Source organism: Numida meleagris, chromosome 5 (assembly GCF_002078875.1).
Source record: "Numida meleagris isolate 19003 breed g44 Domestic line chromosome 5, NumMel1.0, whole genome shotgun sequence".
In the NCBI taxonomy this organism is placed as follows: domain Eukaryota; kingdom Metazoa; phylum Chordata; class Aves; order Galliformes; family Numididae; genus Numida; species Numida meleagris.
The window spans coordinates 16,599,099-16,671,187 of NC_034413.1; positions in this window are offsets into that span (position 1 = coordinate 16,599,099).

Consider the following 72,089-nt stretch of genomic DNA (forward strand, 5'->3'; position numbering starts at 1 on the left):
CTCAGTTCTTCTATTTTAGTAGTAACATGATGGATATTTCACTTTTCAGGGTTCATTCCACTTATGCTGTGATTAGGGATGATAACTTCAAAGTCTTACATTCTGCTTTGTGTGTCATCCTGCAGACATATTTTATCTCTGTCCAGATCTTCTTGGCATAGTTCCGTGCCTTGTCTCTTTTCACCTGGTCCAAGGCAACGTATCTTGATGAATACAAGTTATTTCAGAAGTCTGCCTATTTGGGAAGGCCCTGCTACTCCAGTCCAGTGTAAAATTGATTGCTCTGGCCCATCCTTTTCTTCCACAGACTGCATCATCTGCTTCTGGATTTAGCTGCATGGAGGTGCTGCTCCCTCCCCTCTTCCATGGCTATAAAGCCTGAAAAAAAGCTATTTCCACTTAAAATTGGCTGACATGATGTGGTTGGTTGACTTGAGCAATTAAGTGCTTGACCCTTTAGTTGGCCCAGATTTAAAACCAGGTTCCCGTTTTGTACCTGCCAAAAGCTTAACAGGACAGATAATATCCCAACAGATGACAGGCATTTTCAAAGGGGCTGGAGCGGAAAGCTTGCTGCTGTCTCCAGCACTTGGGATTAGCGGTGTTCAGGTACAAATACCTGCAGCCATTTGCAGGCCTTGTATGAAAAGTCAGGCTGAGGGTTTTATTAAATCTGTAATCCTTTACTTGCATATCTATGACTGGGCAGAAGCAAACACATGTGACTTGCAGCTATTCCCAGCTCTTGAAAGTATTCACTTCCAATGTAAGATCTATTTAAAGGAAAAATTATTTTCTGGTATTTCTTTGAGTTCTGGGAAAGATGTAGTGTTCTGTAAATGTCCTTGTGAAACACACAATAAGCAATTCCCCCACCAGGGCTGATCCACAGCTCCTGTCCTAGATACCATCTGAATTTACCTGGTCTCCCCTTCTGGCTTTGCAGCTGGTCACCTATTCAATCTCTGTATACTTGTCACTTAGGTCCAGCTACTGACTTCTGATGTTAAGCTCTAACCAACACGGAGGAGAAACAAAGAATATAGAATTTTCTAGGGAATTTAAGGCCTCAAATTATTCTGCCTTGAAATACCCTGTTTGTTGTCCTAGTTAAGTGCTTCAAATTCCCTTCCAGGTGTTTTCACAAGCTTCTTCCCCTAGGAGGTGCTCTGAGATAATTTCCTGCTGATGATAAACTGGTGAGTCTGTTTTCAGGTTTGTCCCTTAAATCTCTGGTTAAACTGCACCAGGACAGCATGTTAACTTTTTGCTGGTTGTTCTCTTTTTTTTTGCTATAATCTAATACTTGACATCTGAGAGACTCACCATGAACAGAATTGCTTCAGTTTGATTATTTTGTAATCAGAACTTGGGAAGGAGGAAAGAAAAAAGCTTTCTGAAAAGAGTGGATGTTGCAGCCTGAGCCTCCTAAAAGAAAGAATACTATAATGCATTGTTTAAACTGTAAATCCAGGCAAATATCCTTTCAGAATTTGCTCTGGGATTGATGCTTGGCAGAAAATCATGACTAAGACAGGGATATTTTTGGCCCCAGTTAGGATTTCCCTTCATTTTGTAGCCAAGTGCAAAAACCACCATCCAGCTGCACTGCTAGCTATAGCACTGACCTTTTTACCTTATTGAACCATAGTTTGACTCGAAATTGAAATTGCTGTATAATTATACCTTATGTCCCATAGGACACTTGTCTGTCTCATAAAACCAACACAACATATTGGAACAATCTATTTGCAAGCGATACAGAGCAGGCGGTGAGGAATGGCTGCCTCTCATCTCTGCTGGCGGTGTGTGGTTCTTTAGGCTGCTGTAGGATTAGACCAGCATGCACATGAATAGATACACCCTGACACAGAGGAACAGGAAATCCTGGCTCCAGCACTGGCATCTTGATCCTGGCCATGTTTCAAACATCTGATAGGAAAGGTACCCGATTCCCAACAGCTTCACCGCTCTCTCCCTTGCAGAAGCTTCCTGAGGGATTGCTAGTGGCTGCTGCATTTTTGGCAAGTCCCTGATCTGGGCAATTCAAATATCAGGAGTGTGAGGGCATATATGTGCTGATTGTTTGTATTCACTTATTTCCTGTGGTTCTGATGTCATCTTGATTGAAAGAAAACACAGTTTGCACCAAAAGGCTCCTTGAACTTTGTGCCGAGGTATATTCCTGGTATCTCTATAGAGGATTGCTAGTATTTGCTCTCTGTGTCTTGGTGCTCTGCCTAGGAAAAGGGATGGAGAAAGGCTTTGTAAAAATGATGGCTGCAGGCCCTGTCAGATAGGAGTGGAGGGGGCCAGGCAGATCTTCAAATCAGGTGTGACTATCACAGAATCATTAAGGTTGGAAAAGTCTATTAAGATCATGTAGTCTAACCATCAACCCACCCCCACCATGCCCACTAACCATGTCCCTCAGTGCTTTACCTATCCTTTTCCTGAGCAACTCCAAGGACAGTGACTCCACCACCTCCCTGGGCTGCCTGTGCCAGTGCACTGCCACTCTTTCTGAGAAGAAATGTTTCCTAATATCCTACCAGAACCTACCTTGGTGCAACTTAAGGCCTCTCATCTTCTCACTAGCTCCTTGGAGGAAGAGGCAGACCTCCATCTTGCTATGACCTTCTTTCAGGAGGTGATAAGGTCTCCCCTGAGCCTCCTCTTCTGCAGAAGACTGAACAATCCCAGTTCCCTCAGCCACTTCCCATGAGACGTGTGCTCCAGACCCTTCACAGCTTCGTTGCCTTTCTCTGGACGCACTCCAGGGTGTCAATGTCTTTCATCTAGTGAGGGGCCCAAAACTGATCTCAGTACTTGAGATGTGGCCTCACCAGGTTGGAGTATAGGGTGATGATCACCTCCCTCCTCCTGCTGGCTCTGCTGTTTCTGATACAAGAGTAGTTCAATGCTTTCTGTAAAAACAAACAAGACTAAGATGAGTTTTAAAAAAAAAAAAAAAGAAAAAGCTACTGTAACAGTATCTGTAAAACACCAATACAGAGAAATAGTAGCAAGCCAGTTCTGCAGTGCAATCAGGCTGAAATAGCAGTTATTTGGTGTGATGCACGTAAAAATTCAGGGCAGATATTTCTTCACAAACTGTCCAAACTACCTTTAGTGGTCTTGAGTAATGGGAAATGTGTCACTTTACTAGACTACTCCATAGTGTAGGAGCTGCTTCTTCCTGTTGGGCTGTGTTCACTTTCATGCAGTCAGACTCATCCAGTTGTATCTACTCTGGGCCTTCTTTTTCTTACATATTCTGTTTTATGCGTGCTTGAGAGCTGTACAAGCAGTCTGCACTTCTCTAGGAAAGCTACCTGTCCCAGGAGGGGTTTGCCAGGCCAGATAGGTTATCCATCATGATCAAACTGCCTTATGGAGGCAAAGTGTGGCGTCATGGGGACTTGCCTGAAAAGTTGGGTAATTAGTTGCATATGAGGCTGGTTAATCACTGTCAAATTGTGTTGACTAGAGGGAAGGAGTCCTGGTGGTTTGGATCTGTCTGGAGAGGATGTGCAGCACTGTAAAGCAGCTGAAAAAGATGTTGTTAGAGCGCAGTATGGCTAATACTGGTTAAATCCTACAAACACTGTATATAGACTGCAAACCTCTGTTCCAAAACCTGCATGTGCTCAAGATGGTGTAGGACTGATCACCGGTAGTTGTTTGCTGTTGATATTCACTGGGGCTAGTTTGGATGATCTGATATGACCCTTCTTCAAATGGGTGCCTAAAAATGTGCGGAAGAACCTGGGCCTTGATTTCTCAGAATGGCTACCTCTTTCCTTTAATTCTATCTACCTGTTTTGTCTGTAAATTGAGGTGATGCTGCCTTACCCTCATGGGAACGTGTTCAATTTAGTGCTTGTGGAGCACTGAGAATGAATGGTGGTGAGCAGGATGGATGAAGGAGGTGAAAGTAAGCACTGTGCAGATAGCAAAGCTTAGGAGCCCATGCTGAGCAATAGAAGTTGAAAGAACAGAGTGAGAAGCTGTTAAATGAGTTCTGTCCTTCCTGTGTGCTTACTGAGACTGAGGTCTTGTGGAGCAATTGTCCATGATATGTATTTTAACACTATCTACACTAGGCTTGTGAAAATGCTATTCTAATAGTTCTTTTGGCTTTTGTTTAGTATGGCTTGAGTTGGAATGGGTTTAAATGCTCTGTAAGGAAGAATATGAGGAGGATGTTAGGGATGTGGGAGATGCAACCGATATCCGGTGCGTGCTGACTGTTCTAGGCAGCTTTCTTCTTCAGATGGGCTTCAATGAGTATAGCTGGGTGAGCACAGGGACAAAGTGATCAAGAGTAAACCCAAGAAATGGCATGCCCAGCATGACGGATGTTACCTTTGGAGAGCTTCTGAAGCCTGGTGGCAAAACGTTCTTTTGACAGTTGATATAAATAATGTCCCTAATAAACTATTTGCAGTAACTTGGTAATCAGCTTCCTCCAGCTCATGTGATGCCATCTGGAAATGCCCAAAGCCTGGCTATTAACAACTGCTTTCATCTCAGTAGGAAGCCTTTGGATTCCTCATTTGCTAATCAGAGAAGCAGGCAGCTGCTGCTGTTGGAGCTCTCACAGTGTGAAATGCAGCATGCTTACAGATGAGGGCAAGACTACTCTCTGGGGCAGTACAGCTCCCAGCAGCATCCTATCCACCCTCTTGTACATGAAGAGTGGGCTGTCTAACACCCTTCATGTGAAACAAGCAGGTGAGCTGTTCCCCATTTCCCAGCTTGGGCCTTTTAAGCCTGGGATTGTCCAAGGGGCCTGGGGAATGTGGCACTTTGCTCCCACAGTGGGTTGATACCAAACTCCCCTGCATGCATTTTGAAAGTTCCGGGGAAAGTATGTTGTGCCTGGAGCACTAACTTTTATTTTTCGTGTTCCTACAGAGGAGAGAAAGGAGTTCTCAGTTGTTAAGAGAAACCTGTAGCAAAATCAGTCTGCCAATCTTATGTGCTGCTTTGCCCAGGAATTCCCTGCAGAGACAAACAAATAACATGCAAACTTTCTAAGCCATTTATTAGCTGTGATTTCCCAAGGAAAGCAAGGATGGCCTTTCTAAACATGAGTTATTTGAGTGCCATATCTGATGAGCCAGAAACTTCCGCTACAAAAGAATCTGGCAGGAGATCACACAGGATAAATTTCAGGCAGACATCATCCACTTGGAGGAAAATTTTGGAACAGATCTTCTGGTGGTGGAAAAAGTTAAAATTCTAATAGGCAGGATAATCACTGCTCTTCCACTGCATCCTGTCCTCAGCACTGCTGACAGGAAGGAATGATCCCTTCTGCATTGTTCGCTGCATTGGGCGAGGGTGTTGAAGGCTGACCAATACTCAGGGCAACAGCCACGCAACAATCCCGCTCCTCTAAATTGGCAACACTCACTGACTCCATTCCTCCAAGGGCATTCAGGTAATGATAAAGACCAGAGGAACAGGGAGAGAGCGCACTTTAAGAATTTTTAATCACTTTGAGCATGGAGCCAGGCAGAATTCCATTTGTCAGAAGTGTTGCAGTTTTTCCACTGACAGACTTGATGAATTTGGCTCTTCAATGAAAAGAAACCTACATAGTTGCAAACCTGGTGTCTATTGCAGAGTATAAATTCCTAAAGAAGACTAATAGTAAATCCTGCTTGCTCCTGGCAAGTATATGCATTTTTAAAGAAATGAGCATTGCTAATCCTTCATTTTGCAAATATGAGTTAACCATCTGGAACTCAGTTTTCTCTTCAAATAATTGTTTCAAGTACAAAACCAAAGTCACCTTCCAGGTGCTGCCTTCCTCTTATTTCCCATCTGAATTCTGAGCAAATTTGTCTGGGACAAATTCTCCTGCTTCCTGTATTCACAAAATGGCTGGAAATTCTGAACAAAACTTTCCTTAGTGGTGTGACCAGATGTTCAATGTTCAGGACCATGTCCACAGCAGAACCACAGCCACAGTTTGCACTGATGCAAACCCATCCTCCCCTTCCAATGTATTCTCACTGTTTGGCTGACCTTGTGACACTAGTTCCAGAAACTTTCTTCAATTAGTTGGTGAGGCTTAAATATAAAATCCAGTATTCCTGTTGTCTTTCCTGAACACTTGCTCCGGACAAAACATCCTATGCTGGAAGAGGTAGGGTAAAAATCACAACACTTAGAGAAAACAAGGTAATTTCTCTTCATATTTGTCCTACACTTTAGATTTTTGAAGAATAACTTTTATCAGGCTTCCAAGGAGTGCTTCTAAACAAGTTTTCTACTGATGTTCACAGTGAGATTGGAAAATCTGAAACCAAAGAAATCACTCACTGTCTTTGTCAGTGGGGAAAGTAGAAGAAAACAAACAGCATTTGTTAAGAAAATATTTTCTGGGAGGTGTTGTCCAGTCCAGGCTCTCCAAGACTACTAGCACAGTGCTGAGGAGTCCTGGCTTATCTTTGGTTTATTTTTCAACTTGTTCACATGCATGTAAGTGTTGAGAAATGGCCAGTTTCACAAAGCCTTTTACTCATTGCTATGTATTTCATATTACAGCTTTCTCTACAGATAATTGCTTGGTGTACCTTGATGTTAGTATTTTTTGTTTGCAGATTGTCATAGTTCGCCAGTAACTGATATCTTTGTGGGGCCCTGGCTGCACACTGTTGCTTTCTTTGTAATTACCGCTGATTTAGTAAAGCACTTTTGTTCTAATTTTGAGCATACAGGACCAGCTGTTGACTTCAAGGGTCAGTCCTTAAGTTTACTGTTTGGTCTGTGTGATTTACTGGATTGTGGTGTAATCTGGGAGTGATCTCCAACAGAAGTGATACTGAATAATTAATGTATCATTTGGAGATTACAAAAATTATATACATAGTGCTAGTCTCTCCAGGTGAGTCCTAAGGGTTGCATGTCTGCCACATCAATGCCTGTAGCAGCCTCAGCTCCCTGCAGGATCAGCTCTGAGTGTCTGCTGGCCAGACAGTCTGTCACTGGCATGGATGTGAGAACTTCTGAGATGCAGACCCAGTCCCAGGAAGACTCATGGGGACAATGGGAAGGTGTTAATCTGTGAGCAGTCTGGTAAAAGCAGATAAGGCTCCTGGCCAGCTATTCTGCTCACTATTCAGTCATATGGCATTTGGCATATGCAGCCACAGCATGTGTAAATCCAAAGTGATCATGGTGCTGAAAGGAGGTGGTAAACCCTTCAGAGCAGAGGGGAGTTCTGGCTTAAAAGTAAATATGGGTAAACTGTCCTGTATTACTCTGCACTTTGTTTTACCAGAGTAAATCAGAGAACTCCCCTTCTTCAGTCTGTTTCCATCCCTGCAGTCAATATATTGTATGTTCCTGCATATAGGAGAGGAAAAGATGGTGAGAAGCAGGAGACTGCTGCTATTTCTCCTCTTTTTCCGATTGCTTCTTGCAAGTGCAATGTTGGACCTTGTCAGTGTGGAGGAGGATAGTTCTGGGAGTGCAGCAATCCATCAGAAAATCTTGCCAGAAAGTTTCCCATCAAAACTCATCAAGTTTCCCCAGGAGCCTGGAGGAGGATCTGGCAGACAGGTAACAAAGGCAGTTCCTGGCTAAAATGTTTATAATATGGGCAAATGGGAGTTCTGAAGCTAATCATGAGCATCTTGGTTTATGACCAGACCATGGACTTCAAATGTATACAAAAATAATAAAAACCTCCCTTTGCTGCCAGTGATTCCTCAGCTTATCACCTTGCCTTACATGGTATGGAAGCAGGAGAGCTGCATCCTCAGGAAAACTATTTTTTTGCCCTTCTGAGGATATGTGAGAAATATAAGTGTGTCTTTATCTTGTGGCTGAATACTCCATGTGGAAGTTACTGGTCACTTCATTAGGAACTTAACTTTTGTGACAGATCAATACATGCATGTTTTATACTGGCTGGCTTGGTAAAATGGCCTCGCCTATTTTATAAACTTGAGCTCCTTGAACCATTGTTGGCTGTATGTGACAGTGTTATTACAGAGAATAGTTATAACTGAGTTTTCTGATGAGGGGGCAGCCTTTAGTGCAGTGACCATGAGATAGAGGAGTTCAGAATCTTACATGGAAGAAACAAGGCAGTAAGTAGGATTGCAACTCTGGACTTCAGGAGAGTCAATTTTGACCTCTTCAAGGACCTATTTGGAGGGGTCTGATGGCCATGGAAGGTAAGGGGCCTAAGAGTTTGACATTCAAGCACCACTTCTAAGCTCAAGATCAGAATCCCTAATAGTAAGAAATCCTGCAAAGGTAACAGGAGATCTGCATGGATGAGCAAGGAGATCCTGGAAAAAACTTAAATGGAAGAAGAAAGTCTGTAGAATGTGTAAAAAGGGGTCTGGCCATGTGGGAGGAATATAGGAACCTTTTTGGGGCATGCAGAGATGAAACAAGGAAAGCTAAGGCCCACTTGGAATTAAATCTCGTGGGGGAGGACAAGGACCTTGAGCCTTTCCTGTGAGGCCAGGACAGGCTTGTAAGTTAAAGAGAGAGGAACTCGATGAGATTCAACAAGGGCAAGTGCGGAGTCCTACACCTGGGGAGGAATAACCATATACATCAGTACAGGTTAGGGGCTGACCTGCTCTCCAGAGAAGGACTTGGGTATCCTGGTGACAAACAGGTTGGCCATGAGGCAGCAGTGTGCCCTTATGGCCAAGAAGGCCAATGGTATCTTGGGGCACATTAAAAAGAGAGTGGCCAGCAGGTCAAGGGAGGCAATTCTTTACCCTGGTGAGGCCACATCTGAAGTACTGGGTCCAGTTCTGGACTCCTCAGTTCAAGAAAGTCAGAGGACTTTTAGAGAGAGTCCAGCAGAAAGCTATGGAGATGATTAGGGGCATGGAGCATCTCCTGTATGAGGAAGGGCTGAGAGACCTGGAACTGCTCAGTCTGAAGAAGAGAAGACTGAGAAAGAATATCAATTTTCATATCTAATGGTCATCTTGTCCCTTCCGGGTCTATCTTAGGGATCTCTCCTACTGACCAGTGGTTGAGGATTATTCTGTAGAGCGTAAAGTGGGATACTTAGAGCCTTGACTAATACAAGTTTATTGGGCTAGCCATATAACAATTCTGTGGAAACTCCTCACAACAAGAACAACACTTTGTGGTCTATATTGTATTGCTGACAGAATATCCAGAGGTCTTGGTCAGTTGGGAAATGATTAATATTTTTTTTAAAGGTGTCTTTTTGTGTTGGTGTATCTCAAATGAAATACAGATGGAAGACTGCTTGAGCTGTAAATCTGGCTGCAATCATTCCTAACATTTCAACATCATACTGTGCAGAACAGCCTCCACGAGGCCATTTCCAAATGACTGAAGTTCACATTTTTTGTACTGTTATTGTCATCAACCTTAGCAGATGTCTTAATCAAGGAAGAGCCACAAATGAGAAGCTGCTGGCAAATTTGGCATGTCTCTGTCACTTTCATGTGAGTACCTGGAGAACAGACGATGCATCTACAACTGCCAGCATGAATCAAAAACAAAACTAAGAATGAGCAGGGATGTTAGTTGTTCCTTCAGAGTGCTCTGTATAATCAAAATAGATTTGTCAGTAAATAAACAGGAGTCAACCTGACTCATGAACAAGGTGAACTTTTTAGATGATGACCTCCAGAGTTCCTTTCTAGCCTTAGCCATTCTGATCTTGTGCTTCCACAATTACACTGCAATTGGAGCTGGAGACAGTTGTCTCTTGCACAAAACTTATCATACTGAGCAGTGTCTATTTTATAACCTAACTTCAATCTTATTTTAAGATATTCGTACAGTTCAGCACAACATTAATTGATATAAAGTGTGAATGTTGTTGCTCCATTATACACATCAGTGTCTTAAAAATATATCAAGATGACAAGATATTGCTCTGTTGCTATAAATAGTACAGTCACTGGCTGTGCTTCTTTCTACTAACTTTAATACAGGGCAGGCATTTTCCAGGAATTTGCATAGCTAAATACTTGTTTGTTTCCTTACACAGACTTTTCTCACTGATTGAATGAGTAAATCAATAAAGACATACTAAGAAAATGTGTACAACATATTTCTGTTGATACATGTTTTCATCCCAGCTCTTCTTCTAATAATGATGTCCGAGAGCATTTTGGACACATTACTGTTGGTTGAACTGTGCTCTTCAGTGAATGATAGCTCATTCCTGATATGCAGAGCTGAAATTCAGTCTGTCTTCAGCCTTGCTACAATGTGTAAGTTCTCTCTGTGTGAATATTTGCAATGGAACAAGCCAAGATCCAAGTCTGAACAACTAAATATCTTGGACAAAAAATAACTCCATGAGTTCTTGTGCCTGCCCTTTATGATCAAAGAGGTAGCTGAGAAGCTGAAACCTGTTTGCAAACAGCTTGAACCAGAGGCTGTTACCATATGGCCCTTTAGTTTGGCTTTCCCTTTCTTCTGTTCTGCAAGTTCTTGCACATGGAAAGACTTACACTGCTGACAGAGAGCAATTTTTTTTTTTTGAGCCTGTGGTCAATGCTCATCTAGCCAAGAAGTAGGGTTTTTTGTTTGTTTTTAACTCTGAAACAAAGGTTATGTATTAAAGTTAAGTAAGGTCTTGCAATCAGAAACCATACCATCTGCCCTAGAAGACGGGGCACAAAGCCTGAGCAGTAAATTACTTACACTGGGTACCCAGTGTTAAGAGTAATTTGAGAATGACCTGGTGCTCTGGTCCCTTGGGAGAAGTTATGTTAGGCTCTACTAAATTAAAAGAGGGAAAAATCCCCACAATCTACCCAGAGGAGGCTTGTAAACAGGGAAGTGAATGGTTGGCAAAAATGTTGAAATCCTGTTCACCAGTTTTAATTACTCAGCTAACTCTGTGGACACTGCAGTAGGGAAGATGATTGTCCATGTGTATGGACATGTCTGGATTCAATCCAGACCTCTACGATAATTTTCTGTGGCAGTTTTTGGTTAATTATAAGAACCAAATTAAAAGAAAAAAGCACATAAATTGTTCTGTTTTGTAATTTTTCCCAATGTGTAAGTCCTTCTGTAAATATTACCCTCTGATATGTAACACATCCTATGATGTTTTACTAAGCTATGAGTCTGTAGTAAGTGTTTGAAATTTACAGCTTCAGTTAGTTGTAGACACTAGAGGTGTTTATTTTTTCTCAGTTGTTCTTGCTATGCAATGAATGTAACTCACGAGTGCTCTCAGACTCTAACCCTGGACTCTGGTAGCCTTATTCTTTCCAAGAAATAGCACATCAGCTACAGCGTTCTGGTAATATGAGTTAGGTCTTTCTGCTTATTACAGAATAATAATTTGCAGATTGAGGAGGAGAGGCTAGAACTGAAGTCGCACAAGGTCATTTCTTACTGCACTGAAAACAGAGCTTAAGTTTTAAAGACAGCTTAAGAAAATTGCAGCCACTTACCTGTACTGATTTACAGAAAGGCTATCTGCCTATTAGTTTGAATGTGGTGGCTGCAAAATAGGAGGGGGTTCCTTGTCTGTAAAGTCATTTGTTCCAGTGAGCTAGAGTTCCCTGTTTGGATGAAGGTCTGACTGCTGGCAGTCATTGTGATTGGTGCTAGGTTTCAAACAGCTCAGTGTTTCTTGTAGACACAGTGGGAGCTGGGCAAGAGGGATCCTGGATCTTCAGAGACTTTTTAGAAGCAGTTGTCTGCTGTGCGGGGGGGATGCGGGGGTGGGGGGGGGAATTGCTTTTTGGGAAGAGAAAAAGCCACCATAAATGCAAAACGTATGTTTGGTAAATGGCTAATACTGCAATTAACTTCCAATTAAAACCATATTTCTGTTTATCAAGACTGATTAGCAAGGCTTTAATGCCAAGTGTTCAATTAACTTTGGGACCATACAGGTTTCCACAGAGGGTAAAGCAAGCTTCAGCCTTCAGGCCCTTCCAGGTGGGAGGTGAGTGGGCTGTGAGTATGGATGGAGGACACTTGCCCCTGTAAATGCCATGCATGTTTCATGGCACTTGTGTCCAGACCCGTGCTCTCTACAGGCTCCAGGCCTCATTTGCCTTTGTAGTGATATCAGGCAGACAAAATGACCAGGATGTTTTCACATCTTTGTGTCCACCATGTTTCACAAAGAGGCTTGAAAGTGCCTGCTGCTAGGGTAGATGGGGCTTTGTTGTGGCCTGAACTGAACGTTAGACTGCACCAGCCTTGGATAATGAAGTTGGACATAAAATTTACCAGTGATTTTTTTGCTTGGGGAGAATTCTCACAGCAACTGTTTGCTTTTCATTGTATATCACTTGCCTCCAAAAATATTCTTTTGGAGGCTTTACTGGACCAGTAAACATGGCTTTTAGTTGGAGATTCCTTCAGGCTTGCTGCTTGGGGCTAAGATGCAGTTTTGCTATTTTTCCCCCCCTCATCAAATCACTTGGCCACCAGCTGGGCATGCTGCAGAGAGGATGCATGCCCCATGCCCGGGAACTGAATAGGATTTCTTTTCAGCAGAATGCAGAAGAAAAGGAGAATGAGGCATTGGGGAATTGTATGCTGTTGTGCAAACAATTGCCTGGGATGAAAGCAAAACCCAAATGCCCCACCAGCTTCAATTCGCAGCTGGAAAGCAAGCTGGAAGGTCAGGTTCATTACGTGGGGGGTTCTGCTTGAGTATCACCTCCAACCCAGCATGGTAATGTCAAGGAAGAGTGAGGGCATCATCAGGTCCGAGTTACAATCCATTAGAGTAGCTCATAACATTCTGCAATGAGTGTAGTGAGACTGGAGCTGAAATAAGGAGGAAGTTGGGGGTGGAGGATTTTCTGGCTTTTGAGGTTTTATGAACCTTGCAAACTGGTTTATGGCTTCACAAATCTAGCTGAGTCTGTGAACCATTTTTCTGTAATTTAAACTCTTTTCTTTCCAGGGCCATTCAGATTATTAATGAAAATAATGTGAAGAAATAAGTTAAATCTCAAGCTGTCCTGCAAAACTAGAATATCCCAGCAGACTTTCTTGAACAGCAGAAAACACATACACTGCCTTTATTTGCTGGCTGACATCTTGGCTGCAGTGTTTCCAGTTGCACAATTATTTTTCAGCAGCTTTCACACTCTTCTGTGATCTTTTTTTTCCTTCACCCTTTTTTCTTAAGGAGACAAAGATTATGAAGTAATCCACTTGTACCTGCACAGGTTTCTTTCGATCTGTAGGAAACTTGGTGTCATTAGCCAATGGAGTTATCTGGGTTTCTGCTTTCCTGAACATATCTGTAAATCAGTGTGTGTAGCCCTGTAACATCCATGAACAAATCAAACTGACAATTCAGGCAGCAGTGAAACTAGATCAGTGTTTGTTATTCCTCAGCTAGTCATAAGAGAAACATGGAGCTTGTTTAGCAAATTGAAACATCCAAATTATCAACAGGCCTGTGACCATTATGGATTCTTGCTTTTTATTGGTAGTTACTGAAGCCAAACAGGACCAGACTGAGTCTGCTAATTCATCTCTGCTTCGCTGGAAATGCTGCTGCTGTCTGATTGTGCTCCTGGAAATATCAGACTTGGCTTTGCCTTGAGGGAAGATAGATGCGGAGGCCATGTGTTATCAGCTGATCCTACTGCTTGTGGGAAAGCAAGTAAATGCAACTGGCCCAGGGCTCTGCATGTTCTGCAGTGTCCTGCTCATATTAATTCACAGCTGAGGCAGGCACATGACTCCCAGTTCCTTTCCCTGTCCTGTTGCTCTTTGGCATTAACCAGTTCCCTTGTACATGGCTTTTCAGACCATGGTATATTGTAGTCACACAACTTTTGCCTTTGTACAGAGGCTGGAAACCATAGTATGGATGACACCATGTGTTTTGGTGTGAGCCCACCAGATCCTGGGTAAAGAGCAGTCCCTGTGGCACTTGGCTTCCCATATGGTTAAGGTAAGATAGTAGGTAGGCAATGTGGCAAGCGTTTGTCCTCATAGGACACTATTCTTGCCAAAATCACAAAAAGAGGCTGTCAAATGAGCAAGACCAGCAAGCGAGGGTTTTGTGGCTTTTTTCAGGCCTTCTATGGGGAGGAAGGTAGGGAGGGGTGAAGAAGCTGGGCTTGATCCATTGCAGGCTACCTGCATTCCTTCCCCAGAGCTGGTGCTTCACAGCATAATTCCCTTATGCTCCCTTATCAGCAGAGGGAAGGTGTTTTATTACTAGGTTGCTGCTGGCTGCTCACCAAGCACCTCTGAGGCAGGAATCGTCACTCAAGCTAAATTAAAGAGCACTCAAGTACATATAGAAGTAGGAAAAACAAACTGTCAGGAACTGAATCCAGAACTCCTGCTTCTTGGAGCTGCCTGGGTGACATGAGGCTTTTCTCCCACTCCTAACCAAGTGCCCCTACTGCAGATAAAGCCTGGGTTTCCAGAGCTCCTCAGATAAATTAGGTACCATTTTTTCTTTAGTCTGAAATATGTATTGTCAAAATTCAGGGTTTCTAGTGTTTCCTCTGACTGCATCAGTAATACTTTGTACGCTTTTGACCAGGTCAGTTAACTTGCATTAGGTATTGTGCTCCGTGCAGTAATTCCCACTCACAGCTCAGTGATGCTGCAGGCTCTGGAGAAGATGTGTGGAGTTCTTCAAGCTTGCATGCAACAAATGGTGGAGACCGGAGCAGTGGTACTTCTGTGGGTGTTAAGACATCATCTGATGTGGCAAGGCTTTGGGAGTCCTTTCTCAGAAATGACATCTCAGGCACTTCTGAAGCAACTCCTCCCCCCTCCAAAATTTTTTCTTTTAGTGGGAATCTTATTCTATGGTTTCAGCTTTCCTTCAGGATGACAGTAAAGGTGTGAGATGCCTGAAGTGCTATAGAGGCTCACGCAGTTTATGTTCTGCCAGTTGTAACCACTCCACAGTTTACACTTATCCTTTTGTGTGCAGGGATGCTGACCCAAATTCTCTTGAGCTGTTACTTTGCCTTGTCTCATTCTGCTTGGTGTGGAGCTGGTACCTGCAGGAGGCAGGTCTGTCTGTATCATGGGAAAAGCTGAAGCTTTGGTGTAATTCCTGCCAGTTTTAAATTTTAGGATACGTGGGAAAATGTATATTTATAGTTTTGTCAACAGTTGCTAATAAATAGCATTGCAGGAAAGAGTTGATTTTGCCAAACAAAGAAAAGTTTTTCAAGAGCATTTTATGTCAAAATCAGCAACCTGGAAAATAACTGACTAGGGAGAAGGAGAATGCATATAGGGAAAGAACATGTGGGGAGTTGTGGGAAGTCTTTGGGTAGAACTCATTAACGTCACTGTTGCTATGGGCCCTGCTGCATTCTCTGCCATCACACAGCCTCACTGGCAGGCAGAGGAAGACCATTCTCCACCCAAGATTGTTCTGCCTCCAGGCATTGTCTATCCCCAAGCTTTGGAGACAGTCATTTAAATATTTGTGGCTTTCAAGCGCTTGTTCTTGATGACCTCCAGTGACCTTCTTTGGTAAACCAGCCCTGATATTGACCCATGTCCCTGAACCACAAGAAACACCAGCTGCCATCTGTCTGCAGGATGGAAGTGCCCCGTAAGTGGGACACCAAGGGCTGTGGCTGCTGTGTCAGGTTGCTTTTCCCTCCTAGAGGCACAAGATCCCTCTGCTGATGTTGGGGGCCCTGTGGCTGATAAGACTTCAGGGTGATGTATTGCTGGAGAACAGAGAGGAATTTTGTGAACATTAGCTATCAGGTTTTCAGTGCTTTTGGTGAGCAGTTTAATACTGCAGGATAAATATCGAGGGACAACATCTATCATTACAAGAAAACCTCTCTGAACTCCCCCAGCCCTGTGTTCTCTATGAGCAGCGATACGCTCCTACTATTATTCAAGTCCTTGCTCAGCCCTGATCTGTTTTCAATTTGCCGATAATTATGTCATTTATTTTTTTGATGTTGATGCAACCGCAAATCAAGCTAGCTCGCTGCAATCTTCTTGCTTCATCTCTTCTGTTGGTGACATGCTCCTCTGAGCAGCATCTTGATCTCATTGCATGCATGCATGTGCAGGGAAGGAGCACTGTGGAATGGCAGGGGTGATTTTTGTCTCTTTTAAGACAGCTTCTCAAATCCTTGCTAATATGATTGATTATGGTGTTTATGATGTGGTAAATCTGGCCTATGCACAGATCACAGGCAGTGAGGACTGAAAGCCCTTTGGCAGGAGGTATGTTGTGCTATGTGAATGCATGAGACGCAAACATCCAAGAGTCCTGCTGCTGAGCTGTGCAGGATGAAAGCTGACTGTCACCTGGTACAGAGTAACAAGGCTGAGCTCTTTTTCTAATAACCATATGTACTGTATATCCTCAGTTACGTAGCACCTTGTAGCACCTTGCAGCTCCTAGTGGCTCCAAGCTTGGATGTGGTTCGCTGCTTGCTGCTGTTCCTAAACCTTTGTCAGCATCCCTACTTTCCAGCCCCTGCTCTCCCCGACTAGATCTTTCAGGTTATTTTCCCCAAATTAATTTGCTCGCTCTTTCCTCATTTGACCCTTTTCTTGTTCTAGTATTCTCAGACTGTTTTAAAAACTGCTTTAAGTACGCTTATATCTTCTGTCTCCTATTGGTAACAACTATCAATTAAGTTTTATCTGTGAACTTATTTGCTATTTGTTTTTCTTCCCCAAAGGATGTAGCGTTTTTATGGTGACAGATTAAATTAATAAAAGCAGATTCTGAGAGCACAATGCAGACTAATAAACTTCATAGGGTGCTTTGGAATATTGCCATAGCTGAATAAGAAACCTGGATAACCAGTGATGGATAACGGGCCTGAATGTGCTGGAGGCAGGAGGGTGTCCAAATGTTTCACAACATTTGAATTCCTTTCAGCTCATCCTTCCAGAACAGGACTGAATCCAAAAGGATAACATTTCCCAGGAAAGAAATTCTTGTTCAATTGTAAGAATTTTTGCTAAGTAATGAGCTGCAGAATTGTGAATGTGACTCACCATAATGAAGCATTACATACACTTCTTCATGCTGCATGTGGCATTGGGACTCTAGCAGCTCTGATAAACTTGGTATTTGGAGCCAGGCTGTAACGAAAACTGCAGAAGAAAGCATGCTAGGCATATGCATTCATGGTCATTTGCATGCATGTTGTGTATTTATCAGTTTTTATCTGAAAATCTCATTTAATTTGTGCCCAGCTACTCCAGGAAGGGGCATCTGACCCAGAGATGAACGCTGTCCCCTTATAGAGGTCAGTTTAGCCTCTCTGCGGCTGAAGAAGCCAGGAGTGCTGAGGTTTTCCTGGGGCTAAAGTTGATGTGAGAAATCAGATTCATTACAATCTTGTAGTGCTGGAATGAGCCTGCAGAGTTCTCATTCATCACTCTAATCCTAGGCAAGCAGCCATACATGTTGTCTAGAAATAACTCTTCTGCCAAAGTTTTAATAAAAAAACCTTCCTTAGGTAACCTGCTGCAATGCTTAACTATGCTAATAGTTGGAAAGCTTTCTTAATATCTTCTTTAAATCCACCTTGCCTCAATTAAAACGGATTGTTTCTTCTCTTGCTCTCAGTAAACATGGACAGCAATCGATCACCATCTCCCTGACCTTTTAAATGTAAGAAGATTGCTATTACATCTCTCCTTAGTATTCTCTTTTGTAGACTAAACAAATCTACTTCCTTCATCTATTCTTCCTGGGCCATATTTTTCTATGCCTTGATCATCCTTATTACCGTCCTTTGGATTTTTTCCAATTCCCTACATCTCTTTAATTGTGGTGCCCCAAAATGAATACAGTATTCCAGAAGAGTGAAATCATTGCTCTTGTGTTATATACACATGACACTTACGATAATACATCTTAGAGGGCAATTTGTCTAGTTTGCAATAACACCACACCGTCGTCTCATTGAGTTTGACTCAATCATGCTATGTGGTACAGTTACCTGCTCAATCAGTGCATAGTAATTAATCATCTCTTCTGTTTCTGCACTGGATTTCTCCTTGTGATGATAATACATTGTACTTGAACTTATTACATATCCTGTTACTTAGGACCATTTCTTCAGTTATCAAGGCTGTTTTTTCAGGTGGATCCTTCCTTTGAGGAGTGGCAGACTATCTCAGTTTGTGATCCTTTGCGGAGTTTCTACTGAGATCTTTTGGCTGATATTCAGAAAGTTAGGACAGAGCTATTTGTTCAGCAGAGAGTAGGGAAATGGTTGAGATTTATAATAGATTAGAAAAAAAGAAATTTTTTTCTCTATCCACTTATATAAGTGTTTAAGCAGCTTCTGTTTGTGGTGTCCTTTCATTCATGAGTTATTAAAAATGTTGGCTCTCTTTCAGCTGTGCCTTGCAGTTGTATGCTAGACATCATGTAAAAAAAAAAAATTCCTTGCTATTTCCTCAAATATTTCTCTTTTCTAGTCTTTTTGGTAGTATAGATGGGCCTGAAAATACAATACAAATTAAGATCAGTTTTCCACATTATTTCTATTTAGGGGAAAGGCTTACTACTTTTGTTGTAGCTGCTTCTCAAATAAAGGAGTCCACCCTGCCCTGAGAGAAGAGACTTGAGGACTGTGGTTTAAAAAAGAAGTCCAAGCAGACCTGCAGCTTGGTGTTCTTGTTTGTTGTGCACTGGAAGTTCACAGTGATTTTCTGACTCTGGAAAAGTCCAGTTCCCTGAAATTTCCCTTAGTCTCTGTCACTAGATTTCTCAGTGTGCAGCCTCCTAGTATAATTTCCTCTTCTCCATAATCTGTCTCCTGCTAATAGCCCTCCTTCCTACACTGTGCATTTATTTAACAGATGATGATGGAGTTCACAAAATTAGTGGGGAGACACTTCATGTTGTCAGGTCATGGAAAAGGGATTTCCTCGTTCTCATCCTTACAAATTTCTGTTCCAACAGGCTCTGTGAGCATCATGTGAAGATGAACCCAGTCCTGCAGCATGTTTCCCCAGCAGTGTGCTGGCTGACATCACTCTGACCAGCAGTTCTAGCAAGGTTCTTGTCTGCCTAGCTGTCAAAGGACCACTTGAGTGTTTTCAGCAAATCAGCTTTAATAGCCTCACCATTTCATCTCTATAAGGCTGTTAGTCCCTAGGTAACCATCTAGGCAAACTGCAATCATCTCCTGTCTGCTGAGCTATAAATCCTTATTTGCAGTCTCATGTCTGTGCTAGAGTCTGTCTGCAGATCTCCCATGATATGGTCATCAACTCCAGGATAAGATCACATGGGGAAAGCTGCTGGATTTCTGGTACTTCTAAGAGAGGATGGCAGGTTTTTTTCTTCTTTTTCTGAAGACTGCTCCCTCACACGTAGATTTTATCTGTCTGGACGTAAGAGCTCCTGGGGCAAGTTCTCTGTCCAGGGTGTCAGTGCAGCATAAGGAACAGAGTCATCATGGATGACTTTACAAGCTGGGGACTCATTAGTCTTTGACCTGGTTTATGAAGCCCAGATGTTTTTCAGCTCTCTGCTACACCATGACCAGGTGAAGGGCAGCTGAGGGTGCTACGGTGGGCAGATGGGATGATTACCAGGGCAGCACAGAGCTTTTGTGCCTCTCCAGCTGCCTGGGATAGAGACAGCTGGATCTACACAGATACAGAACTGCAATTTAGTGTGGAGGCATGGCAGTGATTTATAGTCCTTGGCCTTGAAATCCAGCAGCAAAGGGATACCAAAGGTGCTATATCTAAGAGGATGGAGGAAGCGCTGGTGTACTACAGAGTCTACCCTATAAGCTTAGGAGAGCTGCATGCCACTGGACAGCCCATGTGTTTTTCTCCTCTTAAATCTTTCTATTCCATTTGTTCTGCAGCGTAGGGATTTCCAAACGTGCTTTCCAGGAGGATGGACTTGCTTGCTGCTCTTGTGTCTCAGAGCATGAGATTTCTTGTCTTGCCTCCCAGGTGTACCTGACTTGTGGCTGGCTACGTGGTATTCAGTCTGAAGGCAGTCATCTTTATATACAAAAAACCTAAGCGATCTCTGGAACTTTGAGCCTCTCCTGCTGGTGTCCTCATCTACACAGCTTTGGTTTCTCCCTTCTGGTCCCATGGATCTCAACTTTTTCCTGCTCTGTGGTAGCCTTCAACTGAAATGACATAGGACTTCAGCTCATCCCTTCTATGCTTACACGCCTGTCAGCCTAAGGATCATACAGATCCCTCAAGTGATTCTGTGTGTTGTATTTGGCTGGCTGCCTTGACTAGTTTTGCATTCTGAAGTAGTTTATGGTATTTGGTCACACACTGGACTTGACTGATGAGTGGAAGGAAGGCAGACCAGGACGGTGAGGCCTTTGTCACTCTCATGTCCAAGGATGTCTTGGTTCATGCACAGCTGAAAAAGCTTGTATTACCCCAGTAACCGAGTTTTTCCATCTTGGCTCATTCTCCTCCTTCAGGGGCAGAGCAATGTAGGCAGCTCCCTTTCCCTGCCAGGGAACATCCATCCTGGGATTTGTATGTGAGAAGAAATTGTTATCTGCTCTGCCTAATCGCTGCAAACCGCATACATTTTGGAGGCGCTGGGGGAGCCTGTAGTGCTAGTCAAGATGAATTAGGAGGATGTCACGATGATCCCTATGCATAATAAGGAGAAAAAGACAGGCTGGGAAATACTGGACAAATGAAAAGAGAGCAATCAAGGAGAAAAACTAGTTTTGGGCAGGGATACTCAGCTTGGCTGCCTTCCCTATGGGCTTGTTCCATTAGCATTTGGATATTCAGCAAAAGCTGTCTTTGCAGGAGAAAGGAGATAAGCAGAAACACACTGATGTTTAGTTTAAAAGTAGCAGAGCTCCAGGTTTCGAGTACTTTCTGGCCGGCTTCCTCCTCCCCTCTTGCTGAAATATTCTGGCTTTGCTGTACTGAAATATGTAAGTGAGCCTGGGACATGCCTGGGTTCCTGGTGCACATGCACTTCTGCTCCTTTCATCTGATTTCATCCAGATGTTTTTATTATTTTTATTATTATTGAATTATGCTGCTATTAATAGCTTGGAAGTAGGGTTGTTCCTCTGAACAGCAACTGGATGCAAAACTAGCACCGTCGCTAGTCTCTAGCGCAGGTCTCTTTCTTCACCTATTTACCATCCCGGTATTATAAGGTCATTCTCAAAACAAGGATGATATCAACCCTTTTTCTGCCTCTGTGAGTTGACTCTGGAGGGCTGTTGCACGACCAGGCAAGTGAAATCAGTGTGTTGATTTGTTGGGTGGAGGTCAGTGTTCAACATCTTACTGAAGAGAACCTCGTCTTCAATTACTCTCCTTGGTTTGCAATATGCTCAGCGGTTTGGCTTCGCTCAGTGTGCAGATGTCCACAATCAAGGGGAATGTGCTAACATGATTCTTCTTATATAGGGTTTCACTGGCTGCAAAAGGCTGCTTCTGAGTTTTCTTTGCAAGCTTTAGGGCATGTCTGGAGGGATGTTGCCTCTTTGAAAGAGATTAGCTGCCCCTGGAACTTCTGCTGCAGAAGGAATGCTGCTGGATTCATGCCAAAGTCCGAGTGTGGCATATTTGTCTGAAGTCACAGGGGAGGCAGGATGGAAATGTCAGTTTCATTTTGCAGATGAGACTACACCATGTCAGATCTGAGATGTAACCAGTACTAAACACTAGACCCATTATTACATCTAATTAGTGATCTGGCTTTTCAGCTGTACAGAACATCTGCAGCTCCTTTTGAATTAAGGCTGGTACCCTGAAGTTTGAGTGCCTATGTGACTGTAATCATCTGCTACCAATCTGTATGGAGAAACCAGCCATGAGCCAAGCCTCTAGGGATTTTACTATCTGGTGCTATGAGAAATTGACTTGATAATCCAGCTAGTCCTTTCCAGGCTTGCATTCCTCTAGTTTTGAAGTGGGAAACATGAAACTGGGTGATTCCTGGGCACCATGTTAGTTTTGGCTTTACGTGGTAGCGTGCATCTCCTGAGAACTATTCATGACATGAGAAGTCTTTTTTTCCTTAATGGTAAAACTGAAACACTTTGCTCAACAGTGGTTTAATGAGCAGAATGTTCCCATTGTCAAGGTCTGATGCTATTCATGGACAGATGGCTGGCAGTTTGAAAAGCAGTAAATACAGTATTTGCTATATAAATAAGAACAAACATTTTTAGCTTGGAAAAATAGAAGTGTTTATTCCAGAGTCAGGTGGTAAGTGAACTGGCAGTAAATGCAACCTAGTGATGAGACATGTTTCTACTGCAGAAGTGCTGAAAATTTAAGGGCAGTGAAGCTCTGAAACAGGTTCCACAGAGAAGTGTGGGTGTCCAATCACTGGAGACATCCAAGGTCAGGCTGGATGGGGCTCTGAGCAACATGACTGAGCTCCCCCGTTCACTGGAGAGGATTTAGACCAAATGAGCTTTAATGGTTCTAACTCAAAAGATTCTGTGATTCTATGGAAATGTGTAGTGTAAAATGCTGCATCTACTGTTGAATGGATTATATGCATGGACAAAAGGAGTTAGAAAGGAGCTTGATGAAGGGCAGGAGCAAAGCAGTGATAGGAAACAGCGTAAACGACAAAAAGGGAATTTATTTGGAGTTCTGCTAAATTCAGATTTATGTAGTGGTTACATTTGGTGTTCTCAACTGTCATGAAAAAGTCACTAAGCACTAAGTTCCTACAGGTCGTTTGGTTGGCTGGTGAGGCCAGGTGCACATCTGAGTGTTGTTAGATGTCTGTTAATGTCTCTTCCCTGTTCTTCTGGTGTAACCAACTCAGCCAGACTGATAACAGGAAAGTTCCAGAATCTGAGTGTTGTGGGGAGGCTGAGAAGTTGCGTCTTGAGGTATTCTTTATTATAATGGCTACCTCTGGGCTTGGGTCACTTATATTCCAGTTATTCTCAGGGCTAGTTCTCAGTGCCTGAATCATTCCTGGCAATCCTAAATCCTGGATTTGTTTCTGCACTGTTATCTCTAGTCTCTCAGGCTCTGAGATGTAAAAGCATGGTCTCCATGGGGGAGCCCAGTAACTCCAGTGCTTGGGATCAATACTAGCAAGAATTTCCGGCAGAGCAGGAAGTTCCCTGGCCTTTTCCACTGCTACTTGCTGCCTGGAACAAAGCAAGAAAAACAGATTGGGTCTGCATTGCCGCTCTTCTTCAGAGATGTGTCCTGCTGTCTAATAGTCATGATAAAGCAGTCACATGTGAGGATAGTGTCATTAAACCATTTTCCAGATGAGCACTGGGGAAAGGCGCAGTTTAAAGATATGTTCTGTTCTTGTGTGCAGGAAAAGGACAGGAGCTTTTCATGGCCACAGAAAGCTCAAAGTGCAAAAATGCAAAAACACTAGAGCAATTTGATGGCTACTCTTGGGACTAAGAGCTGTTGATTAACTGAGCCCAAATTAAACTGAATCCCCGCACTGGGGAAGAGACGGTCGAAAACATTGCATTGGAAAGAGCTGACGAGGCAGAGCAACAATCTGCAACAATCTACCTGCATTTATTAAAAAAAAATGAGGAAGACTTGTACAACTGCACTGCCTTGCTTACAACTGTATGAAAGGATAACAGAGCACCAGAGGGAAGATTCAGAGAGGCAAGAAGAAAAGCAGCCTGTGGACGAACTGCGTGCAATCTCTTACAAAGAGAATTTTTGAAGTAGAATATCTTTCAGCACTTGATAAGGAAACAAATTTCATTTTGAAAATAATAGTAATGATTAATCCTTATTAGGAACAGACTTCATATTTAGCCAATTTTAAAAAGAAAAAAGAAATAATCAGTGATTCTTTACTCTAGAGAAGATGGAAAGGCTCCTAAGAGCTTATTATCATCAACTGAAATAAGGAACTGCAAAGTAATGGTATTTTATACCTGTTGAATATTCAGTTTTAAAATCAAACTGGACATGATGAAAGCATGAGATCTACTGAGAACTTTCCAGAGAAGTCACTGTATCTAAGCAGCGTAGTCTGGGGGACCATAGGCAATTTATAACTTGTCAAGGAAAACTTTTCATTCTTAGTTTACAGTAAAAACCTTCAGTTTAACAAGGGAGCTGTGACTGATTCTCCAACAAAATAATAATGCAGATCAATAGGTAAAATAGTTGTGACTTTATGATGGTAACTTAGAGTACCTGCAGGGAATTACAGGTTGTCTGTTCCAGTGACATCTGGTAGAGCTTGCATTTAAATGACGGTATTGAACAGAGTGTGGAGACAGAAAAGGGAAAGTTCTCTGATATGTTCTTTGATCCACAGTTCAATTTTTTGCTTCTACGTTTTCTCTTACAAATATGAATCATGAAATATTCTAAGTAAATCACAAAAATAGCCCCTTCAGCAGTGGCACTGCCAACATGAACACAAGTTGTGCAGTGATGCTGTGCATCTCTAAGTCTTCCTGGTGCCTATTCACATCTCTGGAGTGGTATCACTGTGCTTGCCATGGCTGGGAACTGGCTTTTCCTAGCTGCTGTATGCACACATTTCCAGAATTTAGTTGTACAGTTTGAAAGTGTACATAAATCACAGTGGAGGCAGGGAGAAATTGACAGGTATGGGGAAAAGGGAGAAAGGACCTATTGTGTGAGAAGCTGACAGCTCTGCTGACTTGGAAAATATATTATGCTGTGGAAGTGCAAACCAGAGGGGCTGTGGAATTTGTTCTCAATTCACCATGAAAAACCCTGGACTGGAGCGACCGTCCATTTGATGCGGGTGGTCCTTAATGCGTGTCATAATTTACACTTAAGGCATATGCAATCCCTTGAAATTCCCTTCTTAGGAGGACCGTAAAAACAGTGCTGCATATGGAGCTCACTGGAGGTTTCTGCAAAGCTCCCCCATTGTCAGACATAAACACATCCTATTATTCTAGCTTAGGTCAGAGTTCAATGACTCCCCAAAGCTTAGTTCAGTCCTAAGCTGATCCCGCTACAATCCGGGTGGGCAAAATAGAAGCATTTCTAACACTGCTACTCTCCTTTGGCTGTTCTACTTAACAATCAGGAGCAAACCCGACTCCTCAGTCTGTAGGCTAATGCACAGCTTATCAGTGAAATCATCCTTGCTCATCCTCAGGCTGTTTTCTGAAGGATTTTGCAGGCATCAGTGAAGATTCCTGTTTCTGTATAGGAGACTCCAAGACTATTGTTAGCCTCATCTTCAAGAACAGGAATCGGAAGTAAAAAGACTTCATGCAGAGAATCCTTGTTAGCACAAGAAATAGATCACAGATGTGCCTTTGCATGTCTGCTACCAAGGCAGAGCCCAGCCCCTTGCTGCACCCCACAGAGCGTGGCCCCCTGCTTTGGCCCAGCTGTCAGCACTGTGCTGCTGCTGTGCTGGGCATGCCATGCTCCTGGCAGCTGCTCATGGAGGGGCTCATCAGGGAAATGAGTGGGGTTGTCCCCTTCCACTGTGTTGCAGTCCTTGCTTCCATCTCTGAACAGCAATGCACTTGGTCTTTGCACCATAGCAGCTCCATAGGGCTGAGCTACTTCTTGCTTCCTGAACACCAAACGTGCTTTCCATGCCATTTGTTTCTTGCTTGTGAGAATGGGAGAGGAGGTGCCTGTCCTGGCGAGCTCTCCAAGTGTGTCTTCCCCCCTATTTCAACTCACTGCCCTTGGGCGTTGGCATCCTGTGCAGCTGGTCATGGATGGACAAGGAGGAAATCCTCTGCTGAAATGAATGATTTGGAGTTGCAGAAGGACCTTAGACCAGAGAGGTCTGTGATGAGCTAGGGAGGAGGCACTGTATCCTGACACTAGGAAAGGAATGCCAAAGGTTTACTTTGTGCCTTGGCGCTCCTGGCAGGAGGTAACGCCACCACTTCGGTCTCTGTGATGAGAGCAGTTTCTCCTTAAGGAAAGGTGAGAAACATTTTGACCATAGCTGCAGTCCAGAGACTTCCACGCTGAGTAAGGCAATGGGAGAAAAATGTAGAAGAAAATCTGACCACAGAATGTAAACAGAATAACAACAGTTCTTTCTGGGCACTCAATGAAAACTGGACCAGGTGCTTGTTGCTCCTTTCTATTCTTCCCTCTCCTTTTTTTTTCTTTTGTTCCTGCTGAAGAAGGATGATGTGAAGCTAAAAACTAAGTCAACTAGCTCTCCCTGAAAACTTAAATCACGCTTTCTGTGAAACTGCCCATAAAAACGAACTAGAATTTTCCCTTCTATCTTTTAGGTATGGCATAAATTTTACTCTTCTGGAAGGTTCTGCTTTAATCAGTTGCAATATACAGTTAAATAAATCCTACCAGTGAAAAATTCTGCCCAAAACATCTAGGATAAGGCACCAGTGTAGATGAACCTGCAGCTAGTTTAGCATGTAGCAGCTCTGTTCTGAGTATGGAGTGTTATCAAGATATATCAGGCATCTTGTATCCTTAAATCAGTAAAAGATCAGAATGCTAACTAACTTTGAGAGGTTAGATGGCTGGAAGCGGCATTCATTAGCATTTTATTTCTGCCAGAGTTCAGCAGAGAAATTAATAGGGGCGATGACTGGACAGAAAGTTGTGTTATAGTTGTTTCTGATGCTGTTAGGGCCAACTTGGCTGCTTGGGGTTTGAGTTATTTTCACGACCGGAGCATCTAGATCATGGTGGCCTGCCTTTGTGGGAGTGTCATCCATTACGGCACCCTCAGTGAGACCATTGTTTTTATCGATGTCTGCTGTTTATTTGTAGTTGCAGGGAGGGGAATGCGTGTCTCCACACTGCAGTGCAACTTGTCTGTGCAGCTCTCTAGCCCCTGCCACATTTCCACAGCTCTTTCCCTGCCCAGAGACTTGACTAACAGGCAGCTTTACTGTCTGAAATATCACCCCATCCCTCACCCGAAGTTTCCTGTGCTGACTGAAATATTAAGGAGGCCAAACAATATCCATAGATGTTTGTTTATTTGTAGGGTCATGTATTCATGCCTTGTTTAGGCTCATCCTTCTGAGGAATTTCAGCTATTTTCCTGAAAATCTGGGGGACTTTTATGGCCCTGGTGGGAAGGGAAGACTTGTGGTGGGTACTGGTCTCAGCTGCCTGGTGCAGCGTGACCAGGGCCATAAGCGTTACTCTCTGCAATGACATGTAAATATACATGTAGTTGGACAAAGTGGGGCATCTTGATGGTATGAACAGGAGTCTGTGGAAGAGAGGAAAGGATTGGAAACTGGGATGGGCCCTGAAGAGCTTACTGCAGAAAGGGGTGGATTGGCTCATGACCACCGGAGAGGTTAGTGGAGAAGCATGTAGAGGTACTGTTGTGCTCCTTCCTTTGCCTGTTCATGGAGCAAATGGGGGTCTCTAGAGATATTTATTTTCCATTTAACTGATGTCCCTAGATCTGGCCTCAGCTGGAAGGTCTTTGGGAACATCCTTGCACTGTGGGGCTGTGTTAAGCTCTCTCCTGCTCACCACAAGGTTCTTCAGCCACAGTCTGTGAGGTGAAAAAGCAAGTGAGACATTTGCATCATGAGATAATTATTTTTAAACCCTTTTTGGTAGTAATTAATGCTCAGCCTGGGCCTCACTGACAGCCGGGCCTCTCTCAGGAAGCTAGGCTGGTTGGTAAGGCAGAAGATGCAGGAGGAAAATGGGCTGCCAGGGGTTGGTGCTGTGGGGGACCTCCTGCCAGTGCTTGCCGCTAGAAAGTTTCCATCTAGATCCTGGGAAGCATCTGGGCTTCCTGTAACTGTGAGATTTCAGGGCAGCCATGTCAGGCAACGAGTGTACAATCAGGCTGCAAGCTCACACCCACTGCTGGCCTTGGCAGGAGCAGGGAAGTGAAGATGATTGATAGTTTCTACAAAAAATATTTTAATTTAAGTAATCATAGAATATCTTAGGTGGCAGGGGACCTTAAAGATCATCTAGTTCCAACCCCATGCTGTGGGCAGGGTTGCCAACCACTAGATCAGGCTGCCAGGATCCCATCCAACTGGCCCTGAATGCTTCCAGAGATGGATGCCATGGCCCTTCCCAGATTTCCAGTGTTGGATCACATATGTATTTGTGTGCACTTCACAATCAAAGCTTTAAAAAGTACAGTTTAAAAATGAACAAACAACAAAAAAGACACTATTATCTGAGAGTGGATTTTAATCAAAAGAAAAATTACCTGTTACTTCTGAAAATTGACTTTCTGGCAAATGGTTATATTACAGCCATTTCTCATTAAAAAGTAATCTGCTGACCAGCTGGAGCATGTTCATTTGTGGAGAAAGAGGAGGAGGAGGAGACCTCCTTGTGCTGCAGTATGCTTTGGACAGGCAGAAGGTGGGAGGGAAAACGGTAGCCCTGAGGTTTTCCCAAGCACTGGTGCAGGCACTGTGTGCAGCAGTAGTAGTAGTCTGATGGAACACCTGGGTGTCCTGCTGGGCTGTGTGGCCGCATGCTGAGCAGCTGCATCTGCTGCTGTATCCCCAGTGTGACGCTCTGTGCCCCCAGAAAGCTGCAGGGACACAAATGCCATAGACTGCAGGTCTATGGGAGAGGTGTCTGCCTGGTCTGAGGGTTGAAGTACAGATGTTTGTCTCTCAGGGTGCTGAGGGGATTATGGTGAAGAGGTTAAAGAGCATTAAGGTAGGGGAAGGGAAAGCACACATACAGCCCAAGCCTCCTGCTGACCCTTAGAAAATCACCATGACCATGCACGGATTTGAAATTATGGTACAACCCATGGGCATATAATGGAAAGTGGTGTTTAAGTGACTTTTAGTACATTGTAGCATGAAAATACCTGCTTGCTGAAGGTGCAGAGTGTAGTGGCACAGAAGTTATAACTTCTGAGGGGTGTGTGATATCCAGGCACTAAAAAGCAGCTGCAATCCCTGCAGTGTGTTGCTGGAGTTAAGCACTGAGATACTGGATCTCATGATCTGTCCTGGAGGCTTTTCAGATCATGATTAGCGTTACAGCAATGGGACTGGATAAGTGGCGGCTTTCTGTTTTGTATAGTTCTTGCTTTCCATTTGTTTACTTTTTCTAAAGCTCTCCATCCTAGTCTCTCCAAATTAAAGTGAACATGTGTAGCTAGGAGTGCTAAGAAAATCGTCTGCCCCTTTGAGCTTACCAGAGATAGTGGATGCTCTGTCCCATATTCCCCCACAGGAGTTTTCCTTGTTGCATGCAGTGGGGTTTTAGCCTGCATTGTGAGCAACTGGGGCTCTTCAAGCCCAGTAGAGAAAAGCTTGCAGAAGAATAAAAAAGCCCAATCCCTGCAGCATTTTCAGCTTGACCTCTATACGTCCGTAAGTTAACTTGTGTTTGCCTAGTGTGTGTATCAATTCCTGCAACTGTGGTCACAGAGCCAGCGAGATGCAGTCATTAGAAATAAAAAGTGAAGAGAGCAGCTAGTAAACTCACTCCATTTTGTTATCTATTAAAGGGGAGGAATACTGAAATATGAGTGTGACAAAAGCTAAGAAGCCATGTTAATACTGTTCCCCACACTCAGATGCTCTCCACAAATATTCTTGGAAGTAAAATTCAAGCCACAAGAATGCTTGAAGAAAGCTGAGAGCTTTCTATCTGCACTCCAGGAGTTTGCACCATGGCCAGCTGCCCCCTGTGCTGCTTGCTTCATTGAGGTTGGATGGGTGCAAATATGTGGAGCTGGATCCAGCAATGTAATGGTAAAAATTGGTTTGCTTCCCATACACCATTATGCTTTATCAATCTTCTCAGTGTCGTTGGCTGTGTATGCTGAGTAGATATGTGTCTCCAGGCTATAAGCAGTAGTTGAATGCTGGCGTTGGGCTACCAGCATGAAATCAGGTGTTGACTTGAAGCCCAGCTCCCACTGCAGAGGCACTCTGCCAGCCATCCTTACTGGGTTACGTGAGGCGTGGGCTTGGTGCCTGAAATTCCCTATGATGGCTCTAACCATGCAGCTCTGAAGCTGAGAGGTGCTGGCTTTATCCCTGTGGAACAGCCTGGTCATCTGTGCTCCCCTGCCCCAGCTGCCCAAGCACATTACGTGGTTGAGATGGGTAGCACATCTCACAGCCTTAGCTTGCAGACACAGGCATTTGAGGAGCAGAATGAGTAATGCATCTGGGTGAGCAGCTGGGAGCAGTACCTTAGTTGGCTGCCCTTATCTGAAACATCCCTGTTCCATGGTGTTTCATTTACAATGATTTAGATAAAATAATCCTGTAATAAAAGAAAATCAAAGCACATATGGGACAGTAGACTGGTAGAAATGGAGGTAAGCCTATGGGATTTACTGAACTAGTGGGTATGGTTAGTGGATAGTGAGATCCAGCAAGAAAACAGGAGTGAAATTTCCTTATAAAGTAAGGGAATATGATGGTATAAAAAAGAGGACTCCTGCCTCCTCTGGGGCTCTCACTTGTGTTTGCTGCTGTGACCTTGTGAGGCAGTGGATTTTTCTTCCTGTATCTTCACGGTGTTGAGCATAGACGGGGTCCTGGTGTGAAGCTGGTGTACTTATGTGCCATCACAATCGCAGTAAGAGTAGAAAAGAAGCTTGTGATATTTGTCAGGGGAAAACACAATAATCTGCTCTGATTTTTGGCATTTGGCTATATACATAATTGGAAATTGTGCAAAAACACAGCCAAAGGAGTTGTATAAACTGCCATAAATGTAAACCAGATACTGTCGATTTAGGGCATTTGTAGTGGTGATGTAAACTGAGCCAGAAATGCTGAGCCTTGGGTCCAGGAGACAGCCAAAATGCAGCCAAAAGCCATTTCCCTGTGCTTAATTTAGTACAGGTGTGACTGGATGGGTACCAAGTCGTGGTCCTGGTCATGCTTTGTGCAGGGAAAGCTTAGAGGAAAGTGACTGGGGACTCTTGATGAGAAGTCACAGAACTTTGGCTGAGCTTTATGATGAGAAAACAAAAATGGGTGAAATGATGGTACCTGGAAAATTGCCCTGTGGGATCAATTGTTAGGCTTCTCTAAGGGTATGGTATGCCTGTGAAATGCTATGTGAGTAGATGCGAGTTCAGTTCCAGTGCCTGAGTGCACTGGAAGCCACGTGAGCACAAGTTGGGTGACCTTACAACTGAGCTGAGAAACCCTGCTGTGAGCTTCAGCTTGGTGCCTCTGAGCCCCCAGGGAGTGAAGCTGGTGAGATGTGCCATGCAAAGCGTCACCCTGCCTCCTTTGGTATTTATATTTTTATTTAAATACTTGTGGCTGGCCACAGTCAGAAACCTGGCTGGAGTGGTCTAAGGGTCTGACTTATGCATCTGCCTTGATTTCTGGTTGGCTCAGCACATGTGGTTGCGTGGGGTCAAAGTCTCTTTGTAATAAGACTTTGCAGATATACTTCAACCAAAGCTTGAAAGGTGACCAGATCCTGGTTTACATGGGCTGCTGAGGGATGCGGGAGTGCTTCTCTTGGAGGGGCTGGAAGCTGCAGCCAGACCAATTGAGTGTGGAAATAAGGAGCAGATTTCTTGACAGTGAAGAGAATTAACTACTTAAATAATTTACTGGAGGCTGTGCAGGCTTCCCCATCACAAGCAGTCTTTAAATCAGACCAGGTGTCTCTAAAATGCAGCTTTCCCCAGCAGAGGGATGTGCTCACCCCATTCTCTGGTCAGTGCGACACCAGACCCCAGGCTGTAACAGCTCCTTCTGGACTTGAAAACCTATGGGTCCTGTGGATAGTAAGAACTGTGTAGTCTGTAGAAGAGAAGAGCTCTCACATCCACTAAGCATCTGGCAAAGTCTGGCAGATCTGTGAAGAAAAGGGACTGGAGTTACCTCTTGGATTTTATGGGAGAAGAATGTCTCCTTGCATGTAAAATCCTAAAGCTGGATAGAGGCCAGGCAGGACAGCTGCCTCTGAGGATCTGACCTTGTTAACAGTCGAAATACTGATGTACCCTGACTGCCTGCTGCACCAGCTCTGGATGGGATTGGAAGAGCTGATAGATCTTAAATGTGGGCTTCTGTACTGACACTTGTGCCAGGATCTGCTGTGGTGATGGAAGACAGTGGGATGGGGAACACAGCTCCTTCTAGAAAATGCATGCCTGAGAGCATGATGGGGAAAAGAGCAGAGCTCAGAGGTGAACTCATGTGGGGACTGAGTTTACAAGTAAGATTTTACTTTCATCAGTGGCATCCAAACAAGCTTGGGAGGTAGGCAGTCAAAGTATGTATATATGCGTTCCTGTTGGCTGGAAAGTAGCTTGGATGTTGCAGGAAACTTCTTAAATTCAGACTGATGAAGTGAAGCTGTTTTGAAGAAAAAATAAAGGAAAACAAGGAAGAAGTACAAAGAATCCATCCCTGCCAAAAAATGTGGCTTTTTAGAGCAATCTCACGTGAGCTGCAAAATCCATATAGCCAGCAGCCTTTGTTCCAGCTGCCCTGCCAGAGAGGTGATGTTGTGCAAACAGAGCTCTGAGCTAGATGAGAGGTTCTGGGGCACAATGTGCCAGGCACTGGCAAACTGCTTGCAGCGCATACTGTGCAGCTAGCACTGTATCTATGGTGCTCTCGTTGCATCTCTGTGAACTGTGTATTTTTCTAAGCTGATTGTTTCTTCCTTGGCTGGCTGAGGATGTCCATAAAACACAGGATAAATCATTCTGATGCAGTGAGCATTCTCTCACCTAGCTACCCCTCCCCATCACAGACATCACCCCTGAAAGCTGTGCTGACAGATGATGCCATGTTTGGCAGATGGACCCCTGACATTTACAGCCTCTGTCTCTGTTCCACCAGGGACCATATGCATGGCAACACAACGCGACCTCACCAGGTTCCTGGCCCAGCTCACTGATGTTCACTGTTTTAAAGGCAGCCTTTAAAAATGTCAGTGCATCCCCTCTCAGCATCTCACAGTGTGACTGCTGCACCATGCTTACTGATGGGGAAGGCAGCTCACAGCACAACACAGGCTGTTTCTGGGATGCTTCTTAACAGCCACTGATTGTGCTGCATAGTTGTCCCTAAAACAGGAACTGTGTGAAGTCACGTGTCATCCCCATGAATTCCAGTGGGCTGCCCTGTGCACAAGGTGAAGCAAGCGCTTTGCCAGCTTGCTGGGCTGGCTTGGGGCCAACAGACAGAGAGCTGCCAGGCATCTAGAGGTGCTGTGCTGGGAGTGCTCTGCTTCCCCTCTCCCCATGAGCAGCGGGTGCATGCTGCTCACAACAACTGGTATGTAATCCCTCTTCTGTGCCTACACAGGGAATCCAACCGTGGTTTCCCCCAGAACTGTGGGTTCCTCACATCTGACTGGGGGGCCAAGGCTGGCTGAGGTGGCACAAAACCCACTTGCCACTGCTGATCTCTGCTAAGGGCACGCAGACTGCCCTGGGGCTTTAGGCAGTAACCTGTGCGTGTTGTTAGTCTGACAGCAAGATTTCATGTGTGTGCTTCGTAGCTGCCTATGGGCTGGCCTGGCTCTTAATGCTTCTGCTCTATTTGCTTAATTGTGTTCCCTGGCTGTTGGTCATTCTTCATCCTTAGAGAAGGATAGACTTCCCAAGATGTTCAAGTGCTTACAGACGTAACTGGGCTTCTACTGGGATCTTCAAATGTTACCACACTGGCACTCAGCTATTTACTCTCCTAAGCCTATTTGTCCTTTCTACCTCTGTGAGAACCAGTCAGTCTCAGAGAAACCAAACAATTCAAGATTTGCATGAGCTGATGAGCAGCAGTGAAGAGCTGATCCTCTGTCCCATCCTCTAAATCACCTCTGTACCTTGCACCCAAGGCTATAGCAGTAAGATATCGGAATGCAAAACAACACACTATAATACAATAGAATTACAATTTAAGCTGATAAATCCAATACGGAGAGAGAGAATGTCCCAAAATCCAGGTAGGCCTTACTCTACTACCGTCGATAAGACGGCTGGAGAGCGAGGTGCTGCCAGGACGAGAGACGGGCGGAAAAAGGGATGAGGTCTCGTGATCTGCAAGCTTTTCCCTCCAGCTGGAAAATGGTAACAGAGGAGCAAAGTACCCTGGGAAATGTAGTAGTCCTTCTCTTCTGAGAACCAGGTACATTCACTACATGATGTTATGATGTGGAATACCAATAACCAAAAATCACAAAACCATGACATGAAGTCACAAGTGCTAATGAGAATGTGCATCCGAAGAACATCTTTAGGGAATCCTTAATTCAATAGGTGCTTCTGAACCCCGAGCCTTCTGCACCAATAGCCTTCTGTATCCTGTGTCACTTTTCCTTGCATTCTGTGCCATTATAATGCTTTGCTTTATTTTACAATCCTAAATTAAATAAGCAAACCCTCTGCTTTCTGATGCCCATTTTTGAGCTCTTCTACAAGTACAGTTTTTTATTTCCTTGCTTCCTACATTCTCACAAGTGCCACCCTATGGGGATGGCTGAGTGAGGAAAATTTACATGTTGTTTGCATTTGCAGAAAGGATATTGGGGCACTCAGAGGCTAAGCAAGTTCCTCAGGATCTGAATGGGCCAGTGTCTGAGTTCAGAAAAAAATCCTGAGGGCACTAGAAGCAGCTTTTTCTCTTTTGCATCATGCTTGATTCTTGGCTGCAGATCAGATGAGAGCTTTCCCTCCTGCTGAACAAGCTATTCCTTCTCTTTGCTCCTCATACCTTTTCTGGCTGAAGCACACCTTCAGAAGGCAGCGGGACAGAAGGACTGCCCATGTAAAAGTGATGAAGGATGGGAAGTCCCACATTACTCTCCCGCCTCTTCTTGTTTCGGTTAAACCTAGAAATATTGCCACAAAAGAAAATTTTCTCAGTAAAAATCTTGCAGAGATTCAGGGTCAGCAGCTCAGGGAACCCTGCAGCACGGTGATGAGCAGCACTGTGCAGCATTTTGTACTGCGTATGGGCCAAAAACAATTGAATTGAGAACAGATTTTTATCTGACTTGTCTCAAGAGCAGCACTCATAACATTTTAAAATGGCAGATACGTTATAGTGTTTTCATTCTGTTTACATGGCTGAGAAAGTGACCCCTCTTACTTTTCATAGCTGCCATCTGTTGGTCAAATTCATTCCAGTGCAATCAAGCAAGAAGTCTTTTTTTTGGGTAGGTTGTTTTATTTTTTCCATTTGTTTTGTTCTGTTTTTAATTATTATTGTCTCTGGGAATTTAATTCCAAGCTTTCAGATCAGTGAGTGGGACAAGCATTTACCTTGTTCTTACAATGGTTGCTTGAAATATTCTCTCTTTCTGCTTGCTTGCAAGTTGTTCAAAAAAATAAACCAACCAAAACTGAACCTTTGAACAGGTGAGCACTCAGTCAAAGAGGTGGAATGATTGATTTGAAGCCTTCTCACAATGCTTTGTCCAGGTCAACAGAGGATACTAATTAAAAGATCAGTATCATTGTGGCTCAGGTTTCAGGCCCACTGAGAGCTGAAGAACTCCAAGAGCCTCTTGAAAAAGAGAAAGACCATATATTATTCCCTAGAGTAAAGCTTCTTCCACAAATTCCCCTCCAATAAGATCATATGTAGTCTGTTCCTATTAAGTAATGATTTACTTATTTTTATCAACAATCCCTGCTTCTACATTGTTTGAAGTTGTAAGGAAGCAGAAACAGAGAAGCTTCTGCCCAGGGGGAGGGTACAGGGATGGGCACGATCCCACCACAATGGAGAACATGCTGCTTTTCCAAAGGACTGATGAGTGGTGTCTCCATGTGTTGTGGGGATCCCGGCTCCTAAAGCCTTCAGACCTTGCCAGCAGATGACCTGGGACCCCAGCCTTCCTGCAGGTGTCTCACTGGAGGTGGCACCAAAGAGATTCAAACCCCCGCAGTAACACTGTGGACTTCTAGAGAAAGACGTATGGCTGTGTGTAAAGAAAAGCGTAAACCTCTTTTTGTGCTGTTAAAAATCTAGGGGTGATTCTGGAACAACAGGGGCTACTCTGATACAGACAAGAAGCAAATCAAATCCTCTCTTTTTTTTTTTTCAATATGGGCAACAGGAATGCACTTTCTGTCCCCCTGGCATTGAGGAATGGGATGGAGAAAATTGGTCTTTGTTTTGAAAGCTTTGGAAATCAGAGACTTTCAAAGCATTTACAGGCAAATGCCTATAATTTAAGAAGATTGTAGGAGAGTTTTAGTTACTGTAACTGTTCAATTACCTACAGAAAATGGAATTTACCAAAAAACTTTGACGAAGCTAAAGACGGTGCCACTTTATGAAACCGCTTTGTTGGTTTCAGAGTGATTGTATTTTTAACCTTCAGGGAGAAATTTTGACTAGTTTTGTATTTTTAAAAAGTCCTTAGGGATCCTTTGCAAATTCTACTTTTTTTTTTAAACTAGAAACCCATGATATCCTGCTTATTAGTTTTTACCTGCATTTAGATTTCTGTCAAACAAAGTTCTGATAATCACTATAATAAGGGTTCTGTTTATTTTGCTACATAAATTTTCTTGATATAAAACATCTCACAGGAAAAAGGTCTGTTTTGTAAAAAGCATTTTCTTCCGACAAAAAAAAAACCCACACCCACAGTTTGTTTAAAAGTGTTTAACTTATTTCAGAGTAGGTCAGGAAAGAGAAAATGAAATGAAAAAAAGTGGGCAGCTGGGAATAAAGGCAGCAGCCTCTCCGACTGGCTGCATGTGTGGGTGGTGGTGACTGTGCTTTTTCTTTATAAGTACAAATGACTTCTGAAATTTCATCTTGATGATCTTTGTTAAGGTGGACCAACTCTTCAATGGGGACCTGCCCAAAACACCCAAGAATTTTCCTTCCACCTTAAAGCAAATGCTTAATGAAGAAAAGTTGGATTTTAGACAGGCAGGTAAAGACCAGTGGAGAATCACCGCAGAAACAGAGGTCAGGTTAGACAGCTTTGGCTCACGTTTCACCTAGCTCTCTTGTCCATAGCGTGGCAGAGGTGGGCACCAGATGAAAGGTGAGCAGAGGAGCTGGTGAAAAGGGTGATGACAGATGGGTACCACCCCTGCATTCCTTCCCAAATGCACTTTCACATCTGTTTGGCATTTCAAGGGTTATTTTCCTATGAGCATCATTCAGAGACATCCAAGCAAGTGAGATCCTGCACTTGAAAGGCCAGAAGGGAGAAGAATTTACCAGGGAGGTACATCTTACATGTGTGATAAAGTGTGGCTGTATAAATTAAAGAGCTGACTGAACCTCTAAAGATACATGGACTATCCAGCCTCTGTCCTGAAATCATGGGGGTCTCTGGGTTTTCCTTTTCCTCACAGCAAGAAGATATTTTTCCAATGATCTGAACTCTTGACCGAAACATGTGCGGATCCATAAGTGGACGTATTCTGTTACTCCCCAGGTGCTACTATTTTAACGTTTGGATCATCTATAGAAAATAGGACTCAGATGCTTAAAACTCTTCCTTTGGGAACAAACCATTCTTTGCCTTTTAAAATTTCCTTTTCATGCTGTGGGTGTTGATGAGCTGTATACTCACAAAGGAAGCTATAGCCCTATCTATGCTTCTATTGCCTCCTGTCTTGCCTGCAATGCAGTGTGCCTGGGCATGAAGCCTCTAGCCCTGGAAACACCAGCGGGCACCAAATGCTGCAGCATTCCTCCTCTACAATGTGGGGAGAACAGCTACCATCTCTCTTTCTCTGTCTGCTAGTAATGTGGGTGGACAGAGGTGTTCATTCAGAAACTGAGCCTTTCAAGTGCCTTTCAGTATCTTAACCGAATGTCTGTGCTCTCTGAGTTACCAGTTCTGCTGCAAATGTGAGAAGTGGCAATGATCTTTTCATGAGAGCTTTCTGTGGATTTTACGGAGAACTAAATATACACGTATAGAATTCAGTAAAATTCAGCACTGAGACCACAGCTACAGCGTTGTTACAGTAATACGGCAGCCAAATCAGTGTCATAAGTGAAACCTAGGCAATGAACCACTGTGAGGCATTAGTGAGTTCAAGTAGCAGGTGTCCATTCCAAATCATGGGATTCCCACCCTAGTGAACCTGTGTGCCATTGCTTAGATTCAGAAAGCATCTTTAAGCTTTGGGATCAATTAGGTGGCTTATTGTTTTTGGAAATGGATTTGATCTATTCTATTCACTGTAGGGAGATAAGATGTCACTGTGGAAAGCCCACTCACTCCTGGCAGTTTCCTTGCAAAACCTGCTGCTGAGCTGCCATGGACAATATTCCTTCCGTACATGAATACTGAGTATGGAATGTGGTCCACTGAAAAAAGAAAAAGCCTTCTGTCTGAAACTTCACCTAAGATTTTTGGCCTATTATTGAATTTTCTGTTGTTATTTCATTAACTGTTGAAAAATGTCGTATGATGGGAGATTAGGGAAGTAGGAAAGTTTTGAATTTTTTCCCATGATATTTGATGTGTAGACAAGACTACCTTTCCATTTTTGTCAGGACAAGAGCCACTCAGGATAAGGACGTTCAAGGCTGTTCCACACCAGACACAGGCCATATTTGGGTAACTTTCTTCATGAGAATCAAGTGCAAGTTTCAGACTAAATCTTCAAGGCACGCTGTGGCAGGAATCCAACCTATCTAAAAGATTGCCTGTAGTTCTGGAATGAGGACAGTGAATGAAAATCCTTTCCAAAACCACAGGGAGACTTTTTGGTTCCCAAATAAAACTCCTCTGTGTAGCAAGGCCTTGTGCACTCCTCCATGGTGATAGGGCCCCAAACACTGCTGGATGTTGGGCTTTGAGAGGTCCCTGTTGAGCGCTATGGTCCCTGTGGTTTTCTTTACATGGGAAATGTGCCTGTTCCAGGTCCCTCTGCCACGGTGCTGTGTGGATGCTCTTATACAGGAACACAGCCCTCTAGCCAAGCAGTGAGATCTTTGCATCTTTTCTCAGCCAAAAAAGTGCTTTCTCCACTCTGTACCTACTAGCCAAGCTTTTCCAGGGGGAGCAGTGGGAAGCCCACACGAGAGTGACAGGACTCATGGCTACACTAGTTGGCAAACTCATGGGCCAGCATTATGACCATAGAGAGTGTTCTTCAAAGGAAGAAAGGCAGAGCTCCGTGGCAAAGGCAGTAACTAAGGTGCCCCACTACTCTGAAGGCTGTGGCACCAGCCTTTGATGGGTGAGGTCTAGGGGGATTTTCACCAAGAAGACTGAAGTTCTCATGAGTGTTTTAGTTCATAGTCAGTCGATGGCTAACATAAACTCTGGGCTCAGAGAGTAATATGTATTAAAGGTGATCAGGGATTTACAGTCTGCATTCCTAAAACTCTAGAGGGCAAGGTATTAGGAAGAGGATAGAACCATTTATTTTAGTTATATTAAATGGAAACTCTAGACACTGTCTGAGTCTGCCTATTCCTGCTGCTAACACCACCTGGCAGAAAGGTTATACTATTATTATCTGCTGTTTACTTTTCTCCTTCTAAAAAATCAGGAATGGGCACAATGCCATGGGCTCTATAAGACCAGGCTCAAATGAAGAAAAGCATCAGATAGGGAAAGTGGTTGCAAACATTTTTCATCTGGCTATCTGGGCAATCCTTGGGAATGCCAAGAGGATCCAGGTGAAAAAAAGCCTATCTGTAAGAAAGGATGACAAGTAATATTTTTCACAAAGATACAGAGCAGCCGTAGCTGCCCATCTGTAGTTCACACAATGCCATTCCCCACTGTGTCCAGCAACTAACCAGGACCATGGGGAGGACCATGCCTGTGTGGTGGGCACCAGGCATGCAGGGCTCTGCCAGCAGATCTGCAACCTTCTCCAGAGCACTGCAGTCTCACCAAGGTCTGTACCCCACTTTGCTCCTTTTATGCTCCCCTTTGAATGCAGGGGGAGTAAAAGCCTGTTCAAGAATGGCCACTAAGACTTCATGGGACTGTGCAGAAGATAAATGTTGTTTCCAGGCCCTGTTGCTCTGCCTGTGCAAGGTAGATCCAAGCTGCTGACCTTGACCCGCTCAGTAAAGCAAGGAAACCAAGTCTATTTTTCTCCCTTGCTCCTCCCATAAGAAGGGTATGACACTCACACCAGCTCTTTTATCATGGCAACTGCAGTGAACCCACCAGGAAAAATAAATTAATTCTTAAAAATAAACAGCTGGCCATAAGAGAGCCCAGGAAAACCCTGGCCTCTGCTCTTCTGATAGCCTAGGGGTCTCAATGACAAATCACCCTTGCTACCTACCCCAGTGAATATTCCCAGCTTGTCAGCCCAGCTAATTGTTTTGGAGTGGATGTAATACATCTTCTGCCAGGAGAGGTTTGTGAGGCACATGATGCTGCAAACGATTTTCTGTTTATCTAATCTCTTCTCTTGCTGCTATCATTGCACATATATACAAACTCCTTTATAGCTTCCCTCCAGCCACTGCTCTGGTTACAAGCTTAAACAAGTCCTTGCTCATTTTAGAGCTACAGGCTTGTTTAAGGAAATTAGCGCAATAGCACTAGGTTGTTATCGTCTCCCAGCAGGTAAGGTTGTGTGCTGTCCATACTCAGCCTGCTTTCAATAGCAAAGTAATGATCTTTGCAGAAACTTCTTTCCACTTGGCAGTTGCTTGGCTGAGACACAGCTCTGCTGCTTTTTGCTCATCTCACATATGTAGAAATGACCCTAATTTGATCCAAAATATTGAAATAAGCTAAAAAACAGATCATCATACTCAAGTCACATTAAGGTATGAGAAGTACCTCATGAGGAGATGGATCCTGATTTCTGCTGTTGGGATGACAATGCAGCTCACTACAGGAAACACAGGAAAAGTTGAAGAAAAATGGGACCTTAATACACCATCCAGCACCCAGTGCACATTCCTAAAGCAAGTGCTTAAGCCACAAGTTGCAATAAAAGTATGGCTTAGTGTGTAGGCCAGTACTGTAAGTGACCTTTTCTCTATGTTGCTAGAGAGAAATATGAGACCAGAGAAGGTTTTACGATTGCCTATAATCTTCCTATCACTTCTGTAGTGAATGATCGGGAAGGCAATTAAGTTTTAATTGAAAAATTGGAGGGAATAGGGGAAGAATCAGAAAAAATAAACGCTCAAGTCAGCAAGTCACATTAGTGACAGCAGCTAATGTTTCTAACATGAGCTTTAAATCCTTAGCCTCCCTCCAAAGCAAACACATTATGCATTGTTCGCAATGCTCTTAATTGGAAATATTTAGCCCTCCAATTAGAAGAAGTTCATTCATTTATTTGCTCAGGGCCTGGATGAATATTAATAGGTCATCTTAGGGAAGATGAGTTTAGCTGCTGTTTTAGAAATCACCTGCACAAAATATTTTGAGCTTGTAAGATGAACATCTTGTTTTCCTCTGAAAACAAAAACAGGCTGAACTTTAAAGTTTTTAAAGATGGTGAAAATGAAGTAGGGCTTTCTTTGTTCAGCACATAGTGTCTGGCCTGAAGCTACTCAAGACCTGGTCTCAGGTGAGCCTGCACCTGCTGCAGCAATGGATTTGCTCCTCCATAATCTGAAGCCTGTGCTTATCCTCATGCATTTTTGTTGGCGAGAGGAGGGAAGCAAGTTAATGAGTACATGCTGAAACATACCTGCTGTCAGTGAGGACATGCTAGGACACAGGAACCATCTGGCTCAAGTTTTTCTTCCTAGGAACCCAATGTAGCGCATGCCAGTGATGATTTGCCACTTGAGAGTAACCTGTGTGAGACTCCAGCCCATGTCCCACCACCGGGCATTGGCAGCATGAACTTCCCATCCATGGTCCCTGCACTCCTACAGGCCCCAGAGAAGTCCATTGTGTGGGAACTGGTTTCTCTTCATGGTTGATGTATGATGAGGGTGGCGGTGCTGGGAGCTGAGAAAAGCAAGTATTGATGTTGTCATAGGCAGTAGTCCCCTGATAGTCAAGGAATTAAAGCATTTTTCAGGTGTTTTGTGTTGGGGTAATTTAACATTATGAAATTACATAGGAATTTAATAAGAAGACTGCTTTTACACTGAAAGTGTACGTGTGAAAACCTGTCAACGGTTTATGGGCGTTAGGCCTGATTCCGTGACAAAGGGGATGGGGGACCCACGGGCCCACGTCCCGGGAAAAGGGGAAAGGGGAAAAGGGTAGGGAGATGGCCCTGAGAGCAAAGAACAGCAGCAACAATCTGAGGAGAAACAAACTAATTTACTAAATAAGATATCGGAATGCAAAACAACACACTATAATACAATATAATTACAATTTAAGCTGATAAATCCAATACGGAGAGAGAGAATGTCCCAAAATCCAGGTAGGCCTTACTCTACTACCGATGATAAGACGGCTGGAGAGTGAGGTGCTACCGAGACGAGAGACGGCGGAAAAAAAGACGAGGTCTCGTGATCTGCAAGTTTTTGTACTGTGAGCTTTTATCTTTTCCCTCCGGCTGGAAAATGGTAACAGAGGAGCAAAGTGCCGTGGGGAATGTAGTAGTCCTTCTCTTCTGAGAACCAGGTACATTCACTACATGATGTTATGATGTGGAGTACCAATAACCGAAAATCATAAAACCATGACAAGTTTGTATTTTTAGCTTTGCATTACAAGCTCATTTTTAACTCCAAATTGTCTTTTTTCCACTCATTCATTCAGGAAACAGTAATTTTTCTCATCATCCTGGAACAGGGAACAGGAAAAAAATCAATATTTCTATGTTCATAAAGAATGGAATATGACAAATGCGTTTTCAATCCATCTCAGCCTTTGCTGTGAATATTTTCCCTCTGTCCCCCTGAGTGCCCCAGATCCAGATGGAGTTTGCACACTGCTACTGGGGCTCCTCATCCTGGGAAATATCATGGTAGGAGATTACTTGCCATTGCAGCAGTTGTAAGGAGGACAGAACCCATCGTGGGCAGAGACTGGCCTGTGACTCTCTGCTGATAAATAAACATCTCTGTTTCCCTTTTGCACTGTGCAACTTGATGGTAAAGGTTTCAAAGCAATGTTGAGCTGACATCAAAAAAACAGACTCTCCAAGGCAAATAAAGGGAGATTTATTTTCTTATTCAGGTTTCTCAAAGGCTCCTTCTCTGTGCCCTTTCTATACACAATGGTCTTCACCGTTCAGGAATGCTTTCATTTAATGTCTTAAATAGCTTTTTGTGCCTCCTAGTATCTTTCTTTAACCATAAAATAAACATCCTTTCCCTAACAGGTCTAATGATATGGGTTTAGGGGCAGCATGACAATCATTGATCCAGAATATAATTTTTTCACTCATTGGACTCTAAGACATTGTTTCTCACTAGGCCAGTCTTTGTGACATGATTTCCCCATAAAAGTTTGCTCAGTATAACGCTGTAAATGGTTATTTTGTTTTAAGCCAAAGTAGGTAGAGAATGTGGAGAATGTGACAGCTTTTATACTGGCACAGCCTGTACCCCTTATTGTGTGGGAGCAGAAGCAGCAGCATGCGTTCCTGCACCATGGATTCACCTGCAGTTGGCAGGGCTTTATTCATGCTACTCTGCTGGGCTAGTCATGGGGCAGGGAGGGAAATCCTTATTACTGGGTGAGATCTGTGGAAGGTTTATCTCACAGCTGCTTTGCCAGGCCCAGATTCCTCATGGAGCAAGCAGATAGGCAAGATGGACTATAGGGCAGACCTGGTCTGACTGGAGTTTTACATCCTTCTCTAGAGTCTGAGGAAAAGAACTGGCCCTCCAGCACAACCACCTGCCACTGGAGTTATTGAAGCAGGCTGTGCATATCTCATGTTCCTGATGATTTTTTCATTTTTTTTCTTTTAACTGGACAAATAAGATGCAGCTACAATGATGATGAGATATCAGCGTATTAAGCAGCAGACAGTGGTGGGCAGGGGTGCCTGGCTGCGAGATGAATTCCTGCACAGCCATAATGGGTTGTGGGGATTTCCTGCGTGGCTGCGTGAGTCGGGGCCATCTGTCAGCAGCCTTCTGTGGTGACAGGCCAATGCCGAAAAGACGGATGGAGGGAATCCGAAGAGAGAGACCTTCCCAGCTGCAGGGGAGGCTGAGCCACAGACCAAGCTGGATAGATTTACTGTCTGCCTCATTCTTTTTAGGACCGATTGCTTTCCCATTTTTATTTCTTTTTTTTTTTTGGCTCTGTGCATGTGATATTTTGGTATTAGGACTTTCCCCAGGTACTGCATTAGCTGCTTGTGGAAGAGAACTGGAGGGTCTCAGCTGAGGGAGCCATGGGATATCCTGGGAAGCTGTACCTCAAAGCCTGCCTGGAGGTGGGAGTGTGTTTTACCCCCATCCTGGCTTTCAAAGGCCAAGAAGACAAATCAGGAAGAGGCCGAGGGAGCTCAGCTGTTATCTGTAGCAAGACAGAGATAAAAGGTATAGCTAAAAGTAGCTGCTTTTTGCTCTGACAACAGCTTATCAAAACATTTATTATATCTACTTTGACTTAATGAACTTTTTGGTGATTCTCTGGGCCACCCTACGTAACCAATTCATTGTAATTCAAGCATGCTCTTGTTGGTTTTGAACTCTTTCTGAACAAATGGTTTTAGTGGTGATTTATGCTTCAGAAATAGGAGCTGCCTGGTACTGGTGAGCTATCCTAGAACAACAAACCAGCCAGGCAGTGCAGTTGTTGTAACAGTGCTGTTTTGTGGCAGTACGGATTAAATGTCCGGCCTGTCTAAGATTTCTGGGCTTTCTTTGTGGTACTGGAATTGCTGAAGCTGAGGTAGTTTAAGGCTACAAGCAAGAAAGGGACACCAGAGAAAAGTAGTATCTTTCATTAGGCAAAAGTCTTGGGTAACTGAAGGATCACCTAGGTTTATCCAGCTATGTTATTTAGTCTAATAAAAGATATGGCATCCCCTTTCAAACTCTTGTTGTGGGCATTTTAAAAATAGGGCATAATTCTTAAGAAGCAGAAAAATTAGAGAGGATGCAGTGGAAAGCCACACACACTCCAGAAAGTAATCAGAGAACTTGTGATTGCTTTGCAGTATGGAAATCAGCAGCTCAGGCTGCTTAGCTCATCAATAAACAACAAGAGGAGCCTTACTCAGACTGGTAGGTGCCTCAGTGGGAAGAGCTTACCCAGTTGGGAAGGGCTATTTACTCTAGTGGAGTCACAGTGAGAACCACAGCTGTGACTGTGGAGATTAAATTTGAACTATAAATAAGGCATTATCATACTGTTGTGGTAGATTGCTCTCTGTAAGCTTTTCTTTACACTCAATATGACAGTAATGGAATGAAAATAAAGGCTCTGCACTTCACATTGACTGATCTTTTCCACTCTTATAAAGAGTAAGTCTGCAAATGACTTAAAAGTGCATGGGATTAGCTCCAAAGAGTCTGAAATCCTGCAGTGTCTCTGAGGCTAAGGACACAGCGCATGGGACTCTCGTGTTTGCCATCCTCCTCCAGAGCTAGTGAAACACTGCACAGCCAGACACATGCCATAAATAATGAATGGCCAAAGAGCCAGTTGGAGACCACTAAGCATAGGAAGGATTTAGTGGTTAGCCGAGGATTTAAGAGACTTGCTCTGTCCAAGAGAGTTAGTGTCTCTTCCTTTCCCTCCCATTTGTCTCTGAAGAGAAATGTGTGAAGGCTTGCAGGCAACTCACATGCTGCAAACTGAAAGCCACGTGCTTAAGAACTAATCAAAAGATGTGATCATACAACACACAGATTGGTGGCTGATGGGACAGGCTTTCAAGAGAATCCAAAGCCTTTCTGCTGCAAAAAGCATAGCGAACATTTGTCTTACTGATTGTTCAAAATGTACTGTCCTAGTCGCTCAAGGCCTACTATCCTGTCATCTGTCCCCCACTTTCCAGTGCACTAGCTACATGTGGCCTCACCAGCTTCCTCCTTGATTTGCCTCCTGGTTTTGCTCCTCCATGGTTCTTTTCCCTTGAGAAACATCAAGGTCCTTCAGACAACACACACCAAAAGCCTCAAGGACAGAAAGCAATTTGCTACTGAAGCAACAAAGCTCTACCAAGAGGTCAGTGATTTGGGCCCACTTAGGAACATGCTTCCTTCTGGCAGCAAAGTTGCAAAGCTGTTATTGTTGAATCACAGAATTGTTGCAGTTGGAAGACACCTCTAAAGGTCATCTAATCCAACATGCCTGCAATTAACAGGGACACCTTACAGTTCTGTCACATTGCCCCTGGGGCTGTTGTTTCCAGCCTGCACAGTGAAGGCCTTCAGGACCTTGTGCACAGGTGCTGCTCTGGTGCCCCACCAGCACAGACAAGGGAGCTTGGAGAAACAGAGGCTGATTAAGCAAGCCACTGGAGCAGGCTTCCCACTGGTTCTCTCCTGCTAGGCAGAGGCCTCTCTACTGCTGGCTTTCTGTCAAAGGGTGTCAGGTGCCTGCTAATTACAGCTAATGAGGAACTTAATTACCCTGCAGCACATGGCTGGCTTCTTACACTGCTGTTCTCTCCTGGCTCTGTTCTGGCCCACACACATGGTGGGGAGGGGTAGGGGGCTTCCTCCTGCCCTTGGCATGTGGGGGCATATGAGGAGGGGTTGGCTCAGTCCCTGAGCATGTACACGGGCTATTCTGATCTGCTTGCTTGCATTTGCTGGCTCCTGGATGTGGTACCCCTTCCTGCTGGGCAAGAAGCTTCCCTATCAAGGTATGTTCTTCTGGGGGGAGCTTTGGGTTTGTGCTCTAGCTATGGGCTGTGTTGGGCAAGCAAGAATCAGCATCTTGGTGCTCTTCAGTGTTGGTGAGCCACTGCTGACTGCCTGAGTCTCTGTGTTGCATGCTGCTGGTTTGCTTTGACCCAAATGGTCCTGTTTGGTCTGTGTGTTTGGGGGTTGGAGCCAGCTGGAGCATGCACAAGTGGAAGGACGTTGGCTTGTATTCTCACAGGCACGCTATCAGTGTAACGCTCAGGTCCTATCCCCATCTCTTGTGTCTGTGTTGCATATCCAGAATTGTATGAAAAGATCAGCATAATGGGAATAATGCATTTGTGCATGTGTGCTGTGTTGTGTGACCCCAGAATAGCCATGCTGGCAGAGGAGCATGGTTGTGTATTAGAGCTGGGTGTGATTTACCTTCAGCAAAACTGAGTGGTTCTGGCAAAATGTCCTTGTCTGTTTGATTTCATATCCATTGGATTTGTTTTCAGAGACTTGTTGAAAACTGATGAGGTCTGGATTTGGTTTGACAGGATGCAGCTAAGTGCCTTTTAGCATTTTTAGCAGCTTTTTTTCTCGACTGCTAAGAAATTCCCCATTCCCCAAACCATCTTATCTGACTAGATGACTAGAATTCTTAATAAAAAAAAAAAAAAAAAAAGTTAATAGTAAGTAGTAAATGAAAGGAAATGGGATCATTTCAACAGCAGCCAGGTGGTGGGTTACTGGAGACCTGCATGCCCTTGTGTTAGTCTGATGTACAGCAGGCAGCTTGGATGGTCCTGAGGGGAAAGGCTACAGGCCAAAGTATGATTCTAGTCATGCTTGCGTAAGCCTGAAAGAAGCCTTCTAGCCTGGTGACATTTGGAGAAGTGCTTGTGTTTTGAGCAAGTCAAATGCACTGCTTCAAGAGCTTTGTTTTGCTGGCAAGATATTGCAAGTGCCAAAAGAGAAAGGCTGCACTGAGCCATTGGTATTGCATAGCAGTGCCTCATTCTGCCATGTGTTTAGGCCTCCTTTCAGCGGCTGGCAGGCCAGGGCCTTGCTAAGGGCTGCACTGGGGCCTTGTTGTGGTTCACGTCTGTGCGGTGACATGGGCTGACACTGTTGTGACACATAGGCACAGGGGGAGGTATGAGCTTTTATGTGCTCTGAATGCAGGGCTTTGGGACAAGTCTCAGCTGAGTGCACCTGCAAAACGCAGGGGCAGCTGAGCGCTATGGCAAAGAAAAGAAGGGGAAAATGTTCCCTCCACAGGGACTCTCTGAGCTGGAGAGCAGAACTGCTGGGGCAGTTTTCTGAGCCCTGTAGCCCAGCTGGAGTCAGATCACCTGCTTCAGTCCCTTGTGTTATTCACCACCCTGACAACTCTTTTGATGTTGTTCTGCAGTCTGGCCTGGGCCTTCCCCCTCTGCACTGTGGTGGGCCCTCTTCATTTCTAGCATTTCCACTGCTGCAGGAAGTCTTTGGTCTCTGGTTTTGGCATGTGCTGTTGGTGGAGGTAGTGCTAGCACTGTGCAGGATAGGGCAGAACTCTGCGAAGGCAGATATGTCTCTGTGTTCTGGGGAACTTAAGACAAGTCCCAGAATTGCTTGATGCCTTAGACTTCCCATCTGTGAGATAGAAATTGATAAAGGAAGTGAATCTGTGTTATAGGTCATGTAATACACAGTTTCTTTTGGGCAGCAGGCAGCTGGCATGGCCTAAACTAGTACACAGGCTGATCTGATTTGTGTAGAGCTAATGTGCTAATGTGAGCCCACCTGCAGTTAGGAAGCTCCTCCACAATGCCCCTTTCTCAGGATAAACTCAGCCCATGAGGTAATCATAACCCCCTTGTGTGTGGGTCATCCTCTCTCAGCAGACATCTGCTAATACACTGCAAAATGAAGTGAGAAAAGCGAACCCAGTGAGGCCAGTTCAGGTGCTGCTGCCAAGGCAGATGGAAAGGATGGAGAGTACCCAGTGTGCGGCAGAAGGGGCTGCACACCAACATCTCTGATGGCTCTTGGATGCTGAACTGCTCATGGTATCAATGGGGGAGAGATCCCACGGATGGAACCCACCCTTATCCGGAGGATGAGGACTTCATAACCACTTCCTACTCCCACAAGGTCAGAAGCCTTAATCCTGCATATCTGCAGGAAATGAGAAAGCCCACAGCCTCCCTTAGCATTGCCATTGGCACAGATGTTGGTGTGTACCCTCTCAGCCCTAGTGGCTTGAGGTTTTTAATGGCTGCCATGTCCCAGAGCACCTTCAGGACTCTGGGCTCCTTGGCATGCCTGCAGGCTCTGAGTGTCAGCGTGGCAGTAACAGATATGTCTCCTGGAAGTGCCATGAAGCCATCCTGGCCGTCTGGCTGTGGTGTTTATTAATGGAAGAATAAACAGTTTAGCTAGTTAAAAACATAACTCCGCTTTGGTAACCTGCCTAAACCTGATAGAACATATTATTTGCATGTCACCTAGTTGACAAGTACACAGCTGTCTGTGGACATCTGCTCTGACCAGCATGGGCCTCTCTTTCTCTGCTGCCCTGGGGCTTTGCACCCTGTCATTGATGATTATGTCATGTTACATGAAGATCTGGAAGCTGACCCTATATAACATGATATAAAGCAATACAGGCAATATATTGGGACAACAGGGTGGATCCTAATCAGAAACATATGTGGAAGACACTTGTTCTAGTCAAAGCTGTCCTGCCTGGAGACAAGCCTGTCAAAGGAGGAGGCAGCTCGTTAAACACTGAGGTACTGCTGGGTTGTTGGGTCCTGGAGCCTGGGAAATATGGGACTTGAATTCCCCTGACTTACTGCTTTGTAAAATGGTGCAGAACTAAGAACTACAACAAGAGTAAAGTTGCAGGGAGATGGTGGCGGTGGTGGCAATCAGATGCCAGATTTGCATGACTGCAAGCTGCTGTTAGTACTCAACATTGTGGCTGTGGAAGGGTATTTTTTTTCCTTTTGCTTGTCAGAGTTGGGGAATAATGACATTGAGAACATGATCCTGTTACAGCCCTCACATTGGACTTTGAGCGCACCCTGACTTGGATTTGAGCATCTTCAGGTCTACCTGCTAGAAGATGCAGCTTTTAGTGTCTAGAGAGGGTGATTACAGCCACATGGATTCTTTCTGGTTGTGTTTTTCTTTTATTTGTGTGATGTAACGCCAGGCTGCCCCTGGGATGAGTAGGAGCTATTTGGGCATGTCTCTTCCTTTAAACTCCTAACACAGAGGTTCAGGGGATTTTCAGTCATCACCATTCCATTTAAGAAACAATAATTAGCAGCAAAGCTTTACACTGCTGTTCTGTGAAACAGGAGCTTTCTCAGCTGTTTTCACTTTGCTGTGACATCTAGAATACATACTGTGGGAAGAGACTGCTATGGAACAGCCGTGCTTACACTTTGCTGTCTCACCAGCCATGATAGCAATTGTGGATGGACCTGCAACCCAGCAGTGCTTTAAGAGGAGGATGTTATATCAGCACTAGAGGTGGGTATTTCTGGAAGTGTGTCAGAGAAAGGTGAATGTAGATCTCCACGTTTTGGAAATGACATAGCAGGTTTGGGGCTAAGATTGTGAAAGTAATCAGGTTCATCCTGGTAGTATTTCACCTTCAGAGCCCTTTGCTAGAAGCATGACGTGTTCTTTGAGCTGTTTTAGTAGCTGAAGTGTTGATGCTATCTGATCTAAGTGATGCACTTAGCATTAGCCATGGGCTCAGCTCTGGCCATAAACAACTTAGGAAATTTACTTCTCTGAGAAGCCAAGCTCTTGCAAAGCCACTCCTGAGTAAAATGCAAAGTTCTTGCAATTCACCAAGTCCTAAAAACCAACCTACAGAAGCCAGTGTTTTATCAGCTAAGGGTGGTAAGGTTGTAGACCAAATGGCATCATTGCATTCATTCATTTAACGTAGTGGGTTTTTTTGTATATTTAAATCTTCTGAGATAAACAGACAGGGTGTGCAGGGATGACAACTTTGGATTACTTATTGCATGGGGAGGGAAAAGCTTTATTTTGGAAAATATTGCATCGGAAAATTGGCTGGTCTATGGTATTGGATTTTAGAGTCTGCTTTTATGGGTGGGTTTTTTGTTTTTTTTTTTCTTCTTTTTTCCTGAAATGTACTGCATAATCATAGAGATATATAGTGTGACTACACTCTATATGTTATGGGTGTAAACAGGATTCAGAGATTTGCCTTCTTCCTGTGAGCTAAGGAACTGTAGTCATGTGCAGTGGAGTTACTAGTAAGTTGGCTCACGCTTATGTAGAGGACTCTTAGTGGCTGTACAGGTAGCTCTGTAAGAGTTCCTGCACTTCCACTAAAGCGTTTGACCTACCAGTATGTTGGAGGTCTGCACAGCCAAGCCAAGTGTTTGCCCTGATAAAGAATCTGACTGGAAAAACAATTTGTTTCCAAGGAAACTCATCTGCATGGTAGTCCTATTTGAAATAAGTAGTACAACTTTCATGGAGCTTTACAAATTTAAATTAGGGCATTATTTTAGAATGATTTCAAAATTAAACCCCTTATAAGGAAGGATACAAAAGCCACTGTGACTTTGTCTGACTGTATTTACTCAGGAACAAAATCCTTGTCTCCTAGGCGAAAGCGCTTATTCAGCTAGTCAGTTTCACTTCCTCATACCTGGAAATGCTTTGCCACTGTTGAGAGTCATTGCTCTATGGTTACCTTGCCTCTTTAAACTCATAAGACTTTCATTCCATTTCTCATGATTTTTATGTTCATGCATTTCCTGACATCATTAATAAAGAAGTAAAAATGTTGAGTCATATGTTACTAATGTACTGTTCAATATCAGATAAGGCTAAAATTATTCTGACAGTGCATGTGTCCTTCAAGGATGTGCATGAACCACATATTAGCCATGTGTTTCAGTCATTTCAAAGGTGATTAAAGCAGTTGTTAAGGAGTAAACAATATAATGAAATTAGCTTACAACATTAACTCTGAAATGTGTTTGGAAGTATGGGTAACAATGTATTTCAGATGCTTTTTAGATGGAACTCAGGATATATCTCAGTTGTATTTTTAAGGTATTGAGTATGATTTTGCTGTTTGAGTAGCATCATTAATACACCAATTCATCCTTAGTTTTCTGTTTCTTCACTCTTACAGCTAGTGAAAAGAGTAATCTTAACTAATCAAATTAAAATTGATTTGTGTATACTTTCTTGGAGTTCTACACATTCCAAAATATCTCAGCTGAGTGCAAAGCCATATTGCATTGTGTGAGATACAGCTGCACAAGACCATTCTGTAGGAGCTGCAGATGTGAACCAATGCAAAGATGGGGAAAGGGCTTCTTCTAGAGAAGAGTTGGGAGTTGAGGCTGGTTGTCCTAAAAGTTGCGTGCCCAGGCTGTAATAGGGTCTCTTGCCTCACACCTTCTTCCTACTTGTGGTGGGGATGCAGTGTTACCAGCTTGAACTGAACTCAGCTTCTTACTGCCTGGCAGGCTTTTGGCTTTGTGGTGATTCAGCCATTTCATCTGCCTTTAACTCTAGCATACATCTTATTTGCATGCTAATAAGCTTGAGATGAACTTATATTCATGTTGAGCCAGAAGCTTGTGGTGACACGTGTAGCACTAAACGCTGAAGCGTGGAACACCCGTGGTTGTTGACTACAGAGCAGAGAAAGGACTTTCTTCATTTCTGATTTTATCTGCTCAAACCAACCCACCTTCTAGTGTGCGGCCTCCCGTTTTCACTTCTCAAACAGTAAATGTTGTCCTTCATGGAAAAATGCATCTGCAAGAAAGGGATATTTTTATCAAGGAAGATGAGTCCTGCTACTATATCAGTATCCCAGAGAAGAAAGCAGGGGCACAAAGAGGCTGAATTCCAGCAGAAAAGCTGAACTCCTCAGTCTCTCCCTCTGTGAGGTGAACTGCTTTGCCTCATGGAACTCGCATTTTGGCGTGTTTACTTTTCTTTGAGGAAGAACTCTTTTGTTTAAATAACCAGAAGCGCAGGAATGTTTTTACAGACGAAAAGGTGTTAGCTTGAGGTTTTGCATGTCATCTCTTTACACATCTTCTATAGCTGCTCAAATATATATATTTTTTCCTCATAGAAGTTTAATAGAGAAAATTAATGAGGAGCTGGTTATGTAGCAAAACTGCAGAAACTGCAGCCAGGCTAAAAAGGAGTTGTCAGCTCCAGACCTTCCCAGTCCAATAGGTAATTGCAGAACTGTGTGAGTGAGATACAAAGGGAGGCTCTGAAAGGTTCAAAGAGATTTATAGAATATTTCAGACCACAAAAACGTACAAAACAAAGTCCAAAAGGCTACAGGAACGGGACAAGAGGGACCTGCTGTCAGAAGCAGCTTGTCATATAGTTATGATTTACTGTCTTCTCCCAAGTGATCTGTACAATCTCTGTCAGCAACATGGCAAGCAAATAGCATCCAGGGGGCTTGAGATGAGTGTTTGGGAGAGAAGGCAGTGGTGACAATGACCACTGCGAGCTTCCACAGGGAAGTCTTTGCACAGCTCTTCTTGAACAAAAAGTGCAGAGCGTTCTTTTCACCTCTTTCTTTTCACTGTGAAAGGACAAACCTGGGTCAAGTAAAGGAAATACCCCAAAATAACAAGAATTTAACTTTGAGGTTATTCAAAGCCTACTAGGGAATTTAGATGTCCATTGAAATTAATGGAATGGCACACTAAAGTCCCCACCGTAGCACTAAAAATCTCACCCTAACATTTTCAAAAGCATTCCCTTCTCCATCTCCAGGTGTCATTTGTTTCTCCTTCTAGCCAGTCATAGATGACCTGTGCTCTAACATGACTTGTACATGAAGCAAAAGTCTTGTCTGTTTAGGTTCAGTGCTTTGCCTCTGACCTAACACTTCCGTCTCAGCAGCTTTCTAAGCAAGAAGGGGCAATATAACTTTTTTCTTGTGATCTACCACACGCATACCACAGGCTGCATAGAAGACTTCATTTAATGCTAAGAGAATGAAGGTTTGCAATACCTATATTATCTTGCTGACATAACTTGAAACAGAAGAGAAAGTGATCCAGATAGTCTTTCTTGGTTTTTCGGGAGGGAGGGAGGGAAGGCTATGAACCCAGTGCAGTTAGGAAAAAGAGACTGGAGTTGATTACAGGGGAGACCAAGGTGGATGCATCACTAATATCCCTCCTTTTGCATTGCCACACAGCATGCTTCCCTTTTACTGCAGGAAGCCATGCTCACCAGCCTTGCTTTTCTCAGCCTGGCCTGCTGGTGCAGAAGGCCTTTGTGGGGAGAAAGCGAGGGTTGCTGATCTGTTCTGGAAGTAGATGTGGTAGGTACCAGCTTGGTGTCTCAGGAACCCCACTACTTGTCACCAGCTGGGAGTGAGGGCAGGGGCTGAGCAGCCACAGGACCCCCGGCTGTTGCTTAGCAGCCCAGCATACAACAGATTCCTTGACACAGCAGAGGTTACTGAGAAGCTGGGCTGCATCCCAAGCTTGCCCTTGGCAGAATTGGCTGATTGTGTAGCCAGTGTCACTTTCAAGTACCTGGCCAGGCGAAGCCCACCCCAGCTCTCCTGTGTTGGCTTTGCAGTGATTTGCTCAGCGAGTTGGCTCCCTCCCCACCCGTGTATGCGCTCACAGTGTTTGAGGCAGAATGGAGCGTATTTCTCTACAGTAATCAAATTCCATTGTTTCAACGATATGTGACTGGGTATCAGAAGCTGCAGCTTCTTTCAAATTGGTTTTTGGCTGTAGATGGCATGTGGAATATGTATCTCAAGGTTTAAATCCAGGAGGCTTGCAACAACTTTGAAGTTAGTAAAACTTGTTTTATTTTGATAGTAGGAATTGGAGAGTACAGAGCTGCACTCTTCTAACTCTAACATGCAGCTTCAGCACAGGACTGGCATTACCTTGCAGGCTGCAGTATTGGGAAGAGCAGGTCCTTAGCAGAGCTTTGATCATACCAGTGATGTTCAGATGGGGAGCACAGCGAAGGCCCTTAACCCCAGTTTACTGTTTTTTATCCCCAATGCCTATTGCATTTCTCTTCACAGCTCAGCAGTGCAGAGCCTCTTGAACCGGAGCCTCTCTGCAACTGGAGAGGTTCTCAGCAGCCACCTGAGGGGCTGACACCAAACAGCTGTCCTGGGCATGGGGTGTGTGGGAACAGCCCATCAGGCTGTCTCTTTCCTCCCTATGAAATAATACTTGACAGCTCTGAGTACTGGACTCTGGGTGGGAGTTGCACGAAGACCTCTGTCAGGATAGCGTCATGCTCTGGCACGTAGCATTCTCCCACACCACAGTTACGCAGCACTGTGCAGGCTGAACGCGTGCCATACAGGGCTTCTGAATGTGCAGTCTGACCTGCACTGCACAGCATCCCATCTTGCTTCCTGCCCACGCAGGTTGCGAGCAGGCGTCTGCTGTGACTGACGTGGAGGTGTTGTGTCATTAAGTGCTGGAAGTGACAGGGTATTGGGCTGGGAACATGGGAAGTGCGCTGTCAAATGAAGTGGAGTTCAAGGTCAAGGCTGAACCTCAGCAGCCACGGCGCATGTTTGAGGAGGAGAGAGGACTGGTGTGCATTCAGAGCCTCCCAGAAGGTGGGAGGTGAGACTCCAGCTCACATTTGTCTCTGTCATGTGGAGAAAGCAGAGAGCCAAAACCAACTGAAAAATTTCCAGTTAGTCAATAACATGTTAGAAAACTCCAGAAGGCTCAATGTAAGGCGTTTCAGTGGAAGCACGCCTGATTTGATAAGTGTACCCTGGGGAATGACACTGGGCATCACTACTGCCAGCAGATCACTGTGGGCTTAGTGCCGGGGTTTGGGTATGCAGCAGCACCAAATACTTTTATCTGAACTCTTTCCATGTGTTGGGGTGTGTGTGTGGTGGCTGTTGTTTTCGTTTTGTTTGTTTCAGGTGATGCTACCATTGCCCTCCTCCTAGATAAGGAAAAAAAATGCAAGCAGCAGCTTTCTGATGACTAGCAGAGAGAAGCTTAAAAAGTTCTCTTCTAAGGATGAAAAGAGCTTGTAATTGGCTACTTACATTTGCATTTCAACTACAGAATTGGAGCAACTCCAGCCCAGCAGTAATTCCTTCCAGCCCTTTGATTCAGGGTCACAGTAGGTATCAGCGGGCTGTTAGGTCTGTCACCAGCCCATCTAAAGAGCTAGACGTACAGTGTTACAGAGCAAACCACAGGCAGAGGATAAAAGCAGCTGGCTGCTGGATTTCTTTAACTTTTTGTTTTCAAACACCTTTTCATTTTGAGGAACAAACTGTCACTGATTTGGCTCCGTTAGTTTTTCTGGATGTTTGCTGTATGTTTTCCTTTGAAAATGAGAAATCAGCCACACCACTAGGGACGGCAGAGTTTTTAAATAAGAGGTGTTGTGAGAGTCCTACCTGCACGCAAAAAGGAGATGAGGGGTTGTGGAAGGAGTTCACTCCCCTGACTCCTTCATGCCGATGTTGTCACCAGCATGGGGCACAAATGTCTTCCCACAAGCAAGTAATGACTGCCACTTACAGCTAACCAGGCATTAAGCATTAAGGTTTTCGCTTTGTAAAATTATCCTCCTCTTCCCCTCACTCACAGCCCTAAGCATGGTCTTATTTTGATTGTTGTGCTCCCTTGAGCATATGGTTCTGGCTCATGACTTAAGGGGCTATTTTTCTGCTGCGTGCTCTTGAATAGAGTTGTTTAGTAAAATTTTAGCCACTTGTGGCTGTGAGCCCAATTGGAAACACGTGTGTTGGTTAAAGGCAGGTGGAGGGATTTCTTTTGTTAATTAGGCTTCAAATTCCATTGTGTTCCCTGTAACCAGTGGCCCAGGCTTGGATTTTGGTAACTCTATTGATGAGAGAATAACCCTGGATTTGCACTGCTTGTAAACCTCAGACTTTCTTTTTGTTTTGTCGTGTGTGTAAAACAGTTACATATGGCCTTGATTTTTTTTTTTCTAAAAATAAAAGCCTGGAGGAGTTAAAGAGATGCCTTCTGGAGCTGATAGGGCTGCATGGCCAAGGCTGAAGTGCTAGGATCAGACAGGAAAAGCAAGGACTCTTTTCCCACCAGCATGCTGTCCTCCCGCCCCCTCCAACAGCCTGTTTTCCCTTCTGCTCTACACCCAATTGCTAATTAGACCTCTGAAGCAAGGGGCTGCCATTTTACACTGAGCTGTGAGCTGCCATTCACCCACTATGGGCTCTGCTAGTAGTTAAGAGTAACACCCTGTGTAATGATTTAAGCAACAAATGCCTGTAACTTTAGACCACCCCAGGTGTGTCTCAGGTTCATTATCACCTTGGGAGCTCAGTATGAGGGAGGTCGGTTTTGTTGTGAAGTAAACTCTAAACGCTTATGAAGTATGTGTTCTGGGAAGATGGTACAAAACGAAGTAGAAATCAGAAGTGAAATGGAATTGGAGACTTTGATGTATGGGCAGCTCATCGGGACACGAGGAAGGCATAAATGGGCCCATACCATGCAGCTACCTTAGCTATCCTTTTCTCATGGACGGAAGAACTCAGGTTTAACTCCTCAATGGCACAAAGTCTCCGAGGCACAACACGAGTTACATACCTTAAATACATTACCTGTTTGGCCATCAAGGACTTGTTGCCCATTAAAATCAGCACATCAACACCTCTGAGGCTTTGGTCTATCTTTTGTGTTTTCACTATGGCACTGTCTGCCAAAACTGCAAGTTTTACAGACAAGCTGTTGCAGCAGCATTGAGCCTTGCTCCATCTCAATGCTTTTGTATTGTTCTCAGGCTTTATAAGGGTGATCTGCATTCTGTCATTAGCAAATCTGAGTTGTACCAGAGCCAGAACCAACTTGAGTGATCTCTGTCAATATATCTTTCTAGGATGAGTCTGAGCAATTGATTAATTTTTTTTATCATTTTGGCACTGAGCCTTGAGTAGTTTCATTTAGCCTTTGTTTCTCTCATTGTTTATGAAATGTCACGTGGGATAGTGTCATAAGCCTTACTGAAGTCAAGATATGTTATCTGTTGCTTCTTGCTTCACCCCAAGGCCTGAGGAGAGAAGATCGTGTGTCACAGTAGATGTAGCCCAAGCTAGGAACATGTCGAGGGGACAATAAGAGTGTGAAGCATGTTAAATATAGCTCCCAGGAAGTCCTGCAGTGCATCCATGACAGAGCTGTTATAGTTTCCAGCCAAATATTTTTGGGTATTCAAACGTTACCATTAAGTAAAAGTGTACAAGGAAAGCTTTCTAAATGTCAGGAATGCACACCTAGGACCTACATGTACATATAACAAGCCCTGTTCTAGACTGAGAAGTTGATTTGCACTCTCTGATATCTTTGGTCCTTTGTGTCTGGTAAAGTGATCTATTAGTGGGGGAAAAAAACCCACAGTACTGAGAGCTTAGATGCATTGTAGCAGAAGTCAGTGATAGGATTGTTTCCAGCTTCCTCCACTCTGTGAAGCTGCTAATGTCCGTGTCATTTCTGGTCATTTGCCTATGCCCAAGACCCAAAATTCCAAGCCTGTGGTGAACTGTTATGTTGTAATTTATTCTTAAATCCTTCATGTCCTCATTTCATTAATCCATTTGAGTCTCAAGGGCTGTTGCGCTATCACTGAAAAAAATAAAAGCTATGCACTTCTGTAGCTATACACTACAGGGAGTGTAGTTAAACAGCACAGAAAGCACTAGTATCTCCTGCTTCAAGATGAAAAAGAAAGCAATTTAATTACTCTTCAGAAGTACAGCGAAAGTTCTAGTCATTGTATTTACTTCTGTTAGCCAGTATCTAGATGGCATAGTACCTTTGGGACACTGTCAGTTGTTTGTCCTGAGTTTAACTGAGAAGCGGGCACAGCAGACACTGGAAGATCCAGTTTTCCTTATTCAGGGGAAGGAAAAAGGGCAGGAAATGGTCCTCTTAGCTTGAATGCTGTATTTCCATTAAAAAAGGAAAAGTGAATAAGAACAAACGTGGAAGTTTCATATCAGTATTGCAATGCAATATTATTTCCCGTCTTCAGTTGACTTGCCTTAAACAGGAGTGACACAGACATGGGGAACGGGGTTTATATGAGAGATTTCCTGTATTCAGCTAGTACCCTTTCAGGGTAACTCATGAAGGTGCAGAAGAAACAACTCAAAGGCAAGAGCACTTGACTTCTTTGTTTTGACAGCATGGGGACAAAAGCAGCAGTAGGAGAGGACTGCTGGTATCTGTATCTTTTAAGGACAGGCAACTGCCTGCTGCAAACTGGAGCTATTGGTTTCTTATTTTTCAAATAAACCTGCAAGGGAAATGACCTACACTTGAGAGCACAAGTGGAGGGGGACTCTTCCATCTGAGTTTATTTTGCTTAGCGGGTAAGATCAGAAGAGGCCTAAACAAGGCTCTTTATTTTCGGCAACTCTGATCATCTGTTTTGAAGTGAGATCCAAAGAAAACATACTCCCTACTTCGTCCCAATTAAAAAGCAATAAAGGCTATTTTCATTTTTTAAATATTGAAGGTAGGAGATGTGCCAAGAAATCCTTTGCCTTCATCGAGGGGCAGATGTCAAATATTGTATCGTCATCTGGTGTTATCCAGCATCACTCCATTGAAGTCAATCCAAGCAGTTCTGAGTTGTAGTGCTGAAATGCCTGACTCTTCATTTTGCAGTGCCATTCAAAGATAGAGCTCCTTAGAGTGTAGTTGATAAGGTCGTGTGTAAATATGGTATTTAGAAATAAATGTCCAAACTCATTCCAGGAGTTTTACCCAACAAGTTATGTGGCCTTCTGCTTTTTGATGATCTCCTTTTTCATCTTGAAGCAGCAAGATATAGTGCTCTGTGCAGAGCAGGATTTACTTACGTGACTGGAAGTGGTAGTCATCTCTCAGGCAGGTCACTGACTTCTTCCTGGTGCCTGGCACCATTCAGGAAGAAAGAAGATCATATTTCCAGCTAAAATAGAGCCATTTATAGAGGCAAAAAAGTAGTCTTCTGCATGGGGATCTAGCTAGGAAATTGAAGCTCAAATCCAATTTACAGACAGTCCTCAACGTGGTTAGCTGTTTGTTTTTAGTTAAAAGCAAGTGACTCGGTTTACTGCTGCGTTCAAGGCAATTGCTGCTTTCTGTCCTGCAGCATATCTAGTCTTGTATATGAGTTGGTTTTCTTTTCTGCTGCATGTGTTAGACTCACCAGTGGGGAATATAAAGGATTTCCTTGAATAAAAGAGTGGAGAAACACAATGGGCATAAGAGAAGACATAAGGGGAAGTGGGTGATAGGAACAATCTACTCTATTGTCATGAAAGACTACCATTTCTTAGATGTTTTTCTCTTTCTTCTAGTTTCTGTGATTTTTGTAATTAACCACAGATGGATGCATAGCACAGGCTTTGATATAGGAGTGGGTCCCACAGTAAGTGAACCACTCTCCCACTGTTTCTTCCTTTGCAGCTCCTGCCCTCTTTTTCTGGAGGAAGAAAAGAGTAATACAGCTGTCCACTATGGGAAATGATAAAGCTCTATTAGCTTAGGGATGTGTCAGTAGGGTGGAGCAGCACAAAGAAGCCACAATACTCTGTTGTTCTTACAGGGGTTGGTAAGTGTTCCTCCCGCTTATACTCAGTTTATCAGTATGAGTACATTGGATTAAATGGAATAGCAGTGGGTTAAAGTCATTATGGGAGAAGCCTAATAAAAGACTAGTACTCCAATTCAAAACTCATTCCTGAAAAGAAACAAGATTCAGTCTGACCCTTGATCTAAAATTGGAGATGAAGCTCAATATTTTCTGAGCTCCTCCAGCGTTTTTGCTAGGGAGCTTGAATCACAATTTGCTGCTTCATCACACCTTCTGAATTCAGTGAAGAGTAAAATGCAAAGAAAGCTTACTTGACCTCATATCGCCTGTTGAACACAGATATAGGCAACTCAATACATATGCAAAGCTTGTCATTTTCTAAAATCCAGCTCAGACTCTGTTCTTCCACGTAATCAGAAGCCATGCTAGCAAGATTCAGTGTCACTCAATAGTTTCAATAGCATTTTGCACCCTATGTCAGTAGGATCAAGGAATATGAATACAGTCATAGAAATGCAGACACATTTTCTATCAGCAAGTACCTCTGAGGGCCTTCTAGTCTTCACTCAAATAAAGCCCAACTTCAGTGTTAGAGAAGGTTGCTCAGGGTTTCATGTGAGGAAGTTCAGAAAAATGTTCAAGAATGGATACTCTATGTCATCTTTTACAAACTTATTGCAATGCTCAAGTGCAAAGGATGTTTTCCATCATATTTGCAGCCTGTTTCCATTGTGTCATGTGTTTTCACTGCGTACCCTTGAGAAGAAGTTTGGTTTCATCTTCTCTACAAGCCCCTTGACGTAGAAGATGCAGTCAGTTCCTCCTCTCTCTAGCTTTTTCTTCCCTAGACTAGAAAACCTCATTTCCCTTAGCCTCTTCTCACACTATAACCTTTACTATCTTCACTGTATTCCTTGGGTGTCTACAAGTTGTCAGCCTCTCTCTCGTATGGTGAACTTCATTGTATTTCATGAATTGATCTAGACCAAATTACATCTTATTTGTTTTAAAGTTCACCCATCACTTGCTGCATAGGCTGTTGTCTTCTTTGTCTTATTTTACCTTATGTTCTCCTGATAACATTGGGAAACCTAAAAGAGTGAGATCTATGTGATCTTCAAGCTACCAACATCTGCACTGATAGCAACGCTACCTTGCATATCTCTATTCAATCTGGATGGAGATGAACCCTGGTGTTGTCCTGAGATAAGCAAGAAGAACATCAGACCCATAAACTGCATGGGAGACCAGGAAGCTGTTTGGTCCTGGCATTCCTTTTCCCCCCCCGGGCTACTTCTTTCTGGAGGAAGCCATTGATCTCTGGCAGGCAGACACAGTTGGGCATTCAGTCAATCTATCAGTGACAGGCTAACATAAAACAGCCGTAAACAGCCCCCAGCAATATTGGGGATGGGCTCTCTGGCTGGGGAAGCACAGATTCAGCATTCATTCAAACTAACCTTTGAGGAATTTTTTTATTACAGGAAACAACAATGATAGTAATAATCTGGGGAATCTCTGTCAAGAAAGAGCTTTTGGATAATCTCAAATGAAAGACATCCAGGCAGGAAATCCCTCTTGGCATTGTTCATTTAACAAGCCCTTACAGGTTTCCAGAAATATCTTTTTTTTCTGAACACAATTTATAGTTGAATAAGCAGCAGTAGACAAATGTTATCAAATTCAACTTTGCATAAATTTGAATGAGCATTCCCAGAAGATCCTGAATTTCAGAGAAACCTGGAGATGATAGACAACAAAAGCTTCCTGGGGTCTCTCTGAATCTTTTCTTACAAGCTGAGTCCATTTCACCTTTTCTCCTGTGTGTGTATGTATGTATATTTATATATAGTAACTTTTTACCAGTCTAGTTTTAGGTGATTGAAGCAGATGAGATTATTCCTTTGAGTAATATCAGTAAATTCTTCCTGATAGCCACACTGTTTTGTTAATTTCCTTTCTCTATCCCTTCTTATCCATCCTTCTAGCACCCCAGTGAATTTTTTGGTCCTCTTCAGCACTCACGCCATAGGCTTTCAATATCTATGAATGACTGCAATAATTCCACACCTTCCCTATATCGCTTTGTCAAGCTAAGTGGCTACAAACCAAACAAAACACTACTGCCCATCAACATTGCAGCATTTTATGGCTCTACTATAAGCTAACCCCTCCAAAGATTGCAAGATGGATACTTTACTAGTTGATATGTACCTTCCCTCTACTTCTTGATTGAATTTATTGAAGTCCAGGTCTATCTTTCAGAGGAAAACTTTGGTTGTATGTGCTGAAGTGTTTGTAGCCATACATTGTCCTGTGCTCTCACACCTTTGAATGAACTGCATGCAAAGAAACTGTGGCCTTAGGGACCTGTTTCTAGGACTGGCCTGTTGGGGTTAGGTTACGTTCTGCCTCCAGATGTTACATGGCATGACTTCCATCCCTGGGAAACGTTGCAGGAGTGTGAGCTTAAACCACCTTTGTGTCTTTCCAGTGTTAAAGTCCTGCAGAAGCTTGAGAGAGCCCTGCTGCAGCCGAGGCCAGAGTTAAGGCAACCTCAGTGAAGGTGTCTTCTGGACTAGTGTGAAGCTCTAAAACTCCTCAGTGCTGTAGACAGAATTTACATACTATAATATACCAGTCATCCCAGATCTGAAGCCTGTCAAGGCAGATCTTGGGAGGCAGCAGGGGTCTGAAGAATTTTCCCACCACTAGCCCTGTTACACCACTCTGATGCTCAGTAGGGTGAACAGACTAGTGCAGGAAGAAAGAGCACACTCAGCGTTACTCCTGGATCAGGAGTAACCTGGAAAATATCTGCCTGGAATCCTCTCTCCTGTAGCCTGTGTGAAACTGGTATTGTGTAACATCATCTTCCCTTTCCCCCAGTAGAAGATTTGCTACATTATTCCCCTGAACTCTCCTTAGCTGTAAACATTGTTAAGGGAGAGGGGCCCAAGAACATCTGAGGAATTGTCAGTGCACAGCATTCATTTTGGCATCGCCAGACTTACCTGGGAGGTCTCTGTTGCAGGAATAAGGCATTTAGGATTTAACCTGGATGTATAAGCAAGAACACAATAGAGCTGTGTGGCTTGTAGGACTTTCTTAGCTAGAAAGTGACTATATTCTTGTGAACAGCTGATATGTCTGTTATGTGGGCTGTATGGCATAGAATGAAGTAAGATGTAGGCATTTGAGCATGTTGTAAGGACAAGGTGATGAGCAGGGTGGAGGCCAAGGGGTGCCCAGTGCTCCCTCAGCCCAGCTCATTTAATTTGTGAGCAGGGTAGAGGCATTGCTCAATGAACTGGTGAGTAGAAGGACCCCTCTTCACCTTCTAGCCAATCAGAAGACAAATTGTTAATAAACAGCAAAGTTGTGCACTGTTGCACAGTTTCAGCTGGTGATGCTGATAGGCGGTCATTTCTTGCCTTTGCATTTTTTTCACCTTTTAACTGATACCAGTTGTACTCTGTGTTTCTGATTGCTTTTCCCCATCAGTTCAGAGGCCAGTCAATTGCCTGTGCCTATGATCTGAGATCAGAAAGAAAATAATATGAAGTTCTCATTGCATATTTGCAAGGGGGAAGCTGGTTACATTACACAGACGTATGGGATCAGACTCCTTGGAACATGAGATGTGTGTGGGTGAACTTGGCCAATGAGGCAGCCAAGAAGACAATTTACTAGCCCACCCTTGAAGAACATGATGGGACTCTAGAGGACAGAACCAGGGGCCCGTACAAATACTTAGAGAAGTTAATAACTTTTATTTGTATGTCAGTGCTAGAATTTTAAGCCTCATATCAATTATCCTTCAGTAAAGAGTGTTTTACTATGGAAAAACAATTACACGCATAGTGGGAGCTCGCCGAACACTCCACCAAAGCAGCTAGAGTGCTGAAATTTTAATGAAGACCTTCTTTTCATGTAGGATTTTTCAGATGTTGAGTTGAGCCACTGCTAATAATAATAATAGAAAAAACTGAACACAAGATAATAAATATGTATCAAAACCTATGTTCACCCTAATTTCAATGTGAGTATAAACGTCAGTGTCTTCTCATACCACAATTCCACCAGTTCTGAAAGTATCAACGAAATTCTAAGATGGGAAAAGGGCAATGTTTTCAGAGATAGTAGAGCAGGGATCCCTTTTGTACAACCAGGCAGGTAACAGTCAAGCTCCCGCTCCATCTGATTGTCCTAATCCTCCACCAAATTGTGGCAGGCTGAATCTCAAGCTGAGTGTGGTGTAGGTCTTTCATTCATCAATAGCTAACTCGCAGTGGAGCTTTGAATCTATTCCTTTTAATAGAGTTCAGGAAATGTTGTCTTCCTGCATTGCCTCAGGATTTAGGACCGCAGAAAAATGACAACTTGCAAAAAAAATCTCGAGGCCCTGCAGTGTCTAGTGGAGCTTTTCAGAATCTGGATTTGTGTTCTCTACTTGCATGATTTTCAAACTCTTATACAGAATTTGTATTCTGAAGTATGGTGCTGGTTCTCTTGTGGGGAAAAAAGATAATTTTTCCTTTGGCTCTAGCAAGGTATTTATATGATTTCTTTTATGGAACCAAAATGGAGAAATATCTTTTTAAGTCAGTAGCCATTTCAGATCTACTGTATCCATAGTAAAGGACCAAAGAAAAAGAACATATATATCATATAGTGTGTGATTTGTTCTTTTTTTAAGTTATTCCTAAGCAATGAGACTTGCTAATGTGTTTTAGAGATATTACCTGCTTCAGAGAAAAGAGTTGGCATCCAGGATGCTGAAAGCTGGGGAGCTTTTACGATGTTCTCTTAGGCCCCAGATCACTGAAGTCCCAAAGGAAAGAGCAGCTGCATAAAAAGAGTAATACAGAAATAACTCACTGAAATCGGTGCTGAACTCACACACTTCAGTTGCATTCAGACAGAACATTTCCCTGTCTGTTTCCTCTCTTATCCTAAATGATGATTCATGTAAGTTCACGACTGACGGCAACATTTGTCAAAGAAATCTCTGTGCTCTTCTCTAGCCACTGTGCATTTAATATTTTTAGGTTTTGCCATATCCTAAGAATATTGGCCCATTAAATCTAATTATCCACCTCTGGCAAATAGCCTATACCTTGAGGCTTTTGAGGAAGGGAAAATTCCACAGTTGCACCTGGTCAACTGGTTCCACGTGAAGGAAATGACCCCCTGACCCTTTTAGGTGCTCTGAACATAAAACTTGTTTAACCCTCTCTTACCTACACAGCTATAAACAGCATTACTGCTTTCAAATCTCTGCAGCTCATTAGAAAAAGAATACTTGACTGACTCGCAGCAGGGATTCTTCTGGGTGGAATGAGGAAGAGCCAGAGAAATTAAAACTGACCTAAATTTGAAATCTTATAGGGTTAGGAGCTGGATAGTTCCGTGTATAGGTGTGGACCTCAAGGTTAGCCAGGCCCATTGTAGAAACCTTCAGGCTGAATGTAATGCAAACAGTGCAAAATCATCAAAAGATACAATAAAGCCATGCTAATTGTCATGATGAGAGCACTGTCTTTCTACTTTTCCTGTATGATAACCATAGAATGCCTAAGGTTCGAAGGGACCTTAAAGATCGTTGAGCTCCAACCCCCTGCTGTGGGCAAGGTTGACAATGATGCTTTATTGTCAGGATATTTAATTTTTATGTAACTGAAGGAGCAAACAAAGTATTTCCGTTCTGAATAATTTCGTCAATAGTTTATGGCAGAAGTGAAAATACTCCAAATCCTTTTTATGACAAAGTGTTTCCTTGGCTTTGTCTATCAAAAAGCATCTCAAAAGTGCATTGGTAAAGGAAGGCCAGGTTATAGAGGAGGCCAAATTTGCATCAGTCACACAGTCTTCCAGGCCTCTCACAGAATGTAGCATGGGAGAGGGTTGCTATGGACTCTTCCACTATCACTCCTTCTATTTTGGCTCCCTTGTATCATCTCTGTGTTTGTTTTGAATTATTTAGTGAAGTTAAGGATATGTCAGAGTGGTGTTCGTTCATAGCTTAGTATAATTCCTTTTGAGTGTCCCAGAGAAGAGAAAAAATGAAGTTGAGTATGCAAAAAGATGCCAGTTGGACACAAGTTTTCTAATTGCAATTATGCTTGTTTCTGTTCTAGGTGCATAATTTCAGGTTGAATATTCAGAAAAACTTCTTCTCAGAAATAGTGGTGATGCATTGGCATAAGCTACCCAGGGAGGTGGTGGACTCACTGTACCTGGAGGTGTTAAAGAAACATGGAGATGTGGCACTGAGGGACGTGGTTAGTGGGGATGGTTGGACATGATTTTATTAGTGGTCTTTTCCAACCTTTATGATTCTGTGGTAATTGGAGTGTTTGGCATACCTACCTTGGGCTGTAGATACATGATAAGAACATATAAAAAAGTCCATCTTACACTGTCTCATACATAAGTTTTTAAATTTGGCCTGCAGAAGGAATAGGAACTCTGGTCACTGGCTAGGAAAAAAAATGTAAAGGAAAAACAGTATTCTCCCACCCAGACAAAACATATACCTCAGAATAAACATGAATAATGAGGTATGAAAGCACAGCAGTCAGGGGAGAAACTGTAAAGCTGTGTCAAGCAGTCACAACCCATCCATAAGGCCGAGCACTCGCACGTCAGGGTTACAGGTCTGTGGTTTCCCATGAGATGCGCCGTGTTCTCATGCTGCAGGGAAGAGCCTGGCAGTATCGGTCCCGCCTGCTAGACGAAGGCACTGTCAGTGTTTCCATTATTTCTATTTCAGGGCACTCTGTCTGCTGAGATGATTTGTCCAGGCACAGGGGATCTCGAGCCAAAAGCAAAACTTGCCTTCTGGTAGGATCTTTCATAGAATGGATTTTTTAAAATAGCAGCATCCATTACCACTGCGGAGCTCTCCTCATCCAACATATAATGACAGAGGTTGCTTCTGTTTGTTCTAAGAGTGTAAGAGTATAAGAGTTTATTCTGGAATATAAAAGGAACATTGAAACTGATGGGGATCAGGGTGGCTTCTCTTGAAAACAGTAGGGCTTGCCACAGCAGGTGGCACCAGCTGGGGCCTTGATGCTTTGGGAGATAATTACCAAATTCTTCTGATGCTATGTGTCAGCTGGATGTGAGCTTGCCAAGTGAATCAGGAAGTGCCATGGTGGTGTGGGCATAATGACATCAGCTGCTGCTGAGCACCAGGGGATTGTGACCTGGCTGGTCCTGGCCAAGTACAGGCTCTTCAAGGGTGGAAAGAGCACTTCTCTTCCTGAATCATCTGCTCGATCAACTGAGTAAAAGCTTCTCCCTTGCAAATGTGTAGCTTTGAGATGTGCCAGGCATTGTGAGAAAAGATATGGAGAGATATATACATTTGTTGGAAGTTGTTGCAGCTGTCTGTCAGGTGAGGACCAACATCTTTACATGTCTCAGGGGTGAACAACATCAAATGGTTTTACAATGTTCTTCTCTGCCTTGACACACCATTAAACATAATGTGAAAGTCCACAAAGACAACTAGTTAGCCAGGGAAATCAAGAGTTATGCCATAAAGTGCCACTGGTGAAGCCGCATCTCAAGTACTGTGTTCAGTTTTGGGCCCCTCACTACAAGAAAGACACTGAGGCCCTGGAGTGTGTTCAGAGAAGATCAACAAAGCTATGAGGGGTCTGGAGCACAGGCTTATGGGGAGTGGCTGAGGGAACTGAGATTGTTCAGTCTGGAGAAGAGGAGGCTCAGGGGAGACCTTATCACTCTCCACAACTCCCTGAAAAGAACTTGTAGCAAGGTGGGGGATGGTCTCTTTTCCCAGCTAACAAATAGAACGAGAGGTAATGGCCTCAAGTTGTACTAAGGGAGATTCAGGTTGGATATTAAGAAAAATCACCATCCTTGGGGGTGTTCAAGAAATGTGGAGATGTGGCACTGAGGGGCACAGTTAGTGGGCATGGTGAAGATGGTTTGATGGTTGGACTACATGATCTTCATGGTCTTTTCCATCCTTAATAATTCTATGATTCTATAAAGTGAGTACTTTTATATGGTAGTAAATTCATGGGTACCTTCATGGTTCTGCAGTCAAACTAAGGGCTCCCCTTCTTACCAAATGGCTGTTGGGTCTCCGTGCCAGGCCTGCCCCAACTTGTGGGCACTGCAATAGGGCACTGGAGAAATGCTGTGGGATTGTGATGTTGTATAGTGTTAATAACACAGATTCTGCACAGCCCTCATCAGATTTCTGAGACGAGTATTGCATGTTTGGAGAGTGCTGGAAGATTTGGAAGGCCTTGTGACACACCTTCCCAGAATTAGTTCTAAATTTAGTGGGAGCGAAGAAGCCTGAACTCTTATCTTCTGTTTGCTGTTATTGTACATCTCTTCCCTTTGATAGACAGTTCCAGAGGTGAGGGAATATCTTTCTTAAGCCAGGAAAGATCACAGAGAGAAAAAGAACAACCTGAGGTGGGCATTTTGTTCTTAAATTAGCCCAGAGTGTCTCAGCTCTCTCCCGTAGTGCAAGGAAAAGAAGCAGCAAAATGCTGCATCCCTCAAATCTGTACAAGATTTACCTGTCAGAAAAGCAAAATTTAAAAGCAAAAGCTCGTATTTTCACTAGGAGGTAGAAGGAAAGAGCAGTAATAGAGAAAGCAGCTATGTTTCTTTACCAGTATCATCTTCTTTTGCTGAGCAGGGATCTTTCCAGCCTGTATATCTGATACACACACACCAGCTGGCTGGGCTACCACCGTGTGTAAATACATTTGGAAATGAATGTGCTATTGCAGCGTCTTACAAATACATCAAAGTGTGCTGCAGGCACAGCTGGGATTTGTCTCCCTGCCTGCTGCCAAGAGCACGTAAAGGCTCCAGCTTCTTCTCCTCCATTTCTTCAACTTTATATTCTTATTCCTTCCTCCACCATTCAAAAACAAGCTAAATGGCATATTATTAATGATCTTTTAGCTTAATAGGCACACTATTATGGAATGTCTGAAAGGAGATCATTCCACGTGCCAATAATCTGCGCAGCAGTTCTTCTTGGTGTTAGATAAGCATGTAAAGCATCTTTATTACTCTTTCAGTTAAATTCAGTTCTCAGGAAAATAAGAGGCCCTGACTAGAGCTGGGGGATAGTGCTGGCAAGCAAAATGAGAAAGAACAAGGCATTTCAATCCCAAACTTCATAGTTAGCAAGTGATATCACCTAGGGCTGCTGGCTGTGCTAGGATTGGTCCTGCAGCCAGGCCTGGGGAGGAACAGGATAGCTGAGCATCAGGGGATTCTGTTCTGGACCAGGCATGGAAATTTTCAGCTCTCCTGTAGAAAATGCTAACGCTACATTTTAGACGACTTCCTGTAATCTATGTGACATGGTTTGTGCACCAGGCTCTTGAGAATCTTTGTGTCCAAAAAGGTTCCCTTGGTGGATTTCCAGCGATGCAGCTGGGCGAGAAACTGGGTCCATTTCATTTGTAGCAAGGATTACTGCAGTCTCTGTTAATTCTTCTTTCCTGTGTTAATAGTTTCTTTCCGACAAAGTGCTCAGAGAAGTTTTTCTTGCTGCATAAAGTGATATTAACTCACTCCCTCTGCCTTAGATCAGCTGCCCATTTTTGCTGAGCCAGAGGGAAGATGGAAGCAGAAGGTTTGTGTCATTCCAAATTTCTTGGACAGTGCTTTTTTGTTTTGTTTTGCTTTTTCCCGTGTGGTTTGTGGATACCTTTTACCCATTTGGAACACAAGTTTCCCATGCTGGATGATCCCACTAGCTCCAGCTAGGATTCTGCTTGCAAAATGCTTACAGAATTGAATGTAGAACCAGGAGTCTTTAACTGCCTCCAGAAGCATCTTCACTCACTTGGAAGCTTTACATACCTGAACTACAGAAGCTGGTGCAAACTCTAGATTCCTCCTAGGTGCCCACACAGAGATCCTGACGCTAATATTTGGCTGCTTTCAAACTAGTGAGAATAGTTCTCTCCCCTGAGACCAAGGGACTGCTCACCCAAATCTGATTATTTTACAATGTTGATTATAGCCACAGATATTAAGGGGAGTGCTCATAAGTTTCCTGTCCTATAATCAAGGCTGGCACTGATTCTGAAGCCCCCAACCTTTCAGGCCTGGGCTGCCTTCAGGCCGCTGTGAGTAAATAGAGACATCAGCACTGGACATACCGTAGAAACTTTGCTATGGGTTGCTCAGAAAGGTGGTAAGGTTTGTATTTCACAGTCATTGGCTGCAGTGGTGCCCACCTGTTAAGCAGTGATAACAGTTGAAGTGTTTCATAGCAGATGTTCTTCTCCCTGAAAAACTGCCTGTGCAGGGTTTGCTGATTTCCTGTATCACAACTGTTTATCCCAAATAACTCTGCAAGTAATTGCCTAAGGTCAGTTCAGAGTAAATGCCCATCTTCTGAATTTACGCTGGTATGAGCAGTGCTGTGTTTTAGCCCTGTTCTCAAGCACTGGTGCACATCAGGAGGAGAGTCAGTGAAGTGTAAAACAGATGGAAGTGAGATCAAAATAAATCCTTCCACTTTTTCCTTGTAACACTTCAGATCGCAGATGGGAGAGCTGGGATGCAGACAGAATATGACAGGTTACTTGAACATCTGGAGTCCGAACAAATGCTTCTTTATGTAAAATAATGTTTAGCAAAGAATGCCTAGGAAATGTGAATATTGGACCCAATCTTGGTCCCATGGAAGTCACTGCCAACACTGTTACTCACGTCAGCAATCCTGCTCTGATGACATTACAAATGTCATGTCTGAGTTATATCTGATGGTAAATGCAATTTTAAAAGCTTTCTCTGAAACTTTCTGGTAGAATTGACTTTGCCAAGAAAAAACTGTGCAACATATTTCAGGCAAGACCCAAATGACCCGTATTTGGATTCTCTCTTCAAAGCCACACATATCTATGAGGTGTCTCATTCCTCTCAAGAGCCACTAAGAAACAGGCTCTTAATCCTGCTTTGTGCCTTTCGAAATGACCCATCTGATTTAGATTTTGATAGAGCTGCTAAAATGGCATGGCAGTTTAAGATAATACAATTGTCCGACAACTTGTCATTGAACCTCTTTTGCTGAGAAGAGATTATCTCACAGCAATCCAGCTGTGAAACAGATTTAGATGAGCACTCTTTGTGCCTTTCAATGTAATACCAAACTGCTACTTGGAGATGGCATATGCTGTCCTGACTGGCTTTGCATTGGAGCTGATGAGGAGCATTCACGTGGGCTGTTGTAGCAGTAGAAATGTAGGGGATGTCACATTTCTTCTGTCTTGGAAAACTAAGACTCCGAATCAAGCTCACTGAATGTTAAGATCTCTGCATGTTACGCAGCTGTACTTACCCAAAGGCAATGTCTACATTAAACCTCAAAACCAACTTCCTTGGGAACCTGATCTTTTCTTTTCTCAGGGAAAGATGAGAATTGGATGAGAACAGAAGTTAATTTGCGTATATTTTCAGGAATGGATGTGATAATAAACGTATTTAGATTACAGTGGAGGAATCTGGAATTCTCAGTAGATGTTTAGAGTAGATGAGCTCTGTGTGTCTGAATGTGTGTTTATGTTTTATATAATGAAGGACAAATAGGCAGCCCAACCCCTACCCAACTAGAAATCTGTGTGTGATTAAGGGAGATGTGCTCCCCTCACTACCATTAAGCAGGGTTCTCTCTTATATCACTGTCATGGACCTGAATCTGATTTAAACCACGTGCTGTAGCTGGTAACCTAAGATAAATCAACGTGTTGTGCCTTTCTAAGGTACTGTCTGTCATTGTCGGACTTTGAACAAACTGCCTGTGTGGGAATTACTTGTTTAATCTAAAGCAGAAATACAGCCATCTGGGGTGGGAAAGCCTCAGCAAGACCAACAGGACTCTTAACAAGTAAGCGGAAAGTGTTAAAGTGACTGAGGCCCTCCACTGCA